The 71,060-nt window shown below is 45.1% G+C and overlaps 8 protein-coding genes across 8 annotated transcripts; 3 read left to right on the top strand and 5 right to left on the bottom strand.

The window, feature by feature from the left end:
• Positions 1 to 6,688: 6,688 nt before the first annotated feature.
• LOC139784225 (putative nuclease HARBI1) lies at positions 6,689 to 14,030 on the bottom strand. Its single transcript, XM_071723390.1, has 6 exons — positions 13,822 to 14,030; positions 10,307 to 10,447; positions 10,004 to 10,025; positions 9,764 to 9,925; positions 6,852 to 7,178; positions 6,689 to 6,697 (listed from the first exon to the last, which is right to left on the bottom strand). Exons 1-6 carry the CDS (start codon positions 14,028 to 14,030, stop codon positions 6,689 to 6,691), a joined length of 870 nt encoding a protein of 289 aa, XP_071579491.1.
• Positions 14,031 to 19,606: 5,576 nt separating this feature from the next.
• On the bottom strand, positions 19,607 to 24,859 carry LOC139784226 (uncharacterized). The gene has a single exon (XM_071723392.1). It carries the CDS (start codon positions 24,857 to 24,859, stop codon positions 19,607 to 19,609), a length of 5,253 nt encoding a protein of 1,750 aa, XP_071579493.1.
• Positions 24,860 to 27,992: 3,133 nt separating this feature from the next.
• Positions 27,993 to 28,433, top strand: LOC139784227 (uncharacterized). The gene has a single exon (XM_071723393.1). It carries the CDS (start codon positions 27,993 to 27,995, stop codon positions 28,431 to 28,433), a length of 441 nt encoding a protein of 146 aa, XP_071579494.1.
• Positions 28,434 to 28,439: 6 nt separating this feature from the next.
• On the top strand, positions 28,440 to 28,868 carry LOC139784228 (uncharacterized). The gene has a single exon (XM_071723394.1). The coding sequence runs from the start codon at positions 28,440 to 28,442 to the stop codon at positions 28,866 to 28,868; it is 429 nt and encodes a 142-aa protein (XP_071579495.1).
• Positions 28,869 to 40,946: 12,078 nt separating this feature from the next.
• On the bottom strand, positions 40,947 to 42,570 carry LOC139784229 (uncharacterized). Its single transcript, XM_071723395.1, has 3 exons — positions 42,254 to 42,570; positions 41,608 to 41,793; positions 40,947 to 41,505 (listed from the first exon to the last, which is right to left on the bottom strand). Exons 1-3 carry the CDS (start codon positions 42,568 to 42,570, stop codon positions 40,947 to 40,949), a joined length of 1,062 nt encoding a protein of 353 aa, XP_071579496.1.
• Positions 42,571 to 42,781: 211 nt separating this feature from the next.
• LOC139784230 (uncharacterized) lies at positions 42,782 to 43,984 on the bottom strand. The gene is made up of 2 exons (XM_071723396.1): positions 43,905 to 43,984; positions 42,782 to 43,820 (listed from the first exon to the last, which is right to left on the bottom strand). The coding sequence occupies exons 1-2, from the start codon at positions 43,982 to 43,984 to the stop codon at positions 42,782 to 42,784; spliced, it is 1,119 nt and encodes a 372-aa protein (XP_071579497.1).
• Positions 43,985 to 46,171: 2,187 nt separating this feature from the next.
• On the top strand, positions 46,172 to 48,490 carry LOC139784231 (uncharacterized). The gene is made up of 6 exons (XM_071723398.1): positions 46,172 to 46,187; positions 46,286 to 46,388; positions 46,461 to 46,610; positions 47,524 to 47,702; positions 47,946 to 47,996; positions 48,087 to 48,490. The coding sequence occupies exons 1-6, from the start codon at positions 46,172 to 46,174 to the stop codon at positions 48,488 to 48,490; spliced, it is 903 nt and encodes a 300-aa protein (XP_071579499.1).
• A 540-nt stretch (positions 48,491 to 49,030) lies between these two features.
• On the bottom strand, positions 49,031 to 50,281 carry LOC139784232 (uncharacterized). Its single transcript, XM_071723399.1, has 4 exons — positions 50,235 to 50,281; positions 49,801 to 50,150; positions 49,446 to 49,719; positions 49,031 to 49,364 (listed from the first exon to the last, which is right to left on the bottom strand). Exons 1-4 carry the CDS (start codon positions 50,279 to 50,281, stop codon positions 49,031 to 49,033), a joined length of 1,005 nt encoding a protein of 334 aa, XP_071579500.1.
• Positions 50,282 to 71,060: the final 20,779 nt, after the last annotated feature.

The raw sequence follows: 71,060 nt of genomic DNA on the forward strand, positions 1-71,060 counted from the left end.
ACAGGAAAAAAATAGGCCCAGGTTTCGGGGTACATTGTGCCCCAGGACAGGCGCCCAAGTTATAGGGCGCGGCGCGGGGGGGGGGGGTCCCGGACGAATCAGTGCGTTTCCCGGGGCCCCCTTTCCAACGCGGAAAACGCGCCGCGAAGGACACCCGCGGGGTTTTAGTCGGTAAGAATCCGACACTCCCCTCGCCTCGCTCCCGGAGGCGGGGGGGTCTTCCCCCTCTCATAGCGAGGGGGCTACCGGTCAGTACTGGCCGGTAGTAGAAGATTTTCCCGCGTTAAAAAAAAAGGCTTCTTACACTTCCCTGAACATGAATGAATCGAAATATTATGAAAATATTCGATATTTAACAATTCTATTAAAATTAGTGAAAATCCGTAATTATGGGAAAATTTAAGTTTTTTCTTCATAGGTGACTTTAGTTAGTCCCTCTGAACAATAATATGAAATAAAAACATTATAAAGTTATTAAATACGAGTTTTAACCCTAAATGGCTATTTTTAGAAATATTATAAAAATTGAATAAGTCACCTCAGATTCTCTTTCCATATGTTCCTACGAACACGTATATATCGTCGAATCATCATAATTAGGCTTATCTTCAATTTTCACCACTTTCGGTAAAATCTTTAAATAATGAGAAAATTTATAATTAAACTACATGGATCGCTTCTAGGAATCATTAGGAATCGTTTAAGACGATTTGCAACTCAATCGGTCGCTAATTGGCAAAGTACACCTGAACAGGTGAAAACTCGTAATAACGTGAAATATCAAAATTAAACTATATGGGCAGTCTCTAGGACTAGACAAAGCATTAAGCCCTTAAAAATTAAAATCGCATTACAAATAGCGAAGTTACCCCCAAGGGGTGAAATCTTAAAATAAAGTGAAAAATCATAAATAAACTATATAGACGGTCTCCTTAGGACCTAACAAAACATTTAAGATCAATTTTAATGAAATCGCATTATTATTGGCGAAGTAGGCCTAAAGGTGTCAAAAGTTAAACTATGGCGATTTCTTTCAAATAAACTACATAGGCTTATTCTATGAGACGATCTTAAAGTGTCCATACCCTTTTTCAATCAAAAATGTCCAAACTAAAGATCTTTATTCAAAAGTGTCAATTTTATAAATATCGATCTTAAATCGATAACTGACATATATTCGGTGTCTGGCTATCACAAGTAACTAAGATCAATCGTCAACCGTACGAATTTATCATTCTTTCTTTAAATCAGCTGATCGCACTTAGAATTGATTCAATGACAAAGTTATCGTGCATAGGGCATATTTGGACTCGTCTCGACTCACAATATGAATCTATCATAAAATATCAGAAACTGATCGCGCATCCCGCTTTTGCCCATTTCGTCTCGAAATATTACTTTTGGCCAAATAAAATTAAAATCAATCAATTTTGACATTCTTTGTCAAACAAAATTAAAGTATCACCCTTTAATGACTAGGGCACTCTTATGAGCTATTACGCTCTAACCGTCTTATCGCAATTACATCTTAATTATTATCGCACATTATAATTATGAAATAATAATATGTCTTATCATCTACGTGTATCGTTATTTCTATCGAAACCAAACTATGTCTGAACATTATTATTACATTATATTAATTCGTTTGGCAGAGCTTTGTGATATCAAATAAGCTTTATATCGAATATATATATGTGTCAAAATAGGTATCAAATCTTATTAATAATAATTAGAGTTAATTATCACACTTTTCGTTATCACAATCGTATGATTCTATTTCTAGTTATTTAATGTCTCTAATTATTTTCTCCTTTCTGTTTCAGCACATCACCAACCTTTATGCGGCCTGCGACTCGGCTTGAGCTGTCTCTTCACCTGTCACCATCTGGCTGCTCTCGATCAGCTGTTCGGCTTCTGGCGGATCTCCGTCACTACTGTCTAACGAGGTTAGTTGACGCGCTTTAAACACTTAATACTTTTAAAGCGCGTCACTAACCTACATAGGTAAGTGACGCGTTTTAAAAGTATTTAACTGTTTTAAGCGCGTCACTAACCTATATAGGTTAGTGACGCGCTTTAAATAGTTAAATATAAAATATCTGCTTTAATGAAAATCACAACTTCAAAATAATACGTTCAATTTTAATTATTTATTGGATTCATATTAAGATCTAACATTTCTCTATCGAAAAGGCTGTAACTGTACAGGGTGTATCAAGACGATACAGAGCGGTACGACGGGTCGCGCGTCTGCCGGCGTCAGGGGCACGCTGGGGCACGCTGCGTAGTCGTTAATTATGTAAGCTGACATTACCGACTTATCGAGTAGGTCGCGCGCTTTTCTCTCTTAATTGTGAAAAAATATTGATAGAAATGTTAAGCGCGAACACTCTTGTATTAAAAATATATTTATTTTTGAAATGTTAAGTATTCAAATGAGATTACATATGTATTGTAGGTTATTATCGGCCGCTGAGCTTTTCTTAAATATAATTAATCAATGAAGATTAAATATATCTATATAAATAATTTTTTGACTGTTAATATTGCAACCCGATTTCCCTCGGTCTCGCCGGCCGAAGGGGCGCGGCTGCAAATTAACCGTCTAATGACCAGACGATAGCTCGAGGAGGACAACAGTGTCAAATCTCTTACCGTAACTTCCGTATCCGGGATCTTTATCGATACCTTTTGGTTGGGCGCCAGGTGCGATTATAGACGCGCACCACGTCTCGACAATGTTCGTTCTTACGACCTCGGCGCGAGCTCAGGGCGCAGTTCCGTGATACGAGGGCGACGGTGGAGAGGGGACGTAACGCAATCAACACACAAAATAAATTGCAATAATGAACAGTAAATATATTTCACAACGAAACAGGCAAATCATATCGGGAATCTCAGGCCAGATATCGCCCGGATGGCAGGTAACGATGCGGCAGTCGAGCCGGCGGTCGAAGCACGCACGGGGCGCGTGGTATCCACGCCCGCGAGACTCTCCTCGCGAACGAGCACGCCGGTACTCGTCCGGACACGCGGCACCCGGGTCCGCGGATCTCTTAAGCGAGCTCGACAATCCCGACTCGTATAAACGCGGCTCCGCGATATCGCCAATTCGCCGGCCACAATCCCCAGATCCCGAACATACAACGGTTCTCACACGTACAACAGAAGGCCCGAGACGCGAACTCACAAACACGCAACGCTATCCGATACGCTCGCGAAATTCCTTCGCGAGCTCACGCGACGGCACTGGCCCACACGCGTGACGCAAAACTTCCGCGAAGTCCGCGGTGCAACGCACAATGCCCGACGCAATATCTCTCGAAACGTGCGGCATTCCTCCGCGCACGAGGAGCACCGGTACTCACAAATACGCAACACTAAACGCCGTATCGGCCGGAACGCGCCGCCCGCGGCACGTCCCTGCTCACGATTCACGAAATACACAATACACCGACCGCGAATTGACTGTCGATCACGCGAGCCTTCGAGGAGGGCTCTTAACAAGTTCTCTGGCGACGATCTCGGCCGGCCACGCGCCCGCGGTTCCGGCTAATAGCCGCGATCAGCTGACCGGCGCCCACGCAACGGGAGCCGGTATCTACAGGCAACAGTTAATCAGGCCGATTCACACGGTAATCGAATTGGTATTGACATTTACTGGCGCCTGGTCGCGACCGAGATCGAGCCCTTAATTACGTGGTGGCACCGGAGTGGAGATCTTACACAATTGCTGCTCGCTGCGGCTCGGCGGCGTCGGGGCGCTCGTCCTGGGATGGCTCCTCGTCAACGGCTGATTCGACAGTGTGGAGCGGTCGGCTCGGCGGAACTACGTTGGGCCCCCGCGCGCCCTCACGCTCGCGGTCCTTCCGCCCCGCCGATTGGTTGTGTGTGTGTCGCCCTGCTCGCGACGCTACCGACGACTTCCGCTACTTTCCGCGGGCCGTTCGAGTAAGCTGCGGCGGGCGTGCGTGGGCCCCTCGCGGTTTCCCGCCCGGCTGGCCAGGCCGTGACGGCGCCGCTCGGCCCTCTCGTCGCCGTCGGGGTGTGCTTGGGCCGTCCACCCGCGCTGCAGTCGCGGTGGCACGCCCGTAGTTCTGCTGCGGCGGGGCCGTATCGTGCTGTGCGAGGCGTTTTCGGCGCTTCCTTCGCGGCAGGTCCCGGTAGCCCGCCCGTCGGCCGACCACTCCGCCGCGCGTCCTCCCTGCGCCCGTCCTTTCCTCGTCGCGACTTTCATCGTTACATATTTTCGTTGATCTCGTTCCCCGGCACCACCGGTTTTTCCTACGGAACTTAACTAAAAGATTAGTTATCGCAGATTGCCCTCCCTCGACTCGGGTCGAGGCGCCATCCCCGACCTTCCCCTCGGCCGAGCTACCGTCTGGGTGGAGGACGCGACAAATGTCACGTCACAATATTTAAACTGTTTTTTCATCGGTTTGATATAAAAATATGTTTTAATTGTTATAAATATTCGATAAATAACTGTAGAACATAGCAAAAAGCGATTCTCTCCAAATTTTTAGGCAATTACGTTCTTGCGATAACAAAACGATTCAGGTATTTGCAAGGGGACGCGGTTTCCTTTAATTGTTATTAATTTTTTATTAATAATTTATTCAGCAGCGACCAATAGCAAAGAACGATTCTCTCCAAATTTTTAGGGGATTACGTTTTTGTGATAACAAAACGATTCAGCAAGTATCTGCGACAAGATGCGGTTTTCTTTAATAGTTATTAATTTTTTATTAACAATTTATGCTCTAGTGGTCGTTCTCGATCTTTGTTATCACAAGAATTCGTTTTTTACCCCCGGACAGCGAGTAGTCGCCGAGCTTCACAACCGACAGCGTGGTATCAGGCGCGAGCTTCTCGCGCACAAACGACCACAACGTCGGACAGCTATCCGCGAGTGCGTCAACGACGCGCTCAGTAAGAACTACGCGGAACACCTTCTCAGTGAAGGTGCCCCCACGTGCGGACAAGACGGTCTTTGTCTTGTTAAATGTGAAGCCAACAGACTCCATCGCAGAGAGATAACGAACAGGGGAACACTCGTGCAACTACCCTCTTAAATGTTGCACGTCAAACACGAAATCAAAACAGTGCATGTCTTGGTAAGAATGGTTTTAACAATCCTCACCTATATTAAAAATACAGTTAATATTGATGCATGTATGAAACAGTCAATGTAAACTGTTATTTGTATTTTTAAATATTACTTTTTAGAGACATCTGAACATATGCAGGGAAACTCAAATAATGCGTTCGAAGAAGCACATGTTATGTGATCAATTTACAGATCAATGCAAATTATATCATCCATTTTTAAAAATATTTTTACTTTTTAGAATCATCTGAGCATAGGCAAGAAAGCTTTGGAAATGATACTACATTGGAAGAAATACGTGGTATGTGATCAATTTGCAGATCAATACGATCTATATTATTTGTATTTTAAAATATTATTTTTTAGAAGGATCTGAACATATGCAAGAAAATTATATTTTTTAATGAATGTTATCACTCTACATTATTTGGTTTACATTGCAGATTTCAAATGGTCTCACGCAGCAATAATGCTACTATTGGAAGAATACAGATCGCGAGAATCATCTATGTCTTCGAGTAAAATAAGTCAAAAGAAAGTATGGAATGAAATAGCCGCGATAATGAATTCCAAAGGATATGATGTCTTAAGTAGACAATGCATGACACGAATTAACACCATGAAGCGGACATATAAAACCATTAAAGATCACAATTCGAGATCTGGTAACAACAAACGTACACGGAAATATTATGATGTAAGTATTTTTAATCGTAATGTACTCTATGAATGTAAGCTATAACTTTTTAGTAAAATTTTCTTCAATAAATAAATTTTAAAACGTAATCCTAATATTAATTTTAAGGCTATGGAAAGTTTTCTTGGAGAAAAACGTTACATGTCACCTTTAACACTTATTTCATCAACTGGACAATCCAGTTTTGAAAGATCTGAATCTCCAAGTACTTGCAGTAGTAGCAGTTCTACCTGTCAATCTGATAGTAAAGTTTCTCGTAAGTAACTATTATTGATTATTAATTGAATTAGACTATGAGATATAAAAAACAAAAATATATTAAATTATAATAGCAACTAATATAAATATTAAATTATATTTCTAGGTAAACGTAAAGCTGCAGATGTAATGGAAAATATAACAGAAAATCGCCGAATAACTGAGGAGGGAAAAGATAGAAGACACAAGGAAAGAATGGAAATGCAAAAGAAGTTTATAGAAAAACTTGACAACATTTTAGACAAGTTGTAGTTCGAGCTGGAATTTATTGTTACGCAATTTTTAAAGACTGATATGTACTAAACTTTTATTATAATTACTATTAGTAGATATACTAAATACGTACAATTATTTTTATTATACTATTAGGGGGTTTCTACAATAAGTTGCAAATGCCTTGTCGCTAGTCGTAAACGCCATATGGCGATGTGATTCATCAATTATGTTCCTTTTTGCATTTGCAACTTATTGTAGAACCCCCCCTTACTTACATTATACTATACTACATTAAGTACCTACTAAACTATATTATTAATACATATCTTATACTATTCTTAAACTAGTTTTATACTGTTTCTAAACATGTCTAATTCGCAACCGTTCTGCTATTAAATCACGTTTTATAATACCTGCACGAGCATTTTGTATATTTTCATTATTATCCATCACACAATCTATCGTGTGTACGTCCTCATTTACTTCGATATCGAGAATATCATTTTTTATCAAACATATATTATGCAATACGCAACAGGCTAGAATGTGTAATGGTATTAAATCTACTCTATCTAATGCAAGAGTTGTTAGCAAACTTCTAAAACGTCCTTTCAAAAGTCCGAATGTTCTTTCTATAGCCATTCTTGCTGAAGAATGCACAAAATTATAATTTCTTTGGCGTTCTGTCAAATGACCGTTATCTCGATATGGTATCAACAAATTTTCATGTAGCTTATATGCTAGATCACCAATTAAATGAGACTCTTCTGGAAACTTTGATACGTCTCCAAGATAAGATTGCACTTCCGACAGACGAAAAACTCGTTGGTCATGTACTGATCCTACATGTCCGACATAGCAATGAATGAACTGACACGTGTGATCACAGATAGCCTGCAAAAAAAAATATACAAACCAATATAGATTACATGAAGTTGTATGGAAAGCACACTACAATGACTACGATTAATCAATTTCTTACCGGTTTCAGCATAAAGCTAGGTCTACATCTATCATAACAGTCTGGATCGTAAACAAATTGACCAAACACAGTCGAGTTTTCTTATAAACACTCGACTGTGATTGGTCAATTTCCTTCTAATTCAGAGCGTTCGATAGATGTAGACCTTGAAGCCGCTCACTAAGTCCCCGCATCCAGCGTTGGTCGCATCACCCAGGGTAAGGCGCTCCGAGGATGGAGGGGGCGAGTCCCCTATGTAGCGATCCCATCCGGCGCATAGGTTTAAGGTTAGATTAAGATAGCGTTAAGGCCCGCCGGGTATCGGCAAAATTAGGTTAAGTTCGAGTATCACCGCCAAGTCCATTTCATTAGTTCGTTTTATGTTTATTTTGACGGCTCAGGCAGCCCTGCCATTTTCTTTTGCCCTACATGCGGGACTTGGCGTAATAGATAGTGCATGACGAAGGCATGAGCCACACACAATCTTCGGGACGGCGCGACATGGCGACAAGCAGGCGCGCGCGAAGAGTAGGACAAAGAGCACCGCCGGTGAAAAGAGGCGATAACCAGACGAGTCACCGCGTCCGAAAAGACGGGCGGGACAAAGCGTTGCCGGAATCCGAGCGATAGAACGCGAGTTCGAAGGCCGCCCAAGGGACGCGTAAATACAAGTCATCCGCGAAAAGTAAGTGTCCCCGACGAAGAGGCGAGGTCAAGAAACGAGTCATAGGGGGTCGTAACCCTAATCCGATGGCGCAGGCGCGAAGTGCGGGGTCGCCCGCCATCTTGTAAACCGTGCGTCACCCGCGGGAACAAACCACCCAGGACGCGAGCGCGCCACCCAAGAAGGGTGCAGGACCGGTCGGCGTCGAAATCCGACGACCGGGAGAGAAGATAGGGAACCGCCTACGATCTAAAAAACTAAGCGCTTTCGGCGGGGAAAACCCCGGGGAATGAGCGTACTAGGTTCCGAACGTAAGTCAGGGAGGGTCGCCGTCGTCGGCGAGTACCGTGAGATAGACCCGGACGTCTTCTCCGGGAAGTCGGTCCGGAAGCATATACGAGAGCGTAATAAAGGACGTGCGCGCGGGTCGGCGCCGTGAAAAGTCAATAAACAAAAAAGGTGAAAAACCACTACCCGAGCGCGAATAGAGTGCCCTGTCCGGAAGGGGCGGCCGTTGGAATTTTCCACGAGAAGCCTCTGGAACGTTCGCAAACAGAAAAACTTGTTATTGCGTCGCGGCGAACATTCCAAAGGAGAAAGCGGCCGTAACGCGGGAGTGGGGGTAGCGGCCGAAAGTGGGGAGCCACTGCGAGCCACGGCGCTCGAGGCAGTCTCTCGGGGATCGTTGGAGAAACCACACGTAATACGCAGTTACTCTCGCCGTCGCGCTAAGACCCGCGAACGTTATCGAGTGCGCAATTAATAGTTTTTCGACATTCTTAACAACCGGGAACGCCCGCGAAACGCGTTAACTTTCGTTAATATAATAGCGAATCGCATTGCATTGCCAAAGATAATTGTCCGCCGTTAGGCGAACGGGCATGTGTGCCCAGCGTTACTTGTGACCAACGAATTGTGCAATTTGGATACTGTTAAACAACCATCTGTGTGAAAGCCTATGAATAAACAATTATTTGTAAAATATATACGGAGATCACGTTTACTTACTTTCTACTTACCCGATCAAGCGGATGCCCGCCATCTTGAACAGCCGTCGATCCGGATCGGAGATCATCGTCGATGGTGCATCGGTGGGAGACGGAGAGGAGCCATTCGTAGCGAAAACCTAAAAAAGTGCAGTCGTTAATTAGTTAATTTACCGCGATACGTATACTTACCTGAGGCGCGTGACGGCCGGCCATCTTGCTCGGACGTTGATCCCGGTCGGTGATTGTCATCCATGATCCACGGGGCAGCAGTGCAGATGATCCATCCGGTGCGGGAACCTGAAAAAATTAACGAATTAATTGACTTATTGGGCCGATGTCTGATACTTACCCAGTAAGGCGGTGGCCGGCCATCTTCGTCCGACATTGATGTAGGGCGGTGATTGCTATCGATGATCCAGGGATTGAGGCTGGAGATCGTCCATCCGTGGCGGAAACCTGAAAAGAAAGAAGGATTAATTAGTTCGGTGACGCGTTGTGACTGTTCCGAAATTGTCAGTTCGAGGAAACATACACGCTTACCTTCTCGGTTATTCGAGGTTAAACCGAGTGGCGACCGTTGAATCTAGGACATTCATTGGAATTAGAGGCCCCTGTAGTCCCGTCCGGCTACAACCTAACTTAAGTTAATGATCAATATAACTGATCAATATAAACTTAGCTTTAGATATTCATAGTCCGATCTTAAATAGATTGTCTTAAGTTTATATTTAAATACTATACGAATCATTTCACTGAATACGGAGTATCTAAAGATGAATTTGAAATGATCTTAAATGTAAGATTGGACTATAAATACTGGTCTGAGGAATCCATTGAGAATTCTTGAAGCAAAAAAGCATATTACCTGAAGTTGAATCGAATGACGACCCTTGACATACTCTTCTGGATTATCTGTTGGAGCTGGAATGGTGACGTGTGTACCGTCAATAGCACCAATGATCTTCGGAAATCCACTATTATTCTCAAATCCCGCCCATATTTCGTTAACTCGTTCGTTTGTAGGCCACTTTATAACATTTGGCGCCAAATCAATAATTGCATTTATTACACGTCGTGTAACATATAATGCTGTGCTTCTGCCGACATTAAATCGGTCGGAAATAGATCTGAGGACATTAAAAAATAAAAACAAAAATTATTCTCTGCTTAATGATGTAAATCAATATAAGCATCACCTGTTACTACCCAGATAAGAACGTATGCAGAACACTTTTAGCATCATTTAAATGCTCAGTTCGTCATCGTTATAATGTTGTTGCGCAACTTTTTCACATAGTAAAAATACTGCACAACAATATTGTAACGATAATGAACTGTTGTTATGAGAATAGACCTACTGATATCGTTGATTATGCAGAACTCTATGCTTAATAAGCTTATTCTTTACCTTAAAGAATCTGGAGTGGTCAGTCTCCACAACGCCAATAAACATTGTTTACGTGGAGAAATCATTGGCGTTCCTCCTGTTTCTCTTTGTAATTTAGGACCAATGATGGACAGCAAGTATTCAAAAGTTCCAGGACGCATTCTAAATCAAGCAATAATTATTAATTGTTTATAATATATAGATTAGAAAAGGCTATAAGGGTCACACGCGGATCAAGGTGCGTTTAAATATTATAGTGATTTATTAATCAAATTCCAACAATCCAAACGTTTCGGCTCCTGTCCGAGCCATCCTCAGTGGTATAATGTTAACAATAATAATATGTTCTCCTTCAACATGGTGAGATTACTGTTTCAATTTTACAGAAACCTAGTGAGACTACAAGGTCCAAATCTGTAAAGTAATTAAGGAGTTACATCCTTGTCTTAAATTAGAATTCTAGAATAACTCACCAGGTAGTCTGGAGAAACGAATACATCGCAGAGTCAAATAAAAAGATGTGAACATATGGCAAAAGCAATGATCAGTACAAAGAGATCTGTACGAGGAGATCCCGTCGACACGACGCACAACACAATAATGATTCGGTAACACAGGCAGGGACACGTCTTATGACAAACTTTGGCAGATATAAATTGAAAAACGTGTAGGTCAAACGTAGCAAATAATAAATAATATGAAGTGAACGATGATAAATACAAAAATATTTCGCTGGTCAGGAATGCCTTAGTCAAACATTGGTAAAAATAAATTTAAACGTATAGATCGCAACTTAAAAAAAATACGAAAATTCCACACATAAATCAACGGTAAAAAAACATATGATCTTGCGGACGAACAAAGGTGTCATGGACGTGGTTTTACAATTTCTCTAAGGTAGAAACGTATGCGTGGTGCAAAAACTCTGTATCAGACTGAGAGTTCAAACTGTTCTTTTGTAATTTAATATGTAACATTTCCGATACAAGTCGCTTCGATAAAAACTTTTCCTTGTCCAATATTTCCACATTTTCCCAATCAAATTCGCGGTTAAAATTTAATCTATGTTCCGTAATGACGGACTGAGTTCCGGTGTTTCTACGGATATGATTACGGTGTTCCGTAATTCTCGTTTTGAGTTGCCTCAACGTCTGGCCAACATAAGTCCCGTCGCAATTTTTACATGAAATTCTATACACGACGTTACTGTTTGATTGGGTAGGAAGGATATCTTTCTGTACTTTGATGAAATTCCTTAGTTTATTAAGACTGTAGAATGACAGGTTGACATTCAGATCCGAGAACACATTTTTGAATTTCTCCGATATATTGGAAACATATGGTACAGTAAACCACTTGCCTCGACTTTCTTCGTTCGTAGGTGGAGGTTCATTCTGTTTACGGGTGCGTCTATTAAGTAGAGACTTGATTCTCGTATTAATTGTGTCGAATATGAATGTCAACGGGTAGTCATTCAGTAACAGAGTGTCTACAATGAATTTTATATTTTTTTGATGGTATCTGGGATGAGATAATAAAAAGGCCCTATCAACCATGCCCATGACCGTGCCTCTTTTTTGGAAAACAGGGTGTTGCGACATAAAATTAAGATAACGGCCTGAAAACGTCGGCTTGTGGAACCAATCAAATTCCAAACCGTTATTACTTTTAATCAACGTTACATCTAAAAATTTAATTTGTCTCCTCCTACTTCGACAGTAAACTGTAACCTCGGATGATAAGAATTAAATGCTTGTAAAACTGTGTCAATTGAATTGCGAGGCACAGCCATCGCAATGTCATCAACGTATCTACAGTAAAAAGGCAACATAAAGGTAAGTGATTGCAACACTCCGTTTTCCAAATCCTGCATAACCAAGTCAGCAACGATGGGTGACAGCGGGAAGAGAAATTTTTTAGATGTAACGTTGATTAAAAGTAATAACGGTTTGGAATTTGATTGGTTCCACAAGCCGACGTTTTCAGGCCGTTATCTTAATTTTATGTCGCAACACCCTGTTTTCCAAAAAAGAGGCACGGTCATGGGCATGGTTGATAGGGCCTTTTTATTATCTCATCCCAGATACCATCAAAAAAATATAAAATTCATTGTAGACACTCTGTTACTGAATGACTACCCGTTGACATTCATATTCGACACAATTAATACGAGAATCAAGTCTCTACTTAATAGACGCACCCGTAAACAGAATGAACCTCCACCTACGAACGAAGAAAGTCGAGGCAAGTGGTTTACTGTACCATATGTTTCCAATATATCGGAGAAATTCAAAAATGTGTTCTCGGATCTGAATGTCAACCTGTCATTCTACAGTCTTAATAAACTAAGGAATTTCATCAAAGTACAGAAAGATATCCTTCCTACCCAATCAAACAGTAACGTCGTGTATAGAATTTCATGTAAAAATTGCGACGGGACTTATGTTGGCCAGACGTTGAGGCAACTCAAAACGAGAATTACGGAACACCGTAATCATATCCGTAGAAACACCGGAACTCAGTCCGTCATTACGGAACATAGATTAAATTTTAACCGCGAATTTGATTGGGAAAATGTGGAAATATTGGACAAGGAAAAGTTTTTATCGAAGCGACTTGTATCGGAAATGTTACATATTAAATTACAAAAGAACAGTTTGAACTCTCAGTCTGATACAGAGTTTTTGCACCACGCATACGTTTCTACCTTAGAGAAATTGTAAAACCACGTCCATGACACCTTTGTTCGTCCGCAAGATCATATGTTTTTTTACCGTTGATTTATGTGTGGAATTTTCGTATTTTTTTTAAGTTGCGATCTATACGTTTAAATTTATTTTTACCAATGTTTGACTAAGGCATTCCTGACCAGCGAAATATTTTTGTATTTATCATCGTTCACTTCATATTATTTATTATTTGCTACGTTTGACCTACACGTTTTTCAATTTATATCTGCCAAAGTTTGTCATAAGACGTGTCCCTGCCTGTGTTACCGAATCATTATTGTGTTGTGCGTCGTGTCGACGGGATCTCCTCGTACAGATCTCTTTGTACTGATCATTGCTTTTGCCATATGTTCACATCTTTTTATTTGACTCTGCGATGTATTCGTTTCTCCAGACTACCTGGTGAGTTATTCTAGAATTCTAATTTAAGACAAGGATGTAACTCCTTAATTACTTTACAGATTTGGACCTTGTAGTCTCACTAGGTTTCTGTAAAATTGAAACAGTAATCTCACCATGTTGAAGGAGAACATATTATTATTGTTAACATTATACCACTGAGGATGGCTCGGACAGGAGCCGAAACGTTTGGATTGTTGGAATTTGATTAATAAATCACTATAATATTTAAACGCACCTTGATCCGCGTGTGACCCTTATAGCCTTTTCTAATCTATATTTGAATTTCGAGGGTCTTTCACACTTTATTGTTTATAATATAATATATTTTTTATGTAAATCGTCTAATATTTTTCAAACCACAGATATTTCAACAGAAATATTAATAAAAGACATTTGTATTGATACTTGAAGTGAGACTTGAAATCTTGATTTGTCATTGTCGGTACTATTGTTTCAACATAATACGGTACTCTGGGTATTTTTCTTCTAGTACGTAATACAGTTTCTAACGTTGCAAATTCCTCATTATCACTATCACTCGATGATATATCTGCTATCTGTTCGCGTATTTGTAACGCTAATAACAATAACAATTGTTCTCGATTCGCCTCCATAAATTAATTGGGAGAGCCGTCAACCTCTTCACTACGGAATATAAACGACTCGCTAAATTTCGAAATTTCTGTAATTCTATAAATTAATTCTCGCGATTTATCTGTCCGAACACGTTCACGGTTTACAATGTGCACACATAACCTTCACGTGAGCACAGAACGTCCCCAAACAGTTCCAGAGGCGTTGATAGCGTCTCCCTGAACGTCCGCAAACGCTAACGCTACCCATGCACTACCTCGGAAGAAATAGCATTAGTAGCGCGCAGTTATGACGTCACACGCTATCCTTAGTGACGTCATGATAGCATTTGGTAGCGCTACCATCCAGCTCCGCGAACAGCTTGTAGTACGATATAGCGCTAATAGCGTCTCCCCGAACGCACCCTATATATATTAAACAACCGAAAGTAGCAGTCGATGCTCCTTTTTAGTTGCGATTCTTTTCGGCGTGCGAATGCGTGTCAAAGCATCTATTTGAACATTGCCTATCGGTACTCAGTGATGCAAGTTTGCAGACGCAACAGCATGCTAACAGCATGTGAAGAAGATATGCTGACAATGTACATCAAAACATGAGCTCACGTTTGCGTGCGTTCGCCGACCGTTCAGTTTTATAAAGGTGCGAGTGTCGCGCGCTTGCGCGAACACACACACGCACACACGCACGCATACACGCACACGCACGCACACGCCCACACACACACACACACACACAACGTGTGCTGCAACGTGTAATATTTGACATACGTTAGAAAAGCACCGGCGAAGCGGAACTCGCGATCGGTCAGTTCGATCCACGCGCGCGCGTATGACTCCTTCTGTATTTTCGTGTCGCGGGTTGAAAATTCCATTTAATCTGTGCCAAATATTCCCAGAGAGTACCCTTTTGTTCCTTCGTAGTAGATGTAATGTTCGTGATGTAAAAGCGATGGCGTCGGTCGGTACATTTAGTAGACCGAAAAAGCAGCGAGTCCACGATCGCTCGTCCTCTCTAACTTACTCGTCAATGCGATACTTTTTTTCGTTTACACGCGTCTATATATTATGTGCATTGTATTTTTTTGTGTTTCTTCTCTTTGTGCGAGTATACTGTTTCACCGAGTGTATTGTACAAGCGTTATCGCTCGTCGAGTGTAGGCCCATAGACCAATTTTTAATCGATTAGTATGGATCCTTTCGCCTGTAATTTACTAACACTATTACTGATACTATTACTACTATTACTATTATTAATACTACTACTTTTTTTCTACGATGACGTTGATTGGTGTACGAAAGCGAACATGTGTTTAAGAGTTTAATGCATAGATATCTACGCCTACAAGAAATTAATTTTAAGTAGAGGAGACCGGGGCCTAACCGTCGCCGGGGTTGAACCGTCAAATCAAATATCTCGGAACCTGTATATTGTGCGAACTCGCTATTAACATTGTAAACGCTGCTTATGGTACCCATGTGACCAACGGAGTTTCGGCAGGTTACCTGCCGTGTTATGATTTTTACGAGGACAAACGTGTTTTCGGAAGGTGAAAGTTACATTTTCTGCGCGTGGAAATTTTGTAATATCTGCAATAATATTTGCTCTCCAAATCTCGAGGTACGCGATTATAAAGAGTAATGCATGCTGAACACGAATCCAGTGTAGTTTTTTCATTATCGTTGATGTCTAATATTTCGTCGGCGATCAAACCTGAAACTTGTGTTTGGGGTTAATCCGTCAGTAAGCAGTCCGGGTGCATTTCCAAGGCATTTCCGGGCATTTCCAGGCTCACTGCATATGGAATATGGATGAGACGGGAATTACAACCGTTTAGACACCGAATAGAGTCATCGGACGTCGAGGAGTGAAACAAGTCGGGCGAGTGACTTCTGCGGAAAGAGGAACCCTTGTAACTATTTTTTAATAATGTTTCGCATAAAAATTTTAAATAAATTTTTATATTTTTCTCTTAAAAAACAATTATTAAGATGTATCCTATCATTTTTCAGGATTAGATGTACGTATATGTATTGAAAATGCAGTGTGACGGTTAAATCCCGGCATTTTTGAGATTTCAATTTTTCCACCGTTGTCGTTTTTGCTCTATACCGGTTAAACAAAGCGACGTAGATAAAAATTTCCTATATAAATTTTGTAGCTAAAGGTTCACTCTTTACAGTGGTATACCACTTTTAACTAAAATTATTTATTTTTTTGTTAAAAATCGGCACCGAAAAAAAACTGACGGTTAGGCCCCGGTCCCCTCCAGGGGTCATTTGGCATCCATTGGAGCCCTTCCGGGCTCTCTGGATGGCAAATGATACGGGTTTTGCGAACCCGGAGTGCCCGAGCACATCAGTACCGTAATCTCTGCCTTCGGGCAGGGACCGGGGAGTCCCCAGGGACTCGCGAGGGAAGCGCCCTCTATAATAAGTCGCTCGGACTGGACAATGCCGTGAGGAAGAGTCAAGAGACTCTTCCAATTGTCCTAAGGGAAGGAAAACCCTAACAGAAAACCGGGGGTCCGGCTGCCTCGCTTAGGTGTCTGGTGGTGGATTTCGGCCACTCAGCACCAACAGCCGGTAAGGGTTGGCGGCCCCGACTTCAATCGCCCGGTCGGCCGTGGACCGTTAGGGGGGAGTTTCTACTCTCCCCGCCGGCCTAGAGGAAGGAAAACCTCGATAAAAAACCACGGGGAGGGAGCTCCCGTGCCCTATCCCTTGATGTGCGGAGGCCTTCGGATCTCCCGGGCAATGGCCCGGTCCGGCGGTCCCCTGCGCTTCCGGGGAGAATGGTGGGAGTGTCTCTTGGGGGGACTGGCCCCTATCGTCCATTGCACGCCGGTGCTCCGGCAGTGCGGTAGGGTGCCAGCGGGGTTCTATTGGGGATCCGGGGTGGGCGTCCTCACTCCCGAGGCGGACAGGGATGCCGTCTCGCCGAGAGGGTGGGAAGACCCCGTCTCAATACCCATTGCACGCCGGTGCTCCGGCAGGGTGAGGCGGGGTAACCTCCTTTCAGGAGCCTTCGTACGTGGTGCGGAGGTGACTGGAGGGAAGGCCCGTGTTGGGGACTTGCACACCAGGGATGTGATCCCACGGTGTCCTCAACACGGAGGGTAGTTCCAGGCCGCCCGAACGTATTTCGGGGTCGGGGCTGGACTACCTGGGTGGGGGACTCGTCGGGCCGCTCGGACGTATTCCGAGGTCGGGGCCGGCGAGTTCATAAAATGAGAAGATTTCCGGTGTCAAATGCCGGAGAAACCGGCCGGGGGCGGTCGTCGGGGGGTCCTATTCCTCGCTTTGGCGGGCGGCGGGAGGTTGGGATCGAGTTCGCTCGGCCGGTCCCCCCGTCCGTCCGTCGGGGCAGGGTTGGGGCTTCTTGGCGGGCGTCAGCCGGTCGGAGGCGACCCCACGGGCCGGGGGCGGCCCTTGCGTCAAGCCTGGCGCGAGCGGGCGTCTCCGGTAGGGGCGTGGCAAGCCCGGGGTGCCTGAGCTCGGGTGGGCCGGACCCGTGAGGCTCGGAAGCCAACCGGCCTAAAGGAAGGACACCCCGAATAACAAACCACCGTATAAATATGAAATAATGTCGACGAATCAGAAAAAATCCTTGGTCTCGGATGCCAAGGGCCGGCGCGTAGGCGGGGATAGTGTCCCGGTCCCCCCCGCGTCGTCATCGAGCGACGGGCTTCCCAGGGTGTTGCCAGCGAGCACACTGGGAGAAAATGCTATCGCTGATAGCGTGAAGAAGAGTGGCATTCCGAGGGTCATTGTGACTAAGATCAGTGTCCCGAAGAGTGTCAAAGCGCAGATCGCACTGAGAGCGTCTCAGGGAGTAACTACTCCCAGCTCTCAGAAGACGAGCTCCCAGAAGACAAGTTCTTCCAGGACAAGCTCCCTCAAAACCGGAGCGGGGAAAGGAGCAGGCGGTCCAATGTCCGTCGCAGATGCAATTAGGAAGAATCGCGAGAAAGAAGCAATCTTGAAGAAGAAGGCTAATGACTTCCTTGCTGGCGGCCAGGGTACAAGAAACCTGGACGATAATGACGTCGACATGGTGTCCGCTGACATAGTGTCCATAAGATCGGACTCTGATTTAGAGTCTAACGCAGGATCTGATAGGACTAGTAGATCATTGTCCGCTACTAGAACGTCCTCAAGGGCAAGGGGCAGGCCAGTTACAACTGGCGACTACGCACAAAAAAAGGTGGAAATGGCTGAAAAAGAACTAGCCAAGCTTAAGAAGCAGATTAAGGATCTTAAAAATCCTTCTGTCCCTGCTGAGCTGAGTCATAACCGCAAGGTTATCGAGAAGAAATTACTCAACGAGCTCAAAATGGCTCCAACAGCGGATCTTTCCAGCAAGATCATAGACGCTGTACGAGTGGTTGACAAAGTCTGTACAACTGCGTCGAAGATCAAAGGTACAGACAAGAAAGGATTGAACGAAGCTGCGGCCACCATTTCCGCAGCAATCACGCACCTCATTAATAGGGGCGAGTCGGACTCTAGGGCCGCAAATGAAGTCGCGTTTGACGGGCTGCGCGCAAAAATCGCAGCCTTCCGCGAGGAGAATGTGCGGCTCCGCGAGCAAGTTAAGGAGATCAGGGAACTCCGTGAGAGAACCCTAGCTGTTCCAAACGCGAGCGTCGCAACAGACGTTGACATGGAACACAACGACTCGGACTCTAACAAGATCAGACCCAGAACCGGGCTTGGAGGGAAATCCGCAAGGGTCATCATCCCTGATTTGTCGGAGGATGAAGAGGTAGATATAGTCATGAATATCACTGAGAATGATGAGGAACGCGAAAAGGCGATATCCGAAAAGAATCGTCTCAGGATATTAAGAGAAATTGAACGGGACGGCAAGCCTGCGGTGCTCAGACCTCAACTGCGGGGTTCTGGCCCTACAATACTGGAGGAAGCGGTACTACCCAGTGGCTCGATAGGAGAGTGTTAGTGGACCGCTCAGGTTTTTTGCGCCGTGGAAGTCGAGGAAAGCACAATGAATAAAGCGCTCGGAGATAGCGTAAAAATAGTTCTTTATTTCACAGCGTAACGATACGGATTCATTTTGTCGCGGAACACTCGCCAAGAAGCACGAGTGTCGCGAACGGATTTCTAGGGCTCACTGGTCGTCCCGGCCGGAGCAGGCAAGGGATCGCGACCGGAGCTTCGCGTTAGGCCGCGAGGAATTTGGTGACGCGAGATCCGCTGATTGGCTCCAAATCGACTAGCGCGCAGACTATTGGCCGAGGTACTTGCGATCACGCGATAGACACCTGCGAGCCGTTTGCTCGAAAACACCCAAAAAAAAGGGGGGGAAGGAAACGCTCGCGGTTTGGAGCCTTTCGAGCGTTCTCGAATAATGCTTGCTGTCTCGTCGAAGTTCGAGAATATTCAGCTCGCATTTATTCAATTCTCAACATGCCGCCCGCCTCGCATTCGACGGAATGCGAAACAAACGGGGGTTGACAAGGTCGCATAGAGGAGCTTGTGAACGTCTTGGTTCAAAGCTTTATATACAATATATACATTTGAGAACTTAACCTATGTTTACAATGTCCTTAAATATAATGAAAAACGCTGGCTTAAATCTAACGAGATTCTACGGGTCCCGGTGGACGGATAGATGCAGGCAACCGACAGATCTGCGTGATTGGTCGTTTAAGCTCGGAATTGGCGGTGCGCAATGTGACGACGCGAACGCGACCGTCAAGTCCGGGATGGACTTGCTGAATCCTTGCGAGTTCCCACTTTGAAGGAGGGAGTAGGTTATTTTTAAGTAAAACTAACTCGTCAACCTTCGGATTATCGTGAGATTCGGTCCATTTAACGCGCTGTTGCAATGAATGTAAATAGTCCGACGACCAAGAACGCCAGATTTGTTCGAGCATTAATTGTACGTGTTGCCATCGCGACAAACGATTCGCATTGATTTCAAGGACGGATTCCTCCGGTACGCTCGTGAGCGGTCGGCCGATAAGGAAATGACCAGGCGTCAAAGCGGTATAATCGGACGGATCGTCGCTAAGTGGAGAGATCGGTCGCGAGTTCAAGCAAGCCTCTATCCTACATAAAAGCGTACCGAATTCAGAGCGAGACAGAGTGCGAGCACCGGTGACTCGCCTGAGATGGCGCTTAAAGCTCTTCACTCCAGCCTCCCAAAGCCCGCCGAAATGTGGTGCCGCAGGGGGCACGAAATGCCACCGTACACCGTCGTTGGCGAGAATTTCCTTAAGGGAGGGGTTGTTCACAAGCGCGCGGAAGCTGCGTTGAAGCTCGCGGTCAGCACCCACAAAATTCGTGCCATTATCGCTATACATGTCCGATGGCAGTCCGCGGCGACTGACAAACCGTTGAAATGCCGCGAGGAATCCATCGGTGGAGTAATCCTCCACACTTTCGAGATGGATCGCCTTAGTGGCGAGACAAACGAATACCGCGACGTAGTGTTTGCTCCCCTTTTGACCGCGACCGACAACGGGGGTAATGTTCATAGGTCCGGCGTAATCTATGCCCGTGTGAGAGAACGGAGGAGCAGGATTTACTCGGGGACTCGGGAGATCACCCATTAGTTGCGTCGGAGTTTTCGCGGAATGTCGAACGCATGTAACACATTTATGAATGTGAGATTTGATCATGCTTCGCGCTGAAATTAACCAATAATTTTGACGGAGACATCTAAGCGTGAGTTGAGTCCCTCCATGGAGGGAGCGTCGGTGTGCTTGATCGATCAAAAGTTCGGCAATATGATGTCTGGGAAGTATGACGGGGTGTCGCTCATTGTAACTCAGCGCGGAGTTTTCGAGCCGCCCGCCAAGCCGGATTAATTTATCTTTCCCGATAAAGGGGTGGAGAGAGCGTAAGGAACTTGATCGCGATACAGCGGAGTGAGCGTTCAAAGCTTTCAAGTCATCCGAAAAACAAGTCGCTTGTGCCGATCGAAGCCAAAAGACGGAGGCTTCGTGGATCTCCTCTGCGGTCAAGGGGGACTTGACGATCACCGAAGAGGCGACTTTATTTTTTAAGTTCTGAACGAAACGCCGAATGTACGCGGTAATACGAAGAAGTCGGATCCAGCTCGAGCAGGAGGTGGGCAGATCCCACTCAGGAGCTGAATCGACGAAATGAACGGTAGCTTTACGCGCTTCGGAAGATACCGTTTGTAAAATGTCCTTTTCAATAGGAGTCGAGGGGATCGGCCACGAGGCCGTGGTCGAGCTAAGCCACCGGGGCCCCGACCACCATAATTCATGATTGACGAGATCGGCGGCAGTAAAACCGCGCGAAGCGCAGTCGGCAGGATTTTCCTGGGAGCGAACGTGTTGCCAACGTACGGTCGGAAGGCGCGTCTGCACCTCGGAGACGCGGTTCGCGACATAGGAATTCCATCGGGATGGATGTTGTAAAGGCCAAGCTAATACGATTTGGGAATCAGTCCATCCAAATAAGAGAGCTCGCATCAAGCCCGTGGTGTTTCTTACCCATTCTATCAATCGAATTAATAGAACGACGGCGTTAAGTTCCAAGCGTGGAACGCTAACGGTTTTCAATGGCGCGATTTTCGTTTTGGCCGCGAGGAGGATGACTTGAATGTTAGAGGGAGAATGCACAATTCGGAGGAAAACTACCGCGGCGTAAGCGCGAGTGGAGGCGTCCGCGAAGCCGTGCAATTCAACATCGAGTTTATCTTGACGCATCCCTGTCCATCGAGGAATGCGTATTTTGCTAATATTAGGCAAATCTGAAACGTAATTGATCCACTGATGCAGAAGATCATCGGGGATGGGAGCATCCCAATCAATTTTACGGAGCCAGAGCTCTTGCATCAACATCTTGGCCGCGATGACTATCGGTGACGCCCAGCCGAGGGGGTCATACAGCTTTGCAATAAACGATAAAACGGAGCGCTTAGTATGAACTGTCACGGCGTATGGCGAAATTACGAAACGAAACGAGTCATCGCGCGGAGACCAAGACAGGCCGAGGACCTTGAGCGTGTCATCGTGATTGATCGGATAGTCTGAGAATTCCCGTTGGTCCTCTGGAATATCCGTCAAAAGTTCGGCTGAATTTGCGGCCCATTTTCGAAGGGGGAAACATCCGCGATTCATTATGCCCACGAGTTGCTTGCGCTTTTCGAGCAGTGACAGAAGGTCGTCTGCTCCGAAAAGAACATCATCGACATAGGTCGACTCTTCGATTATATTGACCGCGTCGGGGAAGTCTTTACCTTCGTCGCGAGCTAATTGGAGAAGGGAGCGCTGTGCGAGAAAAGGCGAAGGTTTTTGCCCGTAGGTCACTGTGAGTAAGCGGTAAAGCCGAATCAACAGACTGTCGGAAGGGCGCCAAAGAATTCGATGATAGTCCGCGTCATCCCGATGCACGAGTATTTGTCGGAACATTTTAGCAATGTCAGCCATGTACACGTACCGAAAAAGTCGCCAGCGCAGGATTATCGCGGCGATGTCTTGTTGAAGTTTAGGTCCCGCCATTAGGAAATCATTGAGCGAGGTTTTGTCGGTCGATGCGCTTGAGGCGTTAAACACAACGCGTAACTTGGTCGTTGTACTCGATTCGCGTAACACAAAATGATGCGGGATGTATATCGGGGGGTAAGGGGGGCGCTCGTCCGCCCGCACCGCCTCCATGTGCCCCATCGATTCGTATTCCCTTAAAAAATCGTGATACTGCGCGGCGATTTCTGGTTTCCGCGAGAGTCGGCGCTCCATATTGGAGTACAGAAAGGAAGCCTTTCGAAAGGTGTCGCCGACGCAAGGGGGGCCGTCTTTGAACGGCAAACGCACAATGTAGCGTCCTTGTGAATCGCGAGAATGAGTCGTCGCAAAATGCCTCTCGCAACGTTCGTCCTCTTCGGTGAGAGGAGTTCGAGAGGGGATACTTTCGTCCTCCCAAAAACTTTGAATTAAGGAATTCGTATCCTCGCAGGATACGCAATTCAGGACAGAAGCGGACTCTCCGGCCGGGCGCGCAGGGCCGACGGGACCGGAGAGGATCCATCCGAAAATTGTAAGCTGGCCCGTCGGTGTGCCGACCGGGCCTTGACGTAGGCCGTCGAGTAGCAGAGACCCGTATAAATCCGCGCCGATTAATACATGAATCGGGTGATTACATGAGGGATCAGGATCTGCTAAAGGTAAATCGCGTAGATGCGGCCACATTGCGGCCGGCTTCTGTTGAGAGGCGGTATAAGAAGTGATTCTTTGATATACGTAGCCCGAGAAGGGAAATATCGGTCCCTGTTTGTCGCAGGGCGCGAGAGTAAGATTAACTTGCGACCGCGCGACTCCATTAAATTTTTCTCCAAAACAATGTATTTTCAACGCGGCACGATGACGCCTGGTTCGCATAGTCTGACAAAGAGATTCTGATATGAAACTGTATGTCGAGCCTTGATCTAGTAGTGCACGTACTTTAAATGTGCGGCCCTCGATTGTACTTAAACTAACATACGCGGTGGCGAGAAGTACATGAGGCGGCGGCTTTACAAAATCTCGAGTAGCATGCACGTTTTGAACGAACGCTGAGGGCGCGGCCGGTGACTCGGAGGCAGCGGCGACTGACACAGCTGACGGAGCTGAGGACGGCGAATTAATCGCGGAAAGCGTACATTTAGTACCAGCTTCCGTACCCGCGCGGTGAAGCAGCGAATGGTGAGCTTGGTGGCATTGATTGCACCGTCCTTTACTCGGACAATTGTTTAAAAAATGCTCGGTTCTCAAACAATTAAAGCAACATTTATGCTGTCGCGCGGCGAGTCGACGCTGCTCGACCGACAGATTTAGAAATTGATTACACTTTGCCAGACCATGGTTTCCGGAACAACGGACGCATTTGACGGGCGAAACAGTATTCACTGAAGCACGAGCTTTATGACCGCGCGCACCATTTGACGCAGATTCGGATTGCGAAGGGTAATCCGCGAGACCGCGAATGCGAAGAGTCATGAAGTCATGAATCTCTTTATACGTAGGGTACGCATCCGTGTCGCCTCGTTTAAGATGCCATTCATTTCGCGTTCGCGGACTGAACTTTTGCGAGATAATATAAACTAGGAGGTCGTCCCACATATCGACCGGACGATCGAGATTCGTTAACGCGGCGAGAGATGCGGACACACTATCGCGAAGTTTTTTCAACTCGGTCACGTTCTCGTTTTTCATTTTCGGTAAGTCGGCGAACGAATGGATATGCGCGTGAATAATCGCGTTGCGGTTGTCGTATTCGTCGGTAAGAAGTTGCCACGCTGCCTCGTAGTTCGCGTCAGAAATTTGAATGTTATTAATCAACGACGCGGCCTCGCTGGAGAGGCTCGCTTTCAGATAATGTAATTTTTGCGTTCTTGTCAACGATTCACTGTTTGCTACTAAAGACTCGAAGATTCCGCGAAAATTTTCCCATTCAGCGAAAGCACCAGAAAAGTTCAGAAGCGAGATACGAGGCAGATGCAATGACACTCCGGAGTGCGCGTCGCGATAAGAAGACTCGTTACCTCGATACGGCGCGCTCGGGGCGTCGTTACTTAATCTACCGATGACTTCTTGTAGGTGGTCCACTGCGTTGAAGTAGGCGTCCTCGGCGGCGAGAATTTCCTCTTGTTGAAAGTAGGGGGTCGACTTCTTCTCCTCCGCCGTAGCCGTCTGTAGAATCTGGATATGAAGGGCTCGAGTTTGCGCCCAGAGCGCTTCCAAGTTCGTCAGTCTCCCTTTCGTCTTGGGGAGGGTGACCTGAGCCTTGGCAAGCTTCTTAAAGTTCGTCAGCGATCGCGTGAGCGTAGCAATCGTATCGCCTTGAGCAATGAGTAGATTTTCGAGATCCGAAGACATGTCAAGCGGATGTCTGGATCGTGTAGAAATCTTTCCGACACTTGCGTGTCAATCTTCTTGTCGAGCGAAGACGCTCGTGTGCGACTCCGCGGCGAGTAGCAGGGCGATACTCGCGGGAGGCAGGGACGTCTGGCACGTCTCGGTGTGCGACTCCGCGGCGAGTAGCAGGGCGATACTCGCGGGAGGCAGGGACGTCCGGCACGTCTCGGTGTGCGACTCCGCGGCGAGTAGCAGGGCGATACTCGCGGGAGGCAGGGACGTCTGGCACGTCTCGGTGTGCGACTCCGCGGCGAGTAGCAGGGCGATACTCGCGGGAGGCAGGGACGTCTGGCACGTCTCGGTGTGCGACTCCGCGGTGAGTAGCAGGTACTCGCGGGAGACAGGGACGTATAGCACGTCGCAACGCAGGGCGCCATCGGGCGGCGGATGCGTATCGCAAGGAGCACGATACGTTTGCTGGAGGTCACGCAGGAGCCTCCGAAGCACTTCACAAAATCACAAGGCACCAATCTTTAGGAGAGCGGGTGCAGAGCGCTCAATGTTCGGAGTGAGCCACGGAGTCGAGGGCACGTATCGCGAAGTACCCGATGAACCGGGACAACGGTTCGAACGGCGAACTCCTTTTTTGAGCGAGTCGTGTAGGCGCGACGGGATGTCGATCTCGGAGTAGCACGACGCGATCACTGTTGAGGCGGTCGAACTGTCTATGCCGGTCTTTTATCACTGATCCGGCTCGAAGGACCATTAAATGTTAGTGGACCGCTCAGGTTTTTTGCGCCGTGGAAGTCGAGGAAAGCACAATGAATAAAGCGCTCGGAGATAGCGTAAAAATAGTTCTTTATTTCACAGCGTAACGATACGGATTCGTTTTGTCGCGGAACACTCGCCAAGAAGCACGAGTGTCGCGAACGGATTTCTAGGGCTCACTGGTCGTCCCGGCCGGAGCAGGCAAGGGATCGCGACCGGAGCTTCGCGTTAGGCCGCGAGGAATTTGGTGACGCGAGATCCGCTGATTGGCTCCAAATCGACTAGCGCGCAGACTATTGGCCGAGGTACTTGCGATCACGCGATAGACACCTGCGAGCCGTTTGCTCGAAAACACCCCAAAAAAAAGGGGGGAAGGAAACGCTCGCGGTTTGGAGCCTTTCGAGCGTTCTCGAATAATGCTTGCTGTCTCGTCGAAGTTCGAGAATATTCAGCTCGCATTTATTCAATTCTCAACAGAGAGGAATCTATGGAAACGAGAATACGTAGGGCCCTCTCAGATCAAATGAAGGAGATGTTTGGACAACTTACTGCTAATATTGCGGCGATGCTGTCCAAACAAACGACGGACTCAACACCCGCAGGGGGAAGGAAAGGAGCTAATACGCCCAAGTCCAAACCAGACAAGGGCGCTCCTGAAAAGCGTAAGACGGACACCGGAGTGAGAAAGAACGCCAAAGGGACGGGCAAGAGTGTCGCCCCTGCCCCTGCAAGTGGAGTGCCTCCAGCTGGCAACGGTAAAAATGCCAGCAAGGCCACCTTTGCCTTGACTTCGAATCCTGGTCCAGGAGGGCCCTCGAAAGTTACGCGGACTCAATCGGATAAGTGGACCACGGTGGTGAAGCGGGGAAAGAAAGGAAGAGGAGGCGGAAAGCCTGAGGCAAGAGTGGTGGAAATCCTCCAAACAAGGGAGGTCCACCCAAGAAAAAGCCTAATACACAGGCCAGTCAGCCTGCCGATAATAAAACGGCTAAGGTCGGGAAAAGAAGAGTGCCGCGCAATGCGGCCGTCACCCTCACCAGTGTTGAGGGTGATTATGACTCTTTAATGAAAGAGGCCACCAAGGCTATCGTCCTCAAAGATCTGGGCATAGAGGGAGGTCTCAGGCCGCGCAGGGCCCAGACTGGGGCATTACTCATCGAAGTCCCTGGTCAAAACAGTGCCGAAAAAGCCGATTTATTGGCTGAACGAATGGCAACATTGTTCGCGGATAGGCCGGGTGTCAAGGTGGCTAGGCCTTGCAAAACAAGCGAGCTCAGAATAATGGACCTGGCGGATTCTGTGACCGCCGACGACATCGCTGAGACTATCGCCAAGATTGGCGACTGTCAGTCAGCTCAGGTTCAGGTGGGCGAGCTAAGGAAGGGACCGCTGGGCCTTCGTACGGCCTGGGTACGCTGCCCAGTCACAGCGGCCAACAAGATCTTGAGGGCGGGTCGCATCCAGATCGGATGGTTTGTGGCTCAGATCCAAGCACTAGAAGCCAAACCCTTGCAGTGTTTCCGCTGCTTGGAGTCTGGCCACGTGCGGATTAACTGCACGGCGGAGATCGACCGTAGCTCCCAGTGCTACAGATGCGGCAAAGAAGGGCATCTGGCACGGGAATGCACGGAGAAACTTAAGTGCCCGGTGTGCGCGGACAGTGGTAAGCCAGCGAACCACCGGGTAGGAGGAAAGGCATGCCCCTCATCCCGGAAGAGATCCAAACCGGGAAGAGCGACACAACTTTCCCAGCCGGGGAAATCTCAACCGGCCAAGGATAAAGGGGAAGAAGAAATGGAGGTAAAGGTATTGCCAGCGCTTCCCAGAAAGGCTCCTGCTATCACGAGCATTGAGACGACAAACATCAAGATTCCCAGGAGGGCTCCCGTCAAACGGGTAGCCCAGGATAACAGTGCAGGGTGTTCGGGAAATCAAGATGAAGACATGAGGCCTAAGGCCCAAAGACGGAGAAAGGAGAGGGCTCCAGCGATTCCTCAGGATCAGGTTCAGCAACAACAACTGCAGCAAGAACCATCGACGTCGACAACGGCGTTGACATCCAGCGAAGAAGTTCCAACTGAAATATACGGGGTTTCGGAGGAACAAACAGCGCCACTAGGAGAGACGGGACCACCGATTCCGATCCCGCCTGCGGATCAGCAGGAAGAGAGCGAAAGAGCGGAGGCTCTAGCAATCGAGTCCACCAATGGATTATAAGGTACTCCAAGGCAATGTCAATCACTGTCGGGCATCGCAGGATGTATTCCTGCAGACTTTAGCGGAGTCCGGCAGTGGCCTTGGAGTAATAGCAGAGCCGTATCGGGTGCCGCCCGGTCACCCGTGTTGGGCGGTCAGCCGGTGCGGCGGCTCTGCGATTACGTGGCGTATGACCGAAGAGCCCGTTCCTTGCTCCAGATTGGAGAGTGGGGATGGGTTTGTAGCGGTTAGATGGGGACTTACCGTGGTAGTGGGGGTTTACATCCCTCCCCACCAATCATTGGACATCCCCGGTTTTGAGGGAATTCTGGACAGTCTGAAAGACTGTTTAAACAAGTACCTGCCTCAACAGCAGGTGCTCGTGGCCGGGGACTTTAACGCGAAATCAACGCTTTGGGGTTCCCCGGCCACAGACAGAAAAGGAGGAATCCTCACTGATTGGACGGCGGGCCTGGGCCTGGTGTGCATCAACACAGGCACAGTTCAGACCTGCGTGCGACATAATGGGGGGTCCATCGTGGACCTCACGTGGGCGAGCCCCCCGGTCGCGCGCCGTATCCGTGGGTGGAGGGTGGCCGTGGGGCTCGAGACATTGTCGGATCACCAGTAGATCGAGATGAGCCTCCCGGTCACCACTCCTGAGATCCAGGTTTGCCGCCGGGGGGCAGAGCAACGTTTCCCTAGGTGGGCTCTCCGTAAATTGGATAAGGAGATGCTGAGAGCATCGCTACGGGTCTCCCTTTGGGCGGACAACTCAGTCGTCCAAACCGGGGACATTGATGAGGCGGCTGCCTGGATCGGGGAAGCCATGACCAGTGCGTGTGACGCATCGATGCCCCGATCCAGGCCTCAACCGAGGAGAAGCGCTTATTGGTGGACGGAGGAGATCGCCGAGCTTCGGCGCTCCTCCGTCCACGCCAGACGTCTCTGGCTGAGAGCGAGGCGCCGAGGAGATCAGCAGCGCCTCGAGGAAGTGGGAGAGGGATACCGCGCCGCCAAGCGGGCTCTCTCCCTGGCCATCAAAGCGGCCAAGGACCGTGCATGAAAGGAGCTACTGGAAGAGACTTACCGGGAGCCTTGGGGGCGCCCCTATAAAATGGTCCTCAACAAGTTGAGGGCCTGGGCGCCCCCAGTGACGGAGGGAATGGACCCTGAGTTCCTCGGAGAAGTGGTGGACACCCTCTTCCCGGACGACCCCGGGGAGAGGGTGAATGGTGGCCCACCTCCCCCAGTTGGGGAGTGGAGCGAGGAACTCGGGGTCACGATGGAGGAGTTGAGGTCTGCGGCAAAAAAGCTACAGGCCGGAAAGGCTCCCGGTCCGGATGGAGTGCACGGTAAGGCATGGGCCTTGGCCACGGGGGAGACGGCCGAGCATCTGAGAGAGTTGTATACCAGATGTCTCAAAAAGGGCCGTTTCCCCCGAGCATGGAACATGGCGAGGCTGGTCCTCCTCCCAAAGGCCGGCAAACCCGCCAACCAGCCTTCTGGATACAGGCCAATCTGCTTGCTGGACGAGGTCGGAAAACTGTTCGAGCGAGTAATCGCTAGCCGACTCGTCCAGCACCTGCCCGGACTGGTCCGGACCTCTCGCCGGACCAGTACGGCTTCCGGGAGGGCAAATCGACGGTTGACGCAATCCAGGGTATCCGTGCCCTCTCGGAAGCCGCTGCGAGGGGCGGCAGGGTGTTGTTGGGTGTGTCATTTGACATTGCAAATGCATTTAACTCCCTGCCGTTGCCGGTCATCAGGGCGGCACTCCTATATCATGGGGTGCCCGAGTACCTGGTGGCCGTGCTGTTTGATTATCTCCGGGACAGGGGATTGGCCTACACCGATAGGAACGGTGTGGTGAGAGTGAGGCTGATCGTGCGGGGGGTTCCACAGGGGTCAGTTTTAGGGCCCCTATTGTGGAACCTTGGTTACGACGCCGTGCTGCGTGTCGCCCTCCCTCCGGGATGTTGGCTCAGCGGTTTTGCCGACACATTCCTGGGGGTCGAGGGCGACACATGGGAGGAGGCCATCCGATTGGGTAACGTCGCGGTGGCAAAAGTGGTGGCCGAAATAAGAAGGGCGGGCTTAAGGGTGGCTCCCCAAAAGACCCAGGCGGTCTTTTTCTACGACCGTCGAATGGAGAGACCACCCGCCGCCCATATTATCGTGAAGGGAACCCGAGTTCCTTTGGGGACCAGCATGAAGGTACTAGGTCTCCATCTGGATGGTACCTGGAGCTTCGGCGAGCACTTTGCTCGCCTGACTCCCAGGGCAACGGGGGTGGCAAACAGCCTGGCTAGGCTGATGCCTAATTTGGGAGGGGCGAGTGGTCGTGCTCGCCGGCTCTACGCGATGGTCGTGCAGGCCGTGGTTTTATATGGGGCACCCATTTGGGCAGATAAGGCGGAAAGCACCGCGCGCATCAAACGGCAGTTACGCCAAGTCCAGCGCGCGGTGGTTCTTCGAGTGTCCCGGTACTATCGCACGGTCTCGCACGACGCGGCGACGCTTCTAGCGGGGATCCCCCCGCTCGAGCTCGCCGCGAGGCAGCGCGCCGAAGTCTACCGGCGCGTTGCAGAGTTAAGGGCGAGGGGGGTGCCAATCTCCGCTAAGGCGCGTAGAGCCATAAAGCTTCAGGAGGCGGCGGTCCTCATAGAAAGATGGCAGGAGTATCTTGCCACCTCGGAATGGGGAAGGAGGACCGTCGATGCCATCCGGCCCTGCTTGCCGGACTGGCTAACAAGCAGAGAGGAACTCGGGATATCGTTTCACTCTGCGCAGGTGCTGACCGGGCATGGGTGCTTCGGGAGGTACCTGCACAGGATTGGGAAGCAGGCCACCACAAAATGCCACCACTGCGACGAGGAGGAGGACACGGCGCAACACACGCTCGAGTTTTGTCCAGCGTGGGACGAGCAGCGCCGTGTCCTCATGGGGGAGGTCGGGGTAGACCTCTCCCTGCCGGCCATCGTGGCAGAGATGGTCGGCAATGAAACGAGATGGCGGGCATTCCTGGCCTATTGCGGTCAGGTAATGTCCGCCAAGGAGGTGGCGGAGCGGATCCGTCGCGGGGAGCAAAAACCCCTAAGGCGACGGGTCCGCTCCCAATCAGGATTTAAGGCGGGCCGGCCGATATAGGGTGGGGGTCCCGATTAGCAACGGGATTTCCTGTGCCCTGCTCTGCCGGCTAGCCGTCCCATCAAAGTTCGATGGGACTTTGCCACCGCCAGGTGACAAAGGATGTCACGTACCTCCGCGCCGCCTGATGATAAAGGGCGGCGCGGAGGAAGGGAGGTGCGGCATCTGGCTGGGACTCCAGATGTTGCACCAGCCTCCGAAACACAACGGGATAGGACTACGGGGGTGGGTGGTGTCCACATCCCCGCAGTATAAACAGGGACAGTCGACTCTTGGTCCCCGAGCCTCCAAGCTCAGAGGAGGAGGCCCTAGCTTGGGGCCATGCGCAGGAAGGCGCCTGGATGCAATTATCAAAAGTTCCCAGGCGTCTTCCACTTATGCGCAGTGATGGACACCCGTGGAGTTTTAGTGGGTAAGAATCCCACACTCCCCTCGTCCTCTCCCAGGAGGGCGGGGGGATCTTCCTTCATCCTCAACACCAGAGGGGGCTACCGGTCAGTATTAGACCGGTAGTAGAAGATTTCTCCACGTAAAAAAAAAAATAAAAAAAAAGGCCCCGGTCTCCCCTACTTTTTAACCCTCAGGGTACGGACTATAAAAAAGTTACGTTCCGTACGGACATGGGTTAGCCTAACCCGGCGACTTTGATTGACTGTATATCGGGCTGTAATTTGTCAATTGAAACAATTTTTTTTTAATCGAAAATTTTCTCAAAAATACAATGGCGTTGATAGATTTATTACATTATTTGTTTAAACAAAGATACATTTAAAAATCCACCATTCACTTCCTTTGAAATGGCGCTACTTTCAAAATTCGCTCGGGTTACGCTAACCCAGTCCGTACCCTGAGGGTTAAGTATATAAGTAAGTTAGCGAGCAAACAAAGTAAGATGAGACGGTAAGAAGTACAGAATTACAATTAAGATTTTTAGTTAACCTTCTAGCGGTTAGGATAAATAAATATAGGAATTGTTTAGCAGAGTATGCAATTTAAAATACATCCAGGTTAATATTGTCTATCTGTACGATAAATGTGAACGCTACTCCGTAACTATATTACGTGTATATAATAGGAAGCAAATACACATAAACTTGAGATTTAAAAGCTTGATATTTTTACGGAAAAAAATATAATTACGCAATACTAAACTTGACGTATAATAGATACATATGTTACGTTGTATAACAGAATAAATAGACAATTAATTTTTTTCTACAAATAACAAATACCTAAGAGGATTAAACGAGCACACAGTAGCATTGAGATACGGATAATGATGTCTTGCTGCATGGTTTTTTTTACATGACATGTTTAAACGGCTTGTACTAACAAATGTAAACTAGCGTAATAAGATTACTAATTTTCTCTTGTTTGTAAAATATGCAATTTAAATAAATGCACATCAATTGTTTAAGCAATTGAAAGTTAATAACGTAAAACACCATTTGCATTGAACTGTAATCCTTGTCTAAAGTTTTCATACTTTTATATAAGTGGAAAAGGTTTTTTAATCTACCACGTAGAAAGACAATAAATGAAGAATGAAAAGTTACTTTAAGTATTTTTTTAATAACAATATGTATGTATCTTATTCTTCTTTGTAATTTGATAATCTACTTTATTTATTATTAATATCTTATAATTAAGAAGTTAAAATTTAAGTAAAAGTTCAAGAGACTTGTTTAATAATAATATAAAATTTCGAAAGAATGAAATAATTATTTAAAATTATTCCTTGAGAAATCGCAATTTACTTACTTCTCGTTAATTATGTTAGATTAAAGAAATTTTATTTTAAAGCAACAATATTAATAAAACAATTTTGACAATAAATTTCAAAATAATACTTTTTTATCATTTAATCTGTTCAATTATAATGTAATTTCATATTCGCACTGAATTACTTGGTAAATAGACAACTAGGAAAAGAGAAAGGAAAAATGACAGTACAATTTGTGGATTTGAAGGCGGCATTTGACTCAGTGGATAAGGAAGTATTAATCAAGGCGATGAAAGAGAGAGGAGTGAGACAAGGACTGATAGACAGGGTAGAGGAGGTTCTGAGAGAAACAAAAAGTAGAGTGGGAAGGGGAGGAGAGAGCGGAGGAACATTCTGGACGGCGAAGGGCTTGAGACAAGGATGCCCGCTAAGTCCGATACTATTTAATATATTAATTGCAGACATAGAGGATTACATGAAGAAGGGCGGATGGAGGCGTGAGACTAAAAGGAGAGAAGATTTACACACTAATGTATGCGGATGATATAGCATTATTGGCGGAGGAGGAACAGGACATGAGATCAATGTGATAAGCAGGCTAGAGGGATATTTAGATAGGAAAGGCTTAACACTGAGTATAGAGATGACAAAGATAATGAGGTTTAGAAAGGGAGGAGGAAGGAAGAAGTATGACTGGAGATGGAAGGGAAAGAAATTAGAGGAGGTCAAAGAGTTCAAATACCTGGGGTATACGTTTAAGGAGAACGGAGGACAGGAGGCGCATATTAGAGAGAGAAGAAGGAAAGCGGCAAGAGTAATGAGGGAAGTGTGGGGGATAGGGAAAAGGATGTAGAAAAAGAACTGGAAAAGAAGAATCTGGTTATATGATACCCTGATATGGACGGTGATGGGATACGGGGCAGAGATATGGGGATGGAAGGAAAGGAGGGAGGTAGAAGGTATTCACGAAAGATACCTCAAATGGATACTAGGTTTAAATTGGAGGACGCCAGGGTATATGGTTAGGGATGAACTGGAAAGGGAGAAGATAAGAACTAGAGCAAGTAAGAGAGCATGGAAGTTTGAAAGAAAACTGGAAGAAGGCAGAGGAGGAGAAATAGCGAGAAAGTGTTTGGAAGAAATGAAGGAGAGATGGAAGAGGGGAAGAATAATAGGAAGATGGGAACAAGAGAGAAAGGACTACTGGGAGGAGATCGGGGTAGAAGTGGAAGGAGAAGAGCAGTTAGAAGAGGAGGCATTGGAGAATAAAGAAAAAAGAAGGCAGAAACAAGAAAAGATGGAAAAGATCATGAAATCGAAATACAATGGGTGGTATAAGAATATAAGGAAGGACGGGATTCCGGAATATCTAAAGAAGGGATGGGAGGAAGCAAGGTGAAGTAGGGTTGCAAGATTTAGACTCGGTAACGAAGTCAGGGAAGGACTATACTGGGGAAAAGAGGAGGACAAAATGTGTAGGATGTGTGGGAGGGAGGAGGAAACATGGGAACATATTTGGGAGGAATGCTCAAGATGGGAGAATTGGGAAGGAGAGGTCTGGCAAGATGTGGTAGGGAGGCTACTGGGAAAAGAAGGAGAGGGAGAGGAATGGATGAAAGCGATAGAAGAGATGAGGCAGAATGGAGGGAGGAGAGAGGAAAAGGAGACTGTTTGGTAGATGGTAAATATGATCTTTTGTTACAGATAAAGGCAAGGGAGAAGGAGAGAAAGTGGCAAGAGGAGAAAATGGAGTTCAGAGGGAAAGTAGAGAAGGAGACGCTGGAGAAGTTGATAAAGGAACAGATAAAGGAGTTAGTGAGAGAGTCGAAGGAAGATACAAGGAGACGAGACGAGGAGATAAAGAAGCAGAGAGAGGAGATAGAGAGCTTGAAGAGAAAGGTACATAGACTGGAGCAAAGCGCAGGGAAAAGGAAGAGAGATGATAGCGAGGAGAGTAGAGGCAGGCAAGAGGGAGAGAAATGGTGGGCAAATGATGGGGAGAGGAATGATGAAGAAAAAAGGAAGAAGAATGTGATAATAAGAATAGAGAAAGAAAGGTGGATCAGAAAGGGAACGAGCTGGGAGAAAGTGAGAAAGCTGTTCGCAGAAAGCCTGAAAATAAAGGTAGAGGTGAGGAAAGTGAGCGTGATAGAACAAAGAGGAGAGTGGGTGACGGTCCTAGTGGGGATGGGAAGCGAGGAGGATAAATGGAGGGTGCTAGAGGCGAGAAGAAGGGAAGGGAACAGATTAAGGATTAAAATGGACGAGGACAAGTCAGTAGAGAGGAGAGTAAGAGAAAGAGAGGAGAAAGAAAGGAATAAGGAAAGGAGGAAGGAGGAAGGCGGAAGGTTATATAGGACAGCGGACGAAGAGATAGCAAGTTAGACGGAGGAGAGCCTTCTGATGGATACAGACGAGGACGATGAAGATAGAAAGGGAGGAAAAGCGAAGGCAGAGTAAGGAGAAAGGACGGTGGCAAACCGGAAGAGGTGGAGAGGCGGAAGGAGGGGGGAAGAGCTGCGACAGGAAGAAGAAAAGAAAAGGAACGACGGGGGCGAGGCAAAAAAATGAAAAAGGAAGGACAAAAGAGCCCCGAGCGGAGGACGAGGAGAAGAAAGAGGAAATAGCTGTGCCCGCACAGTGCGCGATATTTTCTACTTAAGCCACCCGCGAGCCGCATAGTGTGGCAATAGTATTGAAGTTGTACAGGGTTGGGTACGTCCCTTTAAAACGCCCTTTGAGACCCCTTGGGGTGAATAAAGTATACATTCTATCTATCTATCTATCTATAATGTAATTTCAATGCATAATTATATTTTTATTCCTTTTCAGTTTGATCATTAATTTTTCATGTCATCATTAATTGTATTAATTTTAATATATATTAAAATCATAACATTAAAAATAAAAGAAAGAAAATATAAATTCATAAAAATTAAAAATTCTGATAACGTATATTATATGTACAAGTGTAAAACAGTCAGTAGAACAACTGTTGAGTTATCATCTTATCAACACTCTACGTTGATTTGTTGGTTCTTGCAATGTCTCCGTCTTGCCGTGGGTGCGAGGATACCTTTGGATGCGAGAGGGTGAACTGATGCAATACTCCGTTATGTAGTCAACCTTGATAGATAGATATATTCTCTGAGCCTCACCGCGTGGCTCTCTCAACTCACTTCCGGCTTACATATATACGCGCGTGCGCCTCGCTCTCCTCACACGCACTCACACACAAGTACGTAGTGCCCTCTCTCTCCACGCGCATACACCACAATTCTCCCCCTTTTTCAAATGATCGCCCTCTTCTTAATTGCTAGACGCTCCGATCGCCGCGACGGTTTGATTATTTGTCTAGTGTGACGTTTAGTTACCTTTCCTGGTCCGGTCTGGACTCGGAAAGTTGATGGTGACAATTGTTCAACAATTTCGCCTGGGATGCGTTTCTCGCCTGACTTCCCGTAGTTGTCAATCATCACGGCGTCCCCCGCGGACAGCTCTACCCCCCGCGCCTGTGTTCGAGACCCCATTTGCGCGCCTTGCTTCTCACTGACTTTATCGCGTAAATTCGGTCGGAGCAGATCAAAACGCGTTCGAAGCTCGCGTCCGTACAAAAGGTACGCCGGTGATTTGCCTGTCGTACAATGTGGTGTACTACGATAGTCGAAAAGGAACTGGTTCACCGCCGTGTCTACCCTTTTCCCCCCTTTTACAATTTTTGAGACTTTGTCTTTGAGTGTTCCGACGAAATTTTCCGCTGCTCCGTTTGTCGCAGGATGGTGTGGTGGCGAAAAACTGTGGTTGACCTTAAATCGCTCTAAAAATTCGTTGAATTCTGCGCTTGCAAAGTTTGTTCCGTTATCTGTGACTACGTGGACACACAACCCGTGTCGCGCGAATAATTTCTGGAAGACTTTCACGAGTTTACATGCTCTTGTGTCTTGTTTAAAATTGAATACCTCTGGCCATTTTGAAAAGGAGTCTATTACGATTAAGTACATGTCCCCAAAAAAAGGGCCCAAAAAATTGCAGTGTATTCTGTGCCATGCTCCTTCTGGCCACGGCCATGGTGTAAGTAGCGCGTGTGGTGGTGCTTTCCGATTTTCCACGCATGTTTTACATAGGTTCGTCAGATTTTCGATATCGGTGTCAATACCGGGCCACCACACATAAGACCGCGCTAACGATTTCATTTTGACCGCTCCTAGGTGCGACAAATGTAGATCGTCTAGAATTCGACCTCGTAACTTATCCGGTATGGCTATTCGATATCCCCAGAACAAACAGTTATTTTCAACCGATAATTCATAACGCTTCGTGAAAAACTGTTTCTCTTCCTCGGGGAGCTCTTTACTGTTCGTGGGCCAACCGAAAACGCAGAACCTAGTTATTCGCGATAATACCTGGTCCCGTTTTGTCTCGTAAACAATAGTTCTGTAATCTATTACCTTCGCGCCCTCGGTAATGAAATGAAGTTGTGTAACGTCTGATTCAAATATTTCCGTATTGTCATCGATAGGTAACCGCGATAGCGCGTCACAATTCCCGTTTTGTTCTGATTTAATCCATTCGATGTCGTACTCGAACCCTGACACAAAAATTGCCCAGCGTTGTAATCTAGTTGCCGCCGTCAGTGGTATGCCTTTCTTTGGGCCGAAAATGGTTTCAAGCGGCTTATGGTCGGTGCGTAGAGTTCTTTTGCGACCGTAAACAAAATCGTAGAATTTAACGAACCCGAAAACAATGGCGCATGCCTCCTTGTCGTTTATTGCTCTGTTCAGCTCTTTTTCTGGAATACGTTTCGACGCGAAAGCGATTGGCCGTTCCGTGCCGTCTTTGTATTTGTGTGACAGAATCGCTGAGAGTCCGTAGTGGGACGCGTCGCACGCTAGTATCAGTTGCTCGTCTGGATCATAGTGCGCTAGAACTCGCGGGGAAATCATCTCGTTTTTAACCCACCAAAAAGCTTCTTGGCACTCCTTGGTCCATTCGAAAACTTCTTTGGTTGCGCAATCAAAAAGCGGTTGTAACTTATCTGATCTGTTTTTCAGGAATCTCGCGTAGAAGTTAATTAGTCCAAGGAATGAGACCAGCTGTTTAGGTTTTCCGGACGCGGCGCTTCGTACATCGCTTTAACCTTTGTTTTAGATTTGTGCAGGCCGTCTTTGTCTATCACAAATCCCAAAATATCTATGCGCTCTTTCATGAAATCGCATTTATCCTTGTTTAGCCTTAATCCGCGCTCCGTTAGCCTTTGGCAAACCAGTCTCAAATTTTCAAAATGTTCCTCAGTCGTTTTGCCCGTTACGTAAATGTTATCCATATACGCGATAGTATTAGGAATTTCTTGTAAACATTCCTCCATTATTTGTACAAACTCGCCTGGAGCAAGGGCTGTACCCTCCATCATTTTTGTGTATCGAAGCAGGCCGGCATGCGTTGCAATTGTGAGATATTTCCGAGACTCTACGTCAATTGGTACTTGCATGTATGCGTGTGGTAGATCCAGCTGAGAAAATGTTGAGCCGTTCCGCATTACTGCAAAAATGTCGTCGATTCGCGGAAAAGGACGTTTCGTTACCTTTAAATGCGGGTTCAATGTAACCTTAAAATCTCTACAAATTCTCACCTGATCATTACCTTTTAGTACCGGTACAATGGGGGTTGCCCATTCGCTCGACTCTACCCTTTCCAAATGGCCTAGCTTGACTAACCGTTCTAGTTCTTTCTCGATCTTTGGCTTTAACGCGTATGGTACATGCCTTGCTCCAAGCGCGACTGGTTTGGTGTTTGGTTTTACATGAATTTTAACGTTGCGCTTGTTGTATACGCCTGGCGTATTGTTGAATAATACTTCAAATTCTGTTAGTAATTTGTCGCGTACGTCGTTCGTCTGCAATCTATGTATCGCCTGTTTGTTATTTAGCGCAATGTCTGAACTGATAAGTGACTTTAATGGCCACAGCCCGAAAGCTGAGAGCCATTGTCTTCCTATTAAGGGAACTTTGTTTCCCTTCAATACTACGCAATGTAAAATTTTAGTGGCGTTATTAAACTTGACCTTAAGGTTTTTCAATTGGCCCAGTGGCTCCATTGAATTGTCTTCGTAAGTGAGCAGATTTATCTCTGATTTCTCAATGTTAATATCTTTGAATTTACGTTTAACAAAGCCTTCAGACATTACGCTAAAATATGTACCTGAGTCAAATTCCATTTTGGTTAATTGACCGTTAATATTTACATCCAAAAACATTGGGTCAGCCCTGGTTGCGTCACTATGGTGTACATTAATCTTGGTGTCCATGTTGAAAAAATCGAGGTAGTTGTTGCTTCTGGATGTGCTGCTTTCTCTGCTGCCTCCACTGTTGCTCTCGTCTTTCGTCTCGCTGTGCTCCTTCGTGTCGCTGTGCTCCTCCTGCAAAAATTTGTTCGACAGCTTCTTCTTCTTTATGCAGGCCCGTTCCAGGTGACCCTTGTTGTGGCAGAAATTGCAACTCCTGTCTCGATACTTGCATGACCTTGTCTCATGCCCCTTTTCTCCACAGCAGTAGCATGTCGCTCCGCCTGTGCGTTGCGTGTTTGTTTGTTGCGCTTGCATTTGGTCGCGCGCTGGCCCACTTGCGCGCTTGTCTTGCTGCTTGTGCCGGGGCTTGCGGTTTTTTGGTTGGTCTATAGCGAAACTTTCGTGTTTGAAATTTTCGTTTGACAGCGATTGTAATGCTCCTGTTGCGTTCTTCATCGCGCTCTCTCGCGCTGTGGCCTCTTTGCACGCATCTTCAAACGTTAGGTTTGAATGTTTGAATAGCTCGATCCGTGTTGACTCCTTGTGGATCCCGCACACGAATTGATCTCGCAATGCGTTGCTCAGGTTATTCGCAAAATTGCAGTTGAGTGCCAGCAGCCTCAGTCGTGTCGCGAACTCCGCGACTGTTTCATTTGGCTCTTGTTTTGCGCGATTGAAATTACAACGCTCCATGACTTCGGACGGCGGTGGTTTGAGGTGTCCCGCTAGCAGCTTAACTAGGTCGTCGTATGTTTTTGTCGCTGGTTTGTCTGGCGCAGTCAGGGTTTTGAACAGTTTATACGTATCTTCATCGATGTGCGTCAGTAGATGTACTCGCTTCTTTTCCATCTCCGTAATGTCTTTTGCAAAAAAAAACAACTCTAGCCTTTCCGTGAATGATTCCCAGTCATCCGACTCTAGCCTGAAAAATATTTTCGCATCCAGCGCCATGTTGTCGTCAGTAGTTAGTATAGGCCGATTCTAACTAGGGAGCTCCGAGGGGGGGTGAGGGAAAGGGGGGTATCGGGTTTCGCGGGGGGTGAGGGGGAGGGGGAGGGGGCGGGGTATCGGGTTACACAAGGGTATCGGATTTCGCGGGGGTGAGGTAAAGGGGGGGTATTGGGTTACACAAGGGTATCAGATTACGAGGGGGCGAGGGGGAGGAGGGTATCGGGTTACACAAGGGTATCGGATTACGAGGGGGTGAGAGGGAGGGGGGTGACCTTGGCATACCACCGGGATGACTCACCGGGATGACTCACCGGGATAACTCACCCGCGTTCAAGTTCGCGTTCGCGTTCGCGGTCGCACCGCGGGTCCGCGCGGGGGGGGGTTCGCGTCGCGCCGCGGGTCCGCGCGGGGGGGGGGCCGCGCCGCGCCGCGGGTCCGCGCGGGGGGTCGGCGTCGCGCCGCGGGTCCGCGTGGGGGTGCGCGGTCGGGCCGCGGGGATACGTTCGCAGGGGGTACGTTCGCAACGACGCCGTTAGGCGGCGCACAATGGGTAAGACTAACTCGATAGCGCACTGCGTAGGAGCGTGTCTCGTCGATGACGCGTCGAACCTGTCGGAACATGTTCGTCGTAAACAACATTTTTCTGGGAAAAGGGGGGTGTTATCGCGTAGACTAAACAATCTATCTACGCAGTACGTAAAACAATCTACGCAGTACGTAAAAGACAAAGGAAGAAATGACGTCATCGGGATGATGATCGACCCGATAACGCGTCGAACCTGTCGGAACATGTTCGTCGTAAACAAAATTTTTATGGGAAAAGGGGGTGTTATCGCGTAGACTAAACAATCTATCTACGCAGTACGTAAAAGACAAATCTACGCAGTACGTAAAAGACAAAGGAAGAAATGACGTCATCGGGACGATGATAAAATTTAGGTAGGGATGGACATGCATGCAAAGAAATTACATCGTTCATTTAGGTGTAAAAAAAGCCTGTTTATTTAACTCTTCTTTTACATGATATATCTTAAGTACTAAAAAACTAAAGCTGCGAGCTCACAATCGACGAGCTGATTCGTATTGAACGCATCGCTAGCGTATATTACATTCGACGCTTCCTTGGGATCCGTCACGGTGGACGCGATATCGGAGAACTGCGCAAACTTTGCATCGACCGTCGCAAGTATTCTGACCAAACGATCGAATCTCGCATCGATGCACCGATCGAGATCGAACATACGATGCAACGTCGATTCGGTCATCATCAAGCGTACGTTTACAGATTCTAGACGTATGAGTTTGACGTTATTAACCGATGTACAAACTCTCACCGTTAGCGGTCCAACATTTATAAAACTATGGACATCTTTGTAGTCGTTGCGAAAGAAATTCTGAATGTTTCGCCGTTGCTCGTAGAGTGCCTTCCACGTTTCGAGAGATAACAGCAGTTCCTTTCCTCGATGATCTCCCACAGCGATCTCCACGTAACTCGGTGGGCCAACGTTGATGCCAATTTCGAGGAATTTGTATCCCGTAGCTGTCAGCGCGTATCGTCTGCCGAGTATACGTACCGCGCGACGGTCCCCCGAAATGCTTTATAAAAGAAATGAAATTAGTTTTTTTTTCGCAAGTATTACAATTTGCAAAGATATAAAAACTGGGGGAGGCTCTATTTTTTTCTTAAAAGAAACTTACCTATTACATTTCTTCTCATACGTTTGAGTTTCAACGTCGTGAATCGGCACGTAATAATTCACGTCATTCACGCGTTTTGTACCGTTGTTGCTGTTGCTGCTGCTGCTGTTGCATCCTTCAAAGGAGAACATTTTTCCTCTCGGCTCTCTGAGAAGTTGACCGTCAGTACAAGCGATCGCGACAAGACTGATCGTGTAAAATTAATCGAGTATACGCGGCAACACCGACATTACAAAAGTAATGATGTGGTGGGGGAAAGGGAGAGGGGGAATTAATGTTTATAGAACTGTGCAGTGGATTTTTTTATTAGGAGAGGGGGAAGTAAAGCCTACTCTAACGGTGATGATGGGGGAGGGGGAGTAAGAAATAAAAACATTATAAAAAGTTATATATAATTTATTTTTAAAAAAATATTGCAAGTTCTTATGGCGTCGCGCGCGACCACCAGTTAAATAGTTTTATTACATTTTGTAACGCGCAATTCTTGACATGTTTTCCGCATCGCATAGTATTGGTGTCATCTAGTTTATTCAAAGATTTAATATCTTCGTAATGCGCATCCAGAGTCTCGACGATTAGGTTTTTTCTCGCATAATTCTCCAGCAGATCCACCAGCCATTCTCGTTTCTGACATCCCTTGACGTACACGAGAGTCGGCATCTCATCGTTATCGTCTTCTTTCTCATCATCGTCTTCTTCTTCTACACCAAGCACGGCCGATGTAATCAGGCGTTTCACCATGCTGTACGGCACGTTTCCGTCTTCCCATCGTAATCCATGGTGATTGCGAATCAACCAGGTAGCACACGATTTATCGGATTTTGTGAGGAGATTCCACGGCATGGGGTAATTAAAGATGTGATGCGACAGAACGCAGCCTTTTCTCAGCACCGCCACCTCCTTCACGACAAATTTCATCCCGACGAGGAATCCTTGCAGGTCCACGAACATTGGTACGGACATGACGAGATTTCTTTATATATCTATCTCTCTCTCTCTCTCTCTCTCTCGTCGATGCGTCAATCGAGAGGAATGACGCGCAACTCTGCAAACCGTCTCGCGACACTCTGATTTATACTTCCCCCCTCCCTTACCCCTCTCAATAATTGTATCGGAAACTGATGGAAAGAGAGAGAGAGAGAGAAAATATTCACGTCGACGTTGCCGCAAACGCTCAGACTATTCTGCGCACCACGTTCGTCAACGGGTTGTACTCAATCACGCGGTCGTGTATGATGAGACAGTAAGCGGAGGTATTCGGCGGTACGTTCTCCATGCAATCGAATTCTATTCTGACATCCACGGTGGCGTTTTTGACGGATTCGTTTTGGCGAGAGCAATCGATGATCACAAACGGGGCGTTACGTAGAAAAGTCGAAACGGTGAGACTCGGCTCGAGATATTCGTATCCGTAATAGCCCTTGCAGAAACGCGCGTACATATCGTACAGAATCGCCCATCTGTGTTTACCAAAATCCAAATTCAAGTCGTCGTACGGATAAACTTCTGAGTTTAGATAGAGTTTTACGTTGGTCAAGTTGCAATCGTCGAATCGACTTGTGTCGGCGGACATGACGTTCTTCCGACCCGTCTGCAGAGCGAAGACGACGTATCGCGGTTTCTCGAGCTGAGTCGCGGTCTTAATGGCCCACGAGTGCTTGGTCGTGTTCTGCAACAGGGGATACTTGTACAGATCCCACGAACGGAAACCCATACTTAGATATCGTCCGTTTTCCAAGGCGCGCAACATCGACAGCTTGTTGATCTCGTTCAATACCACGTGAGGCATTCGCCATTGTATCTTGAGTATTTTGATGGTGGGCTCCAACGCGAGACTTCCCACCAGGGAATTGTTGTCGTTGCGCGATCGTATCAAGATCAATTCGTGACGAGCATTGATCACCACGCGTTTGTAATCCTTGCAAAATCCCAGTAACGTGTTGAGCGGTACGCAGAAATTGAAATATCCATTCGGGTTATTCTGTGGCTTCCAGCCAGCGTTTTTCAGGATCACGCTTCTGTCGGACGATACCGTAACGTAGTTCTTGAGCGTGCTGGTTATTCCTACGTTTCTGCACCGATCAATCTCCATACCGTCGAGCTCGTATCGAATCTCTTCGAACATGAACGCAACGCAATTAGTCCCCAGTACCACGTTATCGACTTGGCCGGCTGCTCTGGTCACCGTCAATGTTCCTTCGACGTAGAGAAAACTTTCGCACGGCAACGTATACAGATCCTGCCGTTGTATGGGTATTCGTATCTCGTCGCTATAGTCAAACGTTGTGTTGGCGTACGGGTTGTACGTGTGAGTTTCGATCTTGACGATGCGATTGTCGAAAACTGGCTCGCCTCCGATGTTGAGAATTTCAGTCATCGTTCAGATGTTTCGTACCGCGAATCCCAGAGATTGTAAAAATTTAACGTTCAACGCGTTGAGCTTCTTTCTCGTCGCTTGTTTAACACCGCCGAATGTCGACTTGACGATATCGTCGATCGGCGCAGCCGTAAAGATATTATTGTTGTTATCTGTCGCGTGCTCCGAGTCGTTCAACACTAGCATCTCATATGTCGCGCGTACACTCACGCTCACGCACACGGCTGCCGCGTTATCGCTCTCGCCGTCGTACGTGCAATCTGACGGTGATCTCTTCTCCGCGAAAATCGAGCAATCGTCCGTCTTGATCAGCGACGCGTATCGTTAGATCAGTAACGCTCCGCGCGATGATCGGCAGGTAAATGATCTGCGCCGGCGTTTCCGATATCTTATATCCCGGTGGTACGCTCGGTGAAAACTCGTGTATCGTATGAACGCGTTTGCCGTTGCTGTACGCACCCGCAGTCACGTTACACTCCACGCGGATAATGTTTACGTTGATAATATTAATCGGTGCGTCCGATTCATGCCACTGTCCCGGCTGCAATACACGCGTCGACGAGAATCCCAGTAGCGATCCGACGTTGTTCGGTTTGTTAAAGTTCACTCTGAAAGCGCACTTGATCTCGCTCTTCATCGTATTGTAATTTGCGCGGAGCACTATCGGGTATTCCGCGACCTCGTCTTCGTAGCCGTTCGCGCGAATGGTCTCCTCTCGCGCGATATTCGCGACCGACGTATGATCGTCGTCGTTGGAACGAACCACGCGTCGCGGACGTTTCCGTGAAATTTCACGTTTCAAAAACTCGTGTATGGCCCGTATCTCGTACGATCCCTCGGGAATCGTAATTTCCGTGTCATCCTCGTCGAAATAAAATTTATTATTCAAAGAATTCACGTTCGGAATCGTGTGATAAGTCTCAAAACACATTAGACCGAGCTCGTAGTCACCGTCGCTCAGATCCACGGCGGGAAAATAGTGCTCCGCGAGGATGCTGCTCTTCCCGGTCAGCGTGAACGTTATAGACATGTCGACGGGAGCTGTTCGATGAACACTGAGTCTCCGCAAGGCGCGTCGTCAGATTTTAAATTAGCGTCGATCGTCGTCGATCGTCCGGAGAAATTGCAAGCACAATTGTCCACAGATGCTCTGATCGTATCGCTGATAAGACGTGTGATTGTACTCGATCTTCGTCACGCTCGGTCCGAAATATCGCACCAGTTCTTTCGGTGGTCGAAGATTGCCGAAACTGCCGAAATATACGACTCGATCTCCCCTCTTGGCGTACGCTACCCAATGGGTGCCGGGGCCCGCTGCATCGTCCAAATTCACGATACCGCTCTCGTTTCGATGTACGCCATCGACGATCGGTAACGAATCACGCATAAAAACACCTCTGAAGAACGGTACGCGCATTCGCTTTGCCAATCGACTCAATTGTACGTTAGTCGTAATACCCGTGGGCATATTTAACGTCTTTTTGACGTTTTTTTTTCTTTCTAATCTCCAACGCTACTCCTCGCCCGCGTTTGTGCGGGCCGAGATACAGTCCTTGTCCATATTTGTATAGAGCGAGATAAAGTCCGCGACCTTCCATGGCGCGATTGTGACGTTGCGTCTCTTCCAGCTGACGCCGCGCGGCTTTGCTAGCGTTCATCGCCGTTGTAATTCCGGCCGCTCCGCCGGCCAGAGAACCGAGAACTCCCAACAACGGTAGAATCGGCAATACGCCACCTCGTTTCGCTGTCGGAAGTATCCGTTTCTTCGTCGACCTTTTCCTCGCTCGTGTTTTTCGTGATTTCAAACCCATTCCGAGCTTTGTCTTAGTGCCCATCTACAATAGGTGCTTTACGCCCTAGTCTTTGTTTTAAGCTTTCACGTTGTTTTAAAGCCTGAATGCCCGTCTACAATAGGTGTTTTAAGCTTTAAACCTTATACTTTATACTCTAAACTGTGACGTATTTCCGGCCTTGAGTGTTCCTCGCGCTGCTCTAAGCCCTAAGTTCTCAGCCCGAAGCGAGTTGGCCAACTCCCATCTTTTTAGGACATGAGGCTTAGAACCTAGGTAATTTCTCTCAACCAATGAGAGAATTGGGCCGACATTTTAATTTACTTCGCCAAGAACCTAGGTAATTTCTCTCAACCAATGAGAGAATTGGGCGGACATTTTAATTTACTTCGCCAACATGATCTATAGCTATAGTTTATAACAAACGCAGCCACGATATCAGACGTTGACCAAGAACAATTTGTTGAAATTGTCGAAATTGACGACGAACTTTTAATTTCTATTGTGCAAGCAAATCCATGTTTGTACGCAAAAAATGATAAGAATTTTAAGGATAATAAATTAAAAGATATGAAGTGGGAAACAATAGCTGAAACTTTAAATTGTACAGGTAGGTTATAATTTTTATATTATCATATAAATAAAATTGTAGTACATCTGTACCAATATTTTTATATTCTAACCAGTGAAGCGAGAAAACGCTGGGAATCATTGAGAGGTCAGTTCTGTAGAAAACGTCGTCAGCAGAAAAACCAACCATCAGGTTCTGGAACATTAGCAGAATGGCCCTTGATGTCCCTTCTGTCATTTCTTACACCTCATATTCAAAATAGGAAGTAAATATTCAGATTCTTTTTTCTTAAACAATATATAATATGAGTAGTTAAGTAGTAAACTATAGACTTATATAGATAAACCGGCCTCTGCCGTAAGAAGCAGCGTGACAACATATACGATGCAGATGTAGCCTTTCTAGATGCTTTCTGATAGATCTTTATCTTTCTTCTAGCTTTCAGAAAGAGGCAGATCTACCAGAAAACATCTGGAAAGGCTGTCTATACCATATATGTAGCAGGGGCCAGTCTATCTACATAAGTCTGTGTAGTAAACACTCTAGTTGATACAGAGCATAAGTTACATTACATCTATATTATAATTTCGCACTCGATAATATAAATATTATATAACATCATGTGTACAACATCATGTATAGAGTGTATAGACATAATGTAACTAATGGTCTGTGTTGATTGAGAAAAATCTCTTTTTAGCTACAATAAATATTAGCTGCAATAAATATAAACTGAAGCTGTATACAAAGTCAATTCCAATGACGTGCATACTTAGACCAAACATTTGTGTACTTCTGCTGTAGCGAATAAAGCCAGAAATTGCAAGTAAGATAGTTTATTCACCCCTAGTGCTTTCTCACTTTTTATTGACAGTTTTAGGAAGGCCATGTTTTTTCAGTACGATAGAGTAAGAAAGCAAGCATAAAGGGGTAAATCAACTATCACACTTGCAACTTCCGGCTTCAATCAACGAACGGAATGCTTGGACCATGTATATGCGTTATTGGTCAATGCGAAATATAAAGATGAGAAGTTTCATGATTTACCAGAATTATATTTCTTGTCTTACCTGTTTACATTTAGTTCAATGTATTAATAAGTTAATATTAAGTTAATAAGTTAAATATAAAAAATAGATACGTAATAGGATTTATGATAAATTTCTTTACATATGCAGAGCAAGAAGTTCCTCACTTCTGCAGAGGTCAACCTTAAGATGTAATGAAACCTCTAGTAGCTGCTCACCTGCCATAAACTCACCTGTCCGGCCTGTCTCATCATCTAGCGCAAACCGTGTGATACAGTCACAAAATACTACTTCAAGTTCCTCGCTTCTGCAGAGGTCAACCTTAAGATGTAATGAAACCTGTAGTAGCTGCTCACCTGCCATAAACTCACCTGTCCGGCCTGTCTCATCATCTAGCGCAAACCGTGTGATACAGTCACAAAATACTACTTCAAGTTCCTCGCTTCTGCAGAGGTCAACCTTAAGATGTAATGAAACCTCTAGTAGCTGCTCATCTGCCATAAACTCACCTGTCCGGCCTGTCTCATCATCTAGCGCAAACCGTGTGATACAGTCACAAAATACTACTTCAGGTTTTGATTCCGAATATTTTGCGTGGAATGATCATGAATCACAGGAGATTGGTATAGTACTATTTTATCTTTTTTTCTTAATGTTAGCTTTGCATATGTACATCGATCCTTTGATATAATAATATATACTTTTCTTTGCAGAAAATATAGAAAACAAAGAAAACACAGAAAATGCAGAAAACATTCCTACAGAGTATGTATTACATGAAGTTCCTACCAAAGAAACAGGGAATGTTGCAAGTATTCCACAGACTACAAAAACACCAAAAAAGCGAAATTTGGTACCTCCTCTTGATAAATTTGCGCAAAATAAAAAAGCCTGTAATGAACGCCTCGAAGCACTTCTTACAAAATCATCAATAGCTGTTAGTGATTTAGCAGTAGCATGCAATAGTGCAACAGTCGAGGAGAAAAAACCAGTTGTTGATCCAAATGCAAGTGTAATTGCGCAAGCTTTAAAATCAGTGGCGCCCGAGAACCAATTATCTTGCTTGATAGCTGTATTACAACTAATTAACTCATTTAACCAATCATTTAACCAATAAATGTCCAATGTTTTTTTTAAATGATAAACATATTTTTTATAAAGTGAGAATATAGTTTTTTTTTTACAAATAAGATGTGATTTAGTGAAGTAAGATGATGTGATAGTACAAACTTCTTTATATGAAAAACGTATAATTTAAATTTTAAAAAATTATAATGTGTTACTGGTAATTTTTTAAGATTATTATATTATTACGCATAACTAATACTATATTACTGTGTTACTGATAGTATGAAGAATAACATGTTACTACAGTTAAGTTACTAAAGGAAAGTAATGTTACAGCGACACATTTTTTTTTTGTGAAATATTCTTTATATAAAGTTCATATGTAGTAATGTTTTCTAAATATATAAAATAAAAGCAAATTTGAATTAAGATACTTGTTTTATCTGTTTATTATTAAAGTAATTTTTACAAATGCACTAGTTTGGAAAAACATTTTTATTATTCAATAAAAGATCATAAAATATGTATGTGTGTATGTATATATATTACTAATCGTAAGGAGAAAAGTGAACATTATAACCACGAAGAATCATTTGAAATTGCCAGGGTACTTATCCTTCATCTGTAAGCATCCACTCAGCCAATGTTGTTCTTTGTTCATAGCCATTCTTGTAGCATTATTGCTGCCTAAGCGGCCAAAATCGCACAAATTCGGACATGCTGGAGCATTCCGCCATGTTCCTGGCGTTACTATTCCATCTGAGTCGCTTTCATTATCAACATAAGTTGTGGGACAATACATCCTCCTTTCAACCTCGCGATCCTCTCTCATCATCATAAAATTGTGGAGACATATTGTAGCTAAGACTATTTTTTCTACATTTTCTACTTTCATTCTGATGCATGTATGAAGAACTCTCCATCTGTTAATTACATATGTTTACAGTAATTCATTACTTTATTAATAAAAATATATTTCGCTGTTAAATGGACATGACACTTACCTTGAGGAAAGAATGCCAAAAGCATTTTCGATTATCCTTCGAGCACGAGATAGTCTATAGTTAAATATTCTCTCTGTATCACTTTTAATGCCTTTCTTTGAATAAGGACGCATTAAATCTGGTCTCAAAGGAAATGCCTCATCTCCCACAAAGAAATGAGGTATCTTATCATTTGTACCTGGTAATTCCTTAGGTGAAGGGAGATTTAAAGATTTTGTTTCCAACGCTGTCCCTAGCCCTGAATTTCCAAAAATACTGCTGTCTGGGAGCGAGCCTGAAATAGATACAAGTTTTACAAAAAATAAATACAACTTATTCAAAACAATGCCATAAATTTTCAGATCTATAGTCTTACCATAGTCCCCAACTTCCACCCACGTGAAGCAATAATTGGCATCACAACATGCCATCAACACCAAACTGAAATATTTCTTGTAGTTGAAATATTCTGAACCACTATGAGGAGGACATTGCACACGGATATGTTTTCCATCCAGGGCACCGACACAATTAGGCAAATTCCAACGATTGTAGAAATGCTCAGCTATTTCACTCCACTTTTTTACGGTAGGTGCTTTGAGGAACAACGGGGACAAAGCTTGCCAAATACTTTCGCAGGTTTCCGGAATGACTTTATATATGGTAGAAGCACCAATCCTATAGTACTTAGATAAATACTTGAGGCTGTCACCAGACGCTAGGTAACTGTCGGGACAAGAGATGATATATAATTATATTTCATACAAAGATATAAAAAGGATACTAGACAATGATGCTATTGATACTAACCTCAAAGTGACAACTAGACGAAGTCTTGGAGACAAGGGCTCTCTCATGCTTTTCTTTTGAAGCAAAGGGCCAATCAAAGAAAACAGATAATCGAACTGTCTTATATTCATTCTTGTATATTCGAAAAACTGTTCTTCATCCGTTAAATATAACTCTCTGAACAAATTATTATATACTCCTTGCTGTACTCTTCGTTGATTAATTTTCCTCACCCACCATCTCCTCCACCTTCTTTTTTTTAAATACGTGTACAAAAGTATATTGCTCATGTGAGTTAAACCGATAAAAGCTAATATTTTTTTTCTATTCATATTTTTACAGAATGTCGAACATACGCAAACGATTTCGCACGTAATAAAAGATGGAAATTGGCCAACTCGCTTCGGGCTTAAGGCCGAAAATACGTCACAGCTTAGAGCATAAAGCATAAGGCTTAAGGCTTAAAACACCTATTGTAGATGGGCACTTAGCCTTCATGGCCGCCCAGACGGCTGTAGCGGCAGCCCTCTCTCCGAGAGCCGAATCTCTCGCGATGACGCGTCCCAGCGCTCTCTCGGCGAGTATCTTGTCCGCCGCGTGTCTCTCAGTGAGCTCTTTGCTACGCGAATAGGCTATGTCGTGCTCGCGACACGCCGCGTCCAATGGATTTACACCCGGATCACCTCTAGCCAATCGTTCTTGCAAACGAGTACCCGGACCGCAAAACTGATAGCCGGGAATGTGCACCTATCGCGCGATTAAACAGGCCTCTACCTGTTTTTATTTTCGTTGACATTCGCCACAATCCTTAATCATCGGAGCGGGACCGTCGATGTGCGTTCGCTGCCACGGTTGATTGTAATGTGCGTCACAGCGACGATAGGTCTGAACCTCCAAATCCGTCTTTATATGCTCCGAAAGCTTGTCCCACACGTAGTGGACGTGATCGCCGCACATTTGCAACAGAACGGTTTTCGGCACAAATTGCAGCTGTTCAGCGCTAAAATCGCGAATGTCCGAAGGTCTCGACAGCAGGACGAACATCTTTGCGACTGAGCGATTCGCGGTGCCGCGCACCTATAAATAGACGTTCGAACGAAAGTTCGATTCAGTCGGCAATGCTAAGAGAAAAAAGAAATGAGATTCGTGCGACAACCGTTGGCGATTCGCGTGACGAATTGCGACGACAGATCACGGCCGATGGAGGGCAACGCGGAGAGGCGCAGACACGGTACGATGCTGCCGACTACTATACGCGCGATCATTTGCGGTCCCTCAAATGGCGGTAAAACCAACGTTCTGATAAATTTGCTGGAAAGTCCGCACGGTGTACGTTTCGAGAATATGTACAGGGTGTATCAAGACGATACAGAGCGGTACGGCGGGTTGCCCATTCGAGCAGGCGCGCATGGTCGTTCACAATTACGTTGACTTCGGTGCATCACCTATAATCACTCGCATATCTTTTTTACAATAAAATGAACTTTTTAGCGCCCGAAGTTGCAATACAATTGTGACGGATTTCCGTAGCAGTAACGTTAAAACAGAAGTCGAGATGACAATACAGGTTATGAAATAAATTTTATTAAGAAAACAAAAGACATCTTCTCTCTTACGAAAAAAGCTCGTACCATAGACCATCATAATCATTATATATTATAATTTGATTACTTAAATTATTTTTTGCACACAATGTTTATGCACAGGACAAAAGTCAGCAATTAGCATATGTGTGCAAATTTAAATTATAAGTCGGCTAATAAATTTCATTCAATGTAAGTTTAAATAATGGCAGAAATCACCATTAACAAATCTTACAATATTCATTTTGTTTAATTAATAAATAATTTATCATTAAATTGATAATCAATTTAATATATCTGTAACGATGCACCCCTGAAAAGCATCGTTCCCGGCCGCCACCCGCCGGATGCCGCCCGACCGATCTTCCGTCGGGCGAGGATAGGGCGCGGTGCGCCCACATTTTTTAAAACGCTCCACAAGCACCGTGTGCGCGGGCTAAAACGCAGCACCGGTGCCGGCCCGCACGGCGCCGACGAGCGCCGGAGAGAGCCGACTCGCCCCGAAGGCGAGCGCACGTAAGCGTAACCCCCACGCGGCTCGCCTGGCGGTCGGCCTCCCTCCCAGCAGACCCGCCGCGCCGGTATATAAACCGGCGCTCCGGCAAGAGCAGGCACTTCGTCTTCTCGCCAGCATTCCGCTGTTCCCGACGAAGCCTACCCAGCAAGTCCTAGGGCGACACCCTAAACGAGGTTCGGAGCTCCGCGTCTCGACTGAGGGCTCTCAGGTGTCCCCCGAACTCCATCAAACCGAACTCCCGACGGCACGGTTACGCGGGGTCGAGCACGTTCGGCCTCGCAACGAGGACTCTCACTGCCGCTGCCCCGGGACTCCTCCGGGGCGACAAGACGAGAGAATCGTTTTTTGCTATCGGTCGCTGCAGAATAAATTATTAATAAAAATATAATAACAGTTAAAGGAAACCGCGTCTTGTCGCAAATACTTGCTGAATCGTTTTGTTATCGCAAGAACGTGATTGCCTAAAAATTTGAAGAAAATCGCTCTTTGCTGTCGACCGCAAGAGAATAAATGGTTAATAAAAAATTAATAACAATTAATACAAATATTATAATAATTAATTTTAGCACATAATTTTTCCAACACAAATTCATTGGAGTAGTAAAATCCCTTCCCTCGCCCTGATTAATTTAACTTTCAGATGCTGTCTAATTGGCTATATTTAAACAAATTTTTGTTGGAAAAATTATATGTTAAAATTAATTATTATAATATTCGCGCACCACCAACCGCGCCTGGCTTTTATTTAGCCCGCTATCTATACTTGGTTATTCCATAAGGAGCCTACACTTCGAATCTTAATATTTATATTACTGATTACTGATGATTTGTTTAATCTCTGCGCTTTCGACAAATTTCCATCAGACATACGAGACATTCACTTAAATTATGCAAAACATTCAATTTTAATAGACTTCAACATTGATCGGTTAAAACAGAAGCCAAAGTGACAAGGTATGAAAATACATTTTATAAAGTAAACGTGACAAACGAGGGATGCCTTATTTTTCTCTTACCAAGAAAGCTGGATCATAGTCGATTATAGTTATTATACATTTTATTATACATTTATTTTATTATTTCAATTATTTTATTTTGCACGGAACGAAATATTTCATACAAAAATTAACTATAAATTATATATATATATAAATAATCTGAAATAAATGTTATTAGGCACAAGATCCGCTGATAACCGTTTCCATCGTTATTTATAACGATAAAAACGATTATCAGCGGATCTTATGTCTAACAACATTTATTTCAAAATATTAATATTTCATCATTAACATTAATAATTAATTCAATATACTAATGCTAATAAGCATCTTTATGTAAATAATGCTACTGAATCTCATATAAATCTACAAGAAATTTATTACTGAAAAGTATTCATTAAATATTATGATAATTTGCCTTATATAAACTATTCATTAGCATCATATTTAAAATGTATATTTTATACTAATAAACCTCTTGTTTATGAGATTAAGATTAAGATTTTTAAGATGCAGCAGCATCATTTATATAAAGAATTATATAATGCTCATTAGTATTGATATATTAAATTGATTATCAATTTAATGATAAATTATTTATTAATTAAACAAAATGAATATTGTAAGATTTGTTAATGGTGATTTCTGCCATTATTTAAACTTACATTGAATGAAATTTATTAGCCGACTTATAATTTAAATTTGCACACATATGCTAATTGCTGACTTTTGTCCTGTGCATAAACATTGTGTGCAAAAAATAATTTAAGTAATCAAATTATAATATATAATGATTATGATGGTCTATGGTACGAGCTTTTTTCGTAAGAGAGAAGATGTCTTACGTTTTCTTAATAAAATTTATTTCATAACCTGTATTGTCATCTCGACTTCTGTTTTAACGTTACTGCTACGGAAATCCGTCACAATTGTATTGCAACTTCGGGCGCTAAAAAGTTCATTTTATTGTAAAAAAGATATACGAGTGATTATAGGTGATGCACCGAAATCAACGCAATTGTGAACGACCATGCGCGCCTTTCGAATGGGCAACCCGCCGTACCGCTCTGTATCGTCTTGATACACCCTGTACGTGTACTCGAAATCGCTGCGACAACCGGAATACCAATATCTGGAGAATTTATTGACATCGATCGACGAAATCGGCTACTACACCTTCTCCAATAACAGTGACGTCATTCCACCGAGCGACGCGTGCCCAAACTCGATCTTCGTCTTCGACGACGTGGCATGCGATAAGCAAGACACTGTGAGAGAGTATTTCTCAATGGGCAGGCACTCGAGCGTCGACTGCTTTTATCTCTGTCAGACGTACGCGAGAATACCTAAACATCTGATACGCGACAACGCGAATCTGCTGATCCTATTCAAACAGGATGGTACTAATTTGAAACACGTGTACAACGATCACGTAAATATATAAACGATATATATAAATATAAACGACAGCGCGCTTTCGAACGGCCGATACAGAAAAGGGTTTAACGTGTTCGCGATACCGCAAAAGCGGTCAGTCGTCGCCGATACGTCGTCGAAGGTGAAACGTTAGCGTTACAGAGAGAGATCGACGCTCTGCTTTGTTTTTTCCCCGCGATGGCTGCGATCAACGGGAGCGAGACGATTCGCGAACGCGAGAAGATCGTGAAAGATATTGCGAAAACGAGTAATTCGATTCGTAAGAAACTTCGCGCTTTGAAGACCGGTAAGATCGAGAAAGACATTGAGTTGGACACGCACTTTAAACCTCTCATCGGGCCGCTGAAAAAGATCGTCGACAACTCGAGCTTGACCGCGGTGAAGAAGGAGAAGCCGGAAAGCGTCGCTGGCGAGGAGGAGGAGGATGCTACACCGAAGATAAAGAGGGAACGATTAGACTCCTGGTCGGATCTCTCATCGTCGACACCGCGTAAATCTAATCAATCGAAACGCTCGATAGTACTACCGATAACCTCTACACCGATAACCTCTACACCGACGCGAACCGTGCAACGTACAAGTCCCGAATTTCTCGAAAACGAGAATGTTTTCGAAACCACGGATGACTCGATCGGGACGACCGTTCAAAAGCAGTTGCAAACGTCGGAGGGGCGAGAATTGTTTATAGAAACGTTGGAAGATCGCTTCGGTCCACTGAGCCGAGTGTATATCTCGTCTGTTTTGGGCGCCGATCCAACGACAGACGACGTGTACGGCGTTTATCTCGACAAGAATGAATTGATGCTCAGTAATAAACGTTTTTACGTGGACAAAGCGGATAACATTCATATCGGCGACGTACGATACGCCGGTACACCCGGTATTTACGAGTTAATCTTCAAAAAAATACCCGATGATAAACTCTACACGGAGGCCGATAGGCAAAAGTACAGGAGCATACTGTTGGCGACGAGTGTTTATAAATACAAGCACGATCCTCGCGAGCGAGTAAAGGGTAACAGGGGATACAAGTATCTATGGGTAATCTCACCGTTGATATCGACCGAATCCAAGACGAAAAAATCCGGAAAGGGCGTATTCGCGCCTCGCGCGATGACGCTAACCGACAATAAGATCGACTACGTGCACTGGGACGACCCCAACGAGCTGGTGGATCGTCTGCGATTGCTCGACGCATCGCGTCAAGCTGGCAACAATGCCCACGACAACGAGATTACGTCGATCATCGAGGAACTTCGCGAGGCTGGGCTTATTATAAATTAAACGGCGCGACAGCGATCCGTTCAATCGGTGTTGAAATGCCGATCAATAAATTTGGATTGTTCGAGCAGAGCGAAGACGCGACGAATGCCATTTTGTACCATCGGTGGAGCGGATTAGTGAGAAATTTCGTGCGCGACAACGCTCTGTGTCGCATCGTCACGGACTTTGACGCAAGGTCGCGCAAGATTCGTCGCGTAGTGCAACCTGAGACTGACGGTGACGCTGTTAACAAACTATACGTGGATCAGTGCGTTAAAAGTTTGCGAGATCAACGGAAAGAGTCAGACGAGAAGCTTACCGCGTTCGAGAAGGACGTGCGAGCGTTACAGACTGCGGTAAACGCGCTTCGGCGTGCGAATATCATTAGATTGGAAACGACTCGCGAACGACGATGAGTGACAAGAAACGGTTCAGCAGAAACGACTATCAAACGGCGACGAGTGAAGAGAGGCAACGGTTAATTAACGACGGCGACGAACAGCAACGAACGACTCGAGAACGGTTGTCGGACGGCTGTCTTACGGTTCAAGAACGGTTGTCGGACGGTTCAAGAACGGTTCAAAAACAGCTCAGAAACGATTACGAGCGGTTCAGAAACAGGTGTGAACTACGCGGTGACAGGAAAGGCTACAAACGGCTAAAGAACGTCGACGACGACGACGACGACGACGATGAATGATAAACAACGGTTAACTGACGACGACGAACGACAACGAACAATTCAGAAACGGTTGTCGGACGGTTGTCGAACGGTTCAGGAACGGCTCGAAATCGTATTTGAGCGGTTCAGAAACAGCGACGAACGACGCAGAAACATAAACAGAAACGGCTACGTACAGTTAAAGAACGACGACGAACAGCCAACGAAACGTTAACCGAACATGAGACCGTTAAAATCGACCGATGTGGATAAAAATATCGAAAAGCGACGGCTGGTGGACGAATTGCACGCACCGGCGAGAAGAAATTTTCCCCGCAGACACGTCATAGTGCGAGGATACGACGATCTGTGGCAGGCTGATATCGTCGAGATGCGTCCATACTCGCGTTTCAACGGAGGCCACCACTACATACTCACCGTCATCAATGTGTTGAGCAAGTACGCGTGGGCCGTGCCGCTCAAGGGTAAAGGCAGCAGCGAGACAGCTGACGCTATCGCTGAGATAATTCGAGATAGCGGGAGGTGCCCTAGTAATCTACAAACCGACATGGGGAAGGAATTTTACAACACCGACGTGCAACGTCTCGTAAGAAAACACGACATCAATCATTATTCCACGTATTTAGTGATGAAGGCATCGGTCGTCGAGCGATTCAATCGCACGTTAAAAAACAATATGTGGAAGATGTTTACGCTCAATGGAAATTACAAGTGGGTCGACGCCTTGCCGCGACTCGTGTCGGATTACAACGCGCGCAAGCATCGAACGATCGGCATGCGACCCGTCGACGTTACCCCCGCGATCGCCGAAAGACTCTTGGCTACGGTGTACAGCGCGATAAAGATCGCGGGCCCGGCAAAGTTCAAAACGGGCGACTCGGTACGCGTCAGCAAATACAAGACAATTTTCGAGAAGGGTTACACGCCGAATTGGACCACCGAGGTGTTTAAGATCCGTAGAGTGCAGCATACCAATCCCGTAACCTATCTACTCGAGGACTATCGTGGAAAATCCGTCGCTGGAGCGTTCTACGAGTATGAGTTGCATCGCGCGACGTATCCTGACGTGTATCTCGTGGAGAAAGTACTGCGCAGAAAGGGTGACGAGGTTTACGTGAAATGGCTGGGATTCGATGGATCGCACAACTCGTGGATACGCAAGGACAATGCCATTTGATTCGTGCAAACTGTATTTTATTCTTAATATAAAAAATGATACATGTAAAGTGTTTGAAATATGTAATACATATAAAGTATATAATAAAAAATATTAAATGCTAAATACATGTACGATATCTTTATTAATATCCTTCCATTAATATAATACATACGTTACATTACATACATACATACATACATACATACATACATACATACATACATACATTTATATGTTATACTACTACATTATATTACGTTACATACATACATACATATGTCGTGTTATACTACTACATACATTACATACATATATATACATACATACATACATACATTGTATACATTATATTACATACATTACATACGTATATACATTACATACGTATATACATTACGTTATATTCGGTAATGTCCCCACGGCAACGTATCGGTCGAATCCGGCACGATGTATCGCTTATCGTCGTACGGACTCAGAGCGATTTTCGTCTAGCAAATAGTGTACACTTCGTGCATTTTCGATCGTATGCACGACTGCGGTCGAGTCATTTCGATCTCATCGTTCAGACACCGCGTGTAGTCGTCGAACGTAATGGTGCGCGCGATAACGTTGTTTTTGACACCTTTCGCTTTTTTACAATCTTTTTTGCCATCGACTCGCAAGGCGTACATTTTCGCCCTTAGTCCAACGAATTCGGTCATGATCACGCCGTTGTTTTCGTCCTTCATCAGGCCCGGCACTTTTTTATTCACGAGAGGCAAACCATAAGCGTTATCTACCGCGTAATCACTCGTGTTGAACCTGACTATATCATGTTTCATGTTCTCATACGCGTCGTCGCACTCGATATGATAAATCAGACTGTCCGTGTCGGTATACATGATTCTACACGAGTCGCGGTACAGGGGAGACATGTCGCAAACTGCCGCAAACTCGTGGTGAAATTCGTATAGGCACACCTTCGACAGGTCGAGGATGCACATGCCGACGTAGATCGGTTTGTCGAATTTCACCTCGAGTTTGCGCAGTTCGGCGGCTACCAGATTTTCCGAAAACACGCTCCTGCTATGGAAATTCGGTCGCGCGATCATTGCCTCCGCGCCGTATCGTCCGTCCCACTTTGTTAGTAACTTTACATCGACGTGATTGCGTACATTCTCCATTGTTTTTCCGAAAACTGCGTTATTCATTAATTTATATAAATTTTTTTCGAACTCATTTTTGGCCTGTGTTCTAAATTTTGTATTGAGTTCTATGTAAGCGCGGAGCCACGCAGATTGAGCGAATTATAATACGCGATGTATTTTTTTGACGCGAAAGCCGTGGCGCGTGCACTGCTGTAGATTGCGATAATGAATAACATAACGCTCCTTATCGTTCACCGTGGCGAGAAGTTTGTCTTGTCGTTTACCGGGCGGTTTATCGCGCATCGGACAGAACGGTAGGTCAGTGTGCGCGTCGTGTTTATCCTGCGGATACTCTAGGTCGACCTCGAGAATATAGCCCGTAGGCGAATCCAAAGCGATCGCGTTATAGTCGAAATTCGAAACGTCTTCGACCCATCAAAACTCCGCGTAGGGCAATGGCCGACACATCGCCCAGCCGTACAAATTGTTTACATCGAAGTACATTAGGAACGACGACGGTTTCGATGAATCGTACGACTGCATATATTTGTTGTTGGCCTGTGCGTATCTGCCGGAACATTGACTCAGACCGCCGCGAATACCACGTTCGATAAACATAACCATGTCAATGTCGGTCAGCAGTTCGAAATTGATACACGTATGTTTCAACATGGCGTCCCACGTAAAGCCTGGTAAAGTGTAGTAGTACGCGGGATCGAGTCCATAACTCGCGATACAGCTGTCGCGGAAATTTTCAAACACGTCGGCCAACAGCAAGACATCGGTTTTCAGGTATAGATCGCTGTATTCGCCCAGGGTTCGAACGGAGAATCGTTGCCATACGTTCGCGGCGTGCGCGTAATCGCTCTCGGATACGGTTTCACCGGTCAAGGAACTGTAAAATAAATCGCGCAGCGGTAAACACGTATCCTCCAGCTTTTCGACGCTGTCTACGTATTCGTATGGAAAGACACCTTTTCGCGTCAATAATTTAAAATCGTCGTCGGATAACGCGGAAAATTTGGAACGTATAATTTTTTATTTATCCTTATCCAGGAAGGATGCCAATTTTGCGAGACTCGCGTTCAGAAATTTATACGAGTCGATGAATCTTAATTTTATGTCGCTGCGCGAATCTGATCTTTTCGCTGTGTCTTTCACATGCTTCGTGAATGAGATGTACTTTTCCTTTGTTATAGGCAGTACATCGATCGAGCCCTCGAACGCGGCAGCTATCTCCTTGATAATAAAGTGCGCGTCATAGCCCGATAGATTGTGGAATATTACTGGGATGAAGTGAGAATCCTTATAATTCAGATTGCACGTCGAATGTGCCGGACCTCTATAACGCCCGGTCAAGTGGCAATGATCGCGTACACGATTATCATCCGGCGCGAACGGTTTTTCACATATGTGACATTGCGCCGCACTGCGAAATGTCTCCCGCTCGTCTCGCGTTAGCTCTACCATGCACACAATGTTGGATAAGATGTTCTTTACGCGATGCGCCAATCCTTTGAGTTCCTCGACGAACCACGCAACGCAGTCATTATCGCGACGAAATCGATACGCTGATAACGTTTCGTCGTACGAACACTGTACGTAGTATGCTATACTACATACCCGATGATGTTGATAGGCGTATGACGCGTGTTCCGTCTCCGGTTGTGTCTTCTGCAGCACGCACTCCAGATCGGCGTACACCACGAAGGGAAGTCGCTCTTTCCTGCTGTGGTTCTTGAAGCTCAGCCACTTGTTGTCCTCGCTCGGTAGTCTGATGGCGCATTTGTTTACCTCTCGACATTCCACAGTGTGAGACTGCAACTTGTCGCTCGAACTGAAGTAGTGAAGACATCTGCAAAAAAGAAAAACACAAATATTATAAATTTTTTTATACACAAAATATAAAATATTCTATATATTATTTTTAAAAAAGTATAGACACTTACCGATCACAAATGTACTTTGTGTGTCCATGTTTATTAATTTGTGAGCTCACGAGGCGGGATAGATTATTGATCCACGCAAAATGTCCAACATTGTTGTCTCGTGGATCCTGCACGTACAGCAGATTCACGTGTTTGTTACTCGTGCGGTCGGTAAGCCGTATTGGAAGAACGTTTGACGTCTTCTGTCCCTCGATGGTATAGACGTTGACGGATATATTGTTGAGTCGTTCGAAATGTTTAATCTGACTCAACGTCATTGGGAACTCAATGTCTCGTACGTTCAATACCGTTGAATAATGCGGGTATGATGATTTCAGATCTGAATTTCTTTCGGCTGGATGCAGAGCAGCCGTCACTGCCCACGCAAAACACGCATTATCCATTGATCGCACATTGATTACCGCTCTCTTCGATTTAATGTCTTGAGGCAATTTCAAGTGACACCCCGCGCGCAAAGGATTGTATCTGTTGACGTTCACCGTCAAATTGAGGATTCGCGTCAATGCCCACCCACTGTCGCGTTCCTGGAACTCCTCGAGTTTTGCTAATGTGGGCTCGATAACGTGCCGCTCGTACCGCTCGCGCAAGTGCGATGTACGACAGAGTTCTTTGTTATTTGTAGTTATACTCTTATTGGCACGTTTATCACCCGCCACAAACTCCCCGTTGAACGCGGTGTTCACTTTGACACAATTATGTGTTTTTATAATGTCTCGCACTCGCTTGCACACTACGCTGCAGGCGTCTTCCAAAAACTGTCGCGGATCTATATGGTCTGTATTAATTACCGCACCGGTCATTATCCGCGATTCGAACGCTACATCGATTTCTCGCCATATGAGTTCTGTCGCGCGCGTGTCGCCACTGTTACCGGCGTTCGCATAATCACCGCCACCGCTACGGATAAATTGTCTTTCCAATCGCGTCTTCGCACCCTCGAGTCGCGCGATTCTGGCAACCAACTTTTGCCTCCGCCCGATCGAGAGCCGCGGACGTTTGGCACGACAGCCTTCTTCGAGCTGCTCGATGAATTCCGCGCATTGCAGCGCCCATGTAAAAAATTCACCCAAGGTAGCTACTTGGTCGGACAGCTCTAATAGATCGCGTTCGGTTTGCTTGAATTGATCCATGTTTGATCACTTTCGCACCAGTTCTTTTATTATATCGCTTCACAGAGTCTCTTTTACAGGGCAACGTGCACGTGATAATGTTCTATCATATATTAACGAAAAAACCTCGATACTTTTCGGCCGATGTATCGCTCTCAAATCTTACTACTGCGGCTCGACGCGCTTTATTCCTCGTTATATACCCTTTGCCCTCTCTCTCGCTCCAACTGATTTTTGAAAGATCTTTTCCTTTGTCTCGTGTACTGCGTCGTAAAAAATAGCGCGAAATTGTTTAGTCTACGCGATAACACCCCCTTTTCCCATAAAAATTTTGTTTACGACGAACATGTTCCGACAGGTTCGACGCGTTATCGGGTCGATCATCGTCCCGATGACGTCATTTCTTCCTTTGTTTTTTACGTACTGCGTAGATTGTTTTACGTACTGCGTAGATAGATTGTTTAGTCTACGCGATAACACCCCCCTTTCCCAGAAAAATGTTGTTTACGACGAACATGTTCCGACAGGTTCGACGCGTCATCGACGAGACACGCTCCTACGCAGTGCGCTATCGAGTTAGTCTTACCCATTGTGCGCCGCCTAACGGCGTCGTTGCGAACGTACCCCCTGCGAACGTATCCCCGCGGCGCGACCGCGCACCCCCACGCGGACCCCACGCGGACCCGCGGCGCGACACCGACCCCCCGCGCGGACCCGCGGCGCGGCGCAGACCCCCCCCCCGCGGGTGAGTCATCCAGGTGAGTCATCCAGGTGAGTCATCCCGGTGAGTCATCCCGGTGAGTCATCCCGGTGAGTCATCCCGGTGGTATGCCAAGGTCACCCTTCTCCCCCTCACCCCCTCGTAATCCGATACCCTTGTGTAACCCGATACCCCCCTCCCCCTCGCCCCCCCTCGTAATCCGATACCCTTGTGTAACCCGATACCCCCCTCCACCTCACCCCCGCGAAATCCGATACCCTTGTGTAACCCGATACCCCGCCCCCTCCCCCTTCCCCTCCCCCCGCAAAACCCGATACCCCCCCTCCCTCACCCCCCCTCGGAGCTCCCTAGTTAGAATCGGCCTATACTAACTACTGTCGTCACTGCTCGCGTGCTCGCTACTATCGTCGATCTGTACGTCGTCGTTGTTGACGTTTTCGCTGTCTCCCTCTACCGCGTGGCTGCTCGTGCCTCGATCCTCGGTTTTCGTTGGGTTTACGTTACCTGTTGTACCGACTGTGTTCGGCGATGCCGTTCTGGCTTCTTTGCCCGCGCTCTCGAGCTCTAACCTCACTAGTCCCACGAGGTGCTCCCGTAGGCTGTCTCTGCTTTGAGAATCGTCGACGTCTACGCCTCTTTTTCGTAGCTCTGCGATTATCTCTGGTTTCCTTAGATGCTGGGCTTCACTCGCTGTTAGTTTGCGTGCCGGTGACGAAGTCTCGCCTTTCTTTGACTTTGTGTCGCTCATTCGCTACCCCGAGATTACTTGTTCGTTTGTATGTATGTAACCCGTGTTGCGTGTATTGCGCTCTATACGACGTTGTTGACGTTCTCTCGATCTGTTACTTACTGCCTCAAGTATCCTGAGTTACTATCATAAGGCGTTGCCTGTGCTGTTCAGCCCGTTGTCAGCCGTGCTTCGCTCGTCGCGAGTTCTGTAGCTGCGCCTGTCGCTCCCGGCTCTCGATCCCGAGAACCCTCGCTCAATCGTCCTCGTCGCCAATTGCAATGTCTCCGTCTTGCCGTGGGTGCGAGGATACCTTTGGATGCGAGAGGGTGAACTGATGCAATACTCCGTTATGTAGTCAACCTTGATAGATAGATATATTCTCTGAGCCTCACCGCGTGGCTCTCTCAACTCACTTCCGGCTTACATATATACGCGCGTGCGCCTCGCTCTCCTCACACGCACTCACACACAAGTACGTAGTGCCCTCTCTCTCCACGCGCATACACCACAGTTCTAAAAGTAAGAGCCAATCACGTTCGATTATTATTAAATGGTTTGTTCTGCTGAACGCACCCAAGAATGTCAGATTGTGGACGCGGCTTTTCCGCAGCATGAGTAGTGGAGAATAGAGATACGTACGCAACACGAGCCGTCTGCGTGCGCCCGACACTAGCCGACACCGCACGGATACGCACGGACACGAGACGTGACCGGGCTACAGGACCTACAGGCTGCATGCTCGTGTAAAAGTACGAACGAATATTTTTTGTGTACACAAAAACAAAATTAAGATGCCATGGCGGTAAGTATTGCATACATAATATTTTATTTATAACAAATACAATACCTTAGTATTGATAAAAATTTTAATTAGGTACAACTATTCTTCCTTTTTACAGCAGGAAGGAAAGGGGAATGCAAAGACAGCAATAAATAGGTTAGTTACGACTATTAATTTGAAAGAATTTATTTATGGCTATGCTAGAAATTTCTTGCTTCTGCATGAATTGCCAGAACATTTCCTCCAACATGCTAGTCCGTATCAGACTACGGATTGGGATTGAAATTGGATTGAAATGTAATCTATCAGAGTAGAGAAAACTGATCTCAAGTTTGGTGAACTTTGCATTGATTGGTCAAATTTCAATCCAACCTCAATCCCAATCCGTAGTCGGCTACTTTCAGCATGCTGCTCTGAGGATAGCAATGTTTATATATGTGACTAGAATTATACATAAATTATCTACTTTTGACCACAGACTTCTTATTACACAAGAAATGTTAATTTCAATTATTAGAATTGCATATACACATATGTGTATATGCAATATAAATTTGTTTCAACTATTGCTTTTGATAATAATTATAATATGTGTAACTTTTAATTAGAGTCCCTCTAATAGGAGTCTGGCTACACGACAGCAACTTTTGATTGGTCCAGCATTTTTTGGCAAAAGCAAAAGAACAGAACGAGAAAGAGATAAGAGAGAAAGAGAAAGCAATGTGAATGTATATGTAAATGTATATCGCTTTCTCTTTCTCTCTTATATCCTGAACTGCAAGCTGGCCAGACTCTTATTAGAGGGACTCTACTTTTAATAATTGTGCTAACGATATTTATTATTTACAAATGTTTCTTTTTGTTTATTACAGTTCTATTGCTCCTCAGAAATATAATTCTAAGAGAGATCTAAGAGAGAAATCTAAGGTGGAAAACGACAATGGACTGTACGTAATGTTTTAATTTTACAATTATTATTATTTACACAATTTTAATATTTTTTTTTGTTCTAGATGTCAAAAAATAATAATTTTGGGGCAAAATTTACAATCCCCAGTGGCATCCCCGGAACGACAATCAGCAGATGAAATAGATGTTGGAATAAATTCGCCGAATCCGACACACGTTGACGAATTTCGCAAAAATTCGCCGAATCCGACACACGTTAACGAATTTCGCAAAAATTCGCCGATTCCGACACACGTTAACGAATCTCGCAATAAAGAAAGTTCTTGTCGGCGAGATGATTTCTCTCACGATCGTCAATCGCGAGATCATAGTCATGATCGTTTGCGAGATAAGCGTAAGTCACGTAAGTGTTACGACCGCCAACCACAAAAATATAATTTTTGAAATCGACGGTCCCCAAATTCCATTCACAATCGCTATTATTTGCAAGGTCATAATTTTTATTATGACCGTCAATCGCGAGATCATAGTTACGATCGTCAATTGCAAAAAAAACTGTAGTCCTCACAATCATCGATCACGAGATCATGGTTCTCAGGACCGTCGATCGCGAGATCACTTGTCTCACGACCGTCGATCACGAGATCATAGTTCTCAGGACCGTCGATCGACCTCCAGGGGTCGGGGGAGGTGAGTGAGTCCCGATTGCGCACATTACAAATCGGACACATTTCCGATCGGACACGGTAACGATTGGACACGGTATCGATCGGACACGGTGCCGATCGGACACGGTGCCGATCGGACACGGTGTCGATCGGACACGGTACCAATCGGACACGGTGCCAATCGGACACGGTGCCGATCGGACACAGTTACTATCGGACACATTTAGTTGCATTCGGACACGGTGCCGATTGCACACGGTGCCGATTGCACACGGTGCCGAATGCACACGGTGCCGATTGCACACGGTGTCGATTGCACACGGTGCCGATTGCACACGGTGTAGATTGCACACGGTGCCGATTGCACACGGTGCCGAATGCACACGGTGCCGATTGCACACGGTGTCGATTGCACACGGTGCCGATTGCACACGGTGTAGATTGCACACGGTGTCGATCGGACACGGTGCCGATTGCACACGGTACCGATTGCACACAGTGCCAATTGCACACGGTGTCGATCGGACACAGTGCCGATTGGACACGGCGTCGAATGCACACGGTGCCGATTGCACACAGTGTCGATTGCACACGGTGCCGATTGCACACGGTGCTGATTGCACACGGTGTCGATCGGACACGGTGTCGATTGCACACGGTGCCGATTGCACACGGTGTCGATTGGACACGGTGCATATTGCACACGGTGCCGATTGCACACGGTGCCGATTGGACACGGTGCCGATTGGACACGGTGCTGATTGCACACGGTGCTGATTGCACACGGTGCGGATTGCACACGGTGTCGATCGGACACGGTGCCGATTGCACACGATGTCGATTGCACACGGTGTCGATCGGACACGGTCCCGTTTGGAAATAAAAATTATGAAAGTTTATGTATATGTTCGAGATTATTAAAACCATAATAAACTAAAAAACTATAGCACTACACGAGGTTAAAAACTCTGTCATCGTATTATGTATTTATATTGATTATTTACAGATAGCACATTAAGCGGTAGGCAGAGCTAAAAATATACATAAGAATTCGTATTCTAATATCGTGTACTTCAAGTATGAATTCGATTGACATATTTCCTAACCTCAAGCCGTTTTCTCATTATGCTCGTATCAGACTACGGATTGGGATTGAGATTGGATTAAAATTTGACCAATTAGAGCAAAGTTCAATAAAAACTTGAAGTTAGTTTTCTTTATTCTGATTGATTAAATTTCAATCCAATCTCAATCCCAATCCGTAGTCTGATACGGTCTTTAGAGTGCTTCATTATATTTGTTTTACAGTCTCGAACAGTACATAAAATTTCGAAATATTTTTTCTCTCTCAGACAAAGCGTTAAATGAGTACTTTTGTCAAATAAAAGATAAATTGTTTAGCTTAATAATTTGAAGTTGATTCTTCCTCTTGATACATAATAAGATACACTAGTGTTAGTTATTAATAATCTGAGATTGCAGTTTACTGATTTACAGCAATGTTTTAGCAATGATTTAATAGAGATTTAGTTCCCTTTTTTTTCAGTGGCGCAATAAATAATTATTTTACTGTAAAAAATGACGTATCTCTGTATCTACGCAATGTACAGGAGTACTGTAAAGGCATGCATTTACAGTGCGGACTCCAATTTCAAATCTGAATATTATTTGCTGCTTGCTAATCTTTAATGTGGTATGTTTAGCAGCTGGTAAAGGTACATACTATTGTTGACAACATTTCTATTAAAATTACTTGCGTACGAAATTCTAATTTATAATGTTTTTAATTTAGATTATTAAGTATCAATTTCCTTCAACTTTATAGGAGCTGGGGATGAGATATTTTGTGCATCTGTAGTAATTACATAGGCCTGGAATATCCTCAGATATCAAAGAAAAAAATCCACTTACAAACCATGAGATTCCGTTAAGCGAGAGTTTATTACTATCGTCTCCGCTTTCAGAATCTTGTGAAATGTTATGGAATCATCTGCTGTCACTAATTTAGTCGCTGTATTTATCGAAGGATCAATGTGCTTCCAGCATCAACACATATTTGCATAAACCATTTATATTCATAATCAGGTAATATCCGTGTATATCTGTATACTTTGCAATAATCTTTAAAGTAATCTTAAAGCGGGTATCACATTTCTGCATAATGCATGAGGGAATGAACCAATCAGAATCCTTCATTTTCATCGAGGAGCTAGAAATAAGGGCTCTGATCGGGTCATTTGCTTATGTTTATGAGTTATGCATTATGCGTTATGCGGTATGCAAAAGTGTACTTCCCCGTCTAACAATTTATCCACAGAATGCAGTGTAAACGTATTATCTACATCATAATATATAAATAACGTATGTAGCGTGCCTATTATCAAAGTAATCTTACAAATATATATATATATATATATATGTATATATGTATGTATATTGCATAATATACATATTACTTTCCAAATACGACGTTTTAAAACATACATTTTACTTTGACTTGTATATACTACCTACAATAAAACATAAATGCCTTCTACAACAATTCTTTCAGAGTAAAGGATTGGTTTTCCAAAAAAGGCTACATAAATGTTGACACTCCCATGACGTTCCACAGGATTGGAGTGAAGGATACAACCATAAACTTTCATTTAAGATTCTCGCGCATTATAAATAAATTCTCTTCTGACCTGAAAACATTTAACAATATGCCATACAAATTACTATGACGCACAAGATATGTTATTTTTAGTTTCTTCAAGTATAAAATTGATATTTAACAATCTTCTTTAATAGTATTACGTTACAATTGCACACAAATTAATTTTAATACAAATGTTATCAAAACTATATATATATATATATATATATATATATATACGCACACGCACACACACACACATTCTGACTCCGCCGTTTTGAATTTTCATATTATTCATCATATCAGATTTGTTTTTAGTGACCCCAAAACCTACTATCACGTGCACAAGTTACGTGTCTTCCAAGTTTAATCAGCACTTCGATATTAATTAATTTTTATCTCGAAAAGGATGCGTTATATCGAAAAATCGCAAGAGGGCATTTATACTTCAAATTTGACGCAGAATATGACCATATTTTTTTCAATTACAAATTTTAAGTTTCGATTTTTCGTCCGCCATATTAAATCCGCCATTTTGAATTTTTTTAAATCCAATATACCTAACGTAAAGTACACGAATGAACACACAATGTAGATGCAAAACAAAATTTTACTCTGTGGTTTTATAATTTTTTTTTCAAGTTATAACTTTTTATTGTGTGACTCTCTTTATTCTATGCGCCATACTGAGTCCGCCATTTTGAATTTTTTAAAATGCGCACTCGGTATTCGAAAGCTAATATGTTTACATAAATTTTGCACCCCAAACCAAATTTTTAAACCCTCTCAAATTTTGGGCGTGGCGCTGTTCCGGTTGACATTGAATGTCCCATATATAAAAGGCTATTTGCATATATAAAAATGTATTGTATTTATTTCATAAAATCAGTCCAGAAAAAATAAACTTTATCATCTCTATTAACAATACAATTTGAACACAAAATAAGATAGAAAAATAAGGTACATGTAGAATATAGTTTTCTGAAACATTTTATCTTAAAATTATAAGAAATCGAACATGAGAAAAACTTACATGCTAAATATTCGTTGAACAACATTTCTCGCAATCGATATATTTCGAACAAGCTTTTACATATCTCGCGATTCGTAACTGAACTCACCTGTGAAAACTTACAGATTTAAACCTAACTTATATATATTTATGAATAGTGTATTAAGCTCTATAAAGATTTGAAGCGAGTGTTTAAGTGCAAGGTGAGCACCATCGGGGTTACCCGATATCACAATAGGATATAAATCTAAACTTAATAATACATATACATTTAGTTTTGTTGGCAATTGCGATATAGTAGAAATTTTCTATTTTATTAACTGATTGTTATATAAAAAACGTAATATTTTTTCGAGATATCAAAAATAGAAAAGGAGATAGCAAATAGCCTTATATATATATATATATATATATACATATATATAGATGTGTATATATATATATATATAAGAATCTCATTTTTTAAATAATTTAAATTAAATTAAATTATTAAATTTATTGCGATTAAAATTATTAATTTAATTTAATTTAAATTATTTAAAAAATGAGATGTTATATATATAAGTATCAAAGATTATAAACGTCTTGACGATTAATCGGACTAAAACCAATGGTCGAATCGTCACGATAATAAATTATTGCCAGTTAGGCCGATTCATACGTCTTAGTTTTATTATCGTACTGGCGAACTACAATTGCATTGTATTTTATTATTTTATAATTTTTTATTATTTTATTATTTTATTATTTTATTATTTTATTATTTTATTATTTGTTTTAATTTAGGTTTAATTTCAGTTAATTCGAAAATTATATTGCGATCAATGCATACATGCTGTTATATACTGCTGTTATAATTATAATTTTTTGATATATGTAATTTGCTTAATTTAACACACTGACACACAATGAGAATAGTCTAAAAATGGCAGGCCAAAACGTTTGTTAAGTTTTTACCTAATTAAAGTTTACGACTTTGATAAAGAATAGCGCTATGTAGTTAGTGGATGGTTTTTAAGAAACACCCTGTATATTAAATGTTATTAAATTAAACTGATATACTTTGTACATGTTTACTTTCTATTTTAGAACACTTGAGAACATTTGTTTAACGATGAAAACAAAATTACTACTTTTGTCCAGCTAGATTGCCGTTTTGACCCACTGTGCGACGGCGACCGAACACCGCCGAACGCGATCGCGGCGTCGGGATGCCGTAGTCTCCGACCGTTCCGCCGTACCGTCCCGGCGCTCGCGATTGCCGTCGCTATCCCCGCCACTCCGTAACGCCGCCGCGACGGCTATATAAACCGAGCGTTTTTAACGCTAAATGCGATTTCCCGATCAACGTTCCGACCGACCGCACCGATCCTGGACTCCCGCATCCGCTAGTCAGAAAGAGGGTAGAGAGCCTCCGGCATACTCTGTCTTCACCGAGCGAGTCTCGATAAACGACCAGCGTCCTTACACCTATCCGAACGGGGGTAGAGCGCTTCTCTGCCTCCACCGAGCGCTTTTCGCCGGATACCGCTCCGTCTCCAGACGCTTGCAGCCTTCCATCGGG

The sequence above is a fragment of the Temnothorax nylanderi genome, unplaced genomic scaffold, assembly GCF_030848795.1.
Source record: "Temnothorax nylanderi isolate EJ_2023f unplaced genomic scaffold, tnyl_v1.0 TNYL_tig0598_pilon, whole genome shotgun sequence".
Taxonomy (NCBI): Eukaryota; Metazoa; Arthropoda; class Insecta; order Hymenoptera; family Formicidae; genus Temnothorax; species Temnothorax nylanderi.

Bases quoted from the DNA above. Each gene is read 5' to 3' on its own strand.
- LOC139784225 (XM_071723390.1), bottom strand. From the start codon at position 14,030: ATGGAGGCGAATCGAGAACAATTGTTATTGTTATTAGCGTTACAAATA. The intron at 10,448-13,821 runs GTATCAATACAA...TGCTTGATTTAG, and splicing joins GATTTCAAGTCTCACTTCAA to AATGCGTCCTGGAACTTTTG. The intron at 7,179-9,763 runs GTAATATGCTTT...TTTTTTTTGCAG, and splicing joins GTCATTCGATTCAACTTCAG to GCTATCTGTGATCACACGTG.
- LOC139784226 (XM_071723392.1), bottom strand. From the start codon at position 24,859: ATGTCTTCGGATCTCGAAAATCTACTCATTGCTCAAGGCGATACGATT.
- LOC139784227 (XM_071723393.1), top strand. From the start codon at position 27,993: ATGACCGAAGAGCCCGTTCCTTGCTCCAGATTGGAGAGTGGGGATGGG.
- LOC139784228 (XM_071723394.1), top strand. From the start codon at position 28,440: ATGAGCCTCCCGGTCACCACTCCTGAGATCCAGGTTTGCCGCCGGGGG.
- LOC139784229 (XM_071723395.1), bottom strand. From the start codon at position 42,570: ATGTCCGTACCAATGTTCGTGGACCTGCAAGGATTCCTCGTCGGGATG. The intron at 41,794-42,253 runs GTACGTCAAGGG...TTACACGATCAG, and splicing joins GATGAGATGCCGACTCTCGT to TCTTGTCGCGATCGCTTGTA. The intron at 41,506-41,607 runs GTAAGTTTCTTT...TCTTTTATAAAG, and splicing joins TATGAGAAGAAATGTAATAG to CATTTCGGGGGACCGTCGCG.
- LOC139784230 (XM_071723396.1), bottom strand. From the start codon at position 43,984: ATGACTGAAATTCTCAACATCGGAGGCGAGCCAGTTTTCGACAATCGC. The intron at 43,821-43,904 runs GTACGCCAACAC...GCCGTGCGAAAG, and splicing joins GAAACTCACACGTACAACCC to TTTTCTCTACGTCGAAGGAA.
- LOC139784231 (XM_071723398.1), top strand. The intron at 47,703-47,945 runs GTAATGAAACCT...ATACTACTTCAG, and splicing joins GCAGAGGTCAACCTTAAGAT to GTTTTGATTCCGAATATTTT. The intron at 47,997-48,086 runs GTATAGTACTAT...TTTTCTTTGCAG, and splicing joins TCATGAATCACAGGAGATTG to AAAATATAGAAAACAAAGAA.
- LOC139784232 (XM_071723399.1), bottom strand. From the start codon at position 50,281: ATGAGAGAGCCCTTGTCTCCAAGACTTCGTCTAGTTGTCACTTTGAG. The intron at 50,151-50,234 runs GTTAGTATCAAT...TTGTCCCGACAG, and splicing joins CGTCTAGTTGTCACTTTGAG to TTACCTAGCGTCTGGTGACA. The intron at 49,720-49,800 runs GTAAGACTATAG...TATCTATTTCAG, and splicing joins GGTGGAAGTTGGGGACTATG to GCTCGCTCCCAGACAGCAGT.